At 35.3% G+C, this 72,089-nt stretch overlaps 3 protein-coding genes and 1 long non-coding RNA gene across 4 annotated transcripts; all 4 read left to right on the forward strand.

The window, feature by feature from the left end:
• Window positions 1-9,775: 9,775 nt before the first annotated feature.
• LOC147410304 (uncharacterized) lies at window positions 9,776-13,170 on the forward strand. Its single transcript, XM_086456760.1, has 4 exons — window positions 9,776-10,187; window positions 10,520-11,455; window positions 11,684-11,782; window positions 12,896-13,170. Exons 1-4 carry the CDS (start codon window positions 9,776-9,778, stop codon window positions 13,168-13,170), a joined length of 1,722 nt encoding a protein of 573 aa, XP_086312886.1.
• A 17,891-nt stretch (window positions 13,171-31,061) lies between these two features.
• On the forward strand, window positions 31,062-43,063 carry LOC147410305 (putative disease resistance protein At1g50180). The gene is made up of 6 exons (XM_086457790.1): window positions 31,062-34,273; window positions 37,485-37,741; window positions 39,565-39,890; window positions 41,188-41,576; window positions 42,132-42,767; window positions 42,907-43,063. The coding sequence occupies exons 1-5, from the start codon at window positions 31,520-31,522 to the stop codon at window positions 42,738-42,740; spliced, it is 4,335 nt and encodes a 1,444-aa protein (XP_086313916.1). The 5' UTR covers window positions 31,062-31,519; the 3' UTR covers window positions 42,741-42,767; window positions 42,907-43,063.
• A 9,786-nt stretch (window positions 43,064-52,849) lies between these two features.
• Window positions 52,850-56,875, forward strand: LOC147410306 (disease resistance protein RPP13-like). The gene is given in 6 exon segments (XM_086458846.1): window positions 52,850-54,970; window positions 54,973-55,047; window positions 55,050-55,093; window positions 55,095-55,386; window positions 55,457-56,483; window positions 56,585-56,875. Coding segments are annotated over 5 exon segments (2,673 nt in total). The 5' UTR covers window positions 52,850-53,724; the 3' UTR covers window positions 56,473-56,483; window positions 56,585-56,875.
• Window positions 56,876-67,111: 10,236 nt separating this feature from the next.
• Window positions 67,112-67,975, forward strand: LOC147410307 (uncharacterized). The gene is made up of 3 exons (XR_015177674.1): window positions 67,112-67,344; window positions 67,457-67,564; window positions 67,650-67,975. It is a non-coding gene; the product is annotated as an uncharacterized LOC147410307 (long non-coding RNA).
• The last annotated feature ends 4,114 nt before the right edge of the window (window positions 67,976-72,089 follow it).

Below are 72,089 nucleotides of genomic sequence, written 5' to 3' on the forward strand. Positions count from 1 at the left end.
ATAGGCAATCAATGGGTGCAACACCAAGACTAATAATTAGATTCAATATTGGAACCAACACACAATTTTTAATCTAAGCCAAAAGAATTTTCTTTATTTTTATGGCCCAATCAAGGGTCCCTTTTAGGCGATTCAAAATAATTTGAGATTTCTATGAATATTGAATTGACGGTATATTGATAATTGTAGAGATTAAGAGTTATAATTAATTTTTTTTAAATGTTTTTTGATTATTTCAACACGTTTTCTTTAAACGTTTTTTTTTTTAAATTTTTTTTTTAAATGTTTTTTTTTATTTTCAAAAGTTTTTTTTTTAACGTTTATTAGTTTTTGATTTTTTATTATTATTTTTATATATATTTTTTAAAAAATAGTATTTTTATTTTTTTTTAATTTTCCTTAAATGGTTTAAAATTTTTTTTTTAAAGTTTTTCTTTTTAATTTTTTTAAACAATTTTTTTAATGTTTTATTTTTTTTTACTTTTTTTTTAAAAAAGTTTTGTTTTTAATTTTTAAAATTCTTTAAAGTTTTTTTTTTTTTTAAACCTTTTTTAACGCTTATTTATTTATTTATTTTTTTTTTTAAATGTTTTTTGTTAAATGTCTTTTTTATTTATTTATTTTTATTTTTTAAAAACTTTTTTTTTCATTTTTTAACGTTTTGTTAATTTTTTTTAAAAAGTTTTTTATTGTTTATTTTTAACTTTTTATTTTTTATTTTTTAAAAACCGTTATTTGTTTTTTTTTTCTTAACGTTTTGTTTTTTAATTTGTTTTTAACATTTTTAAAAACGTTTTTAGTTTTTTTGTTTTCTTTAATTTTTTTTAACTTTTTTAAAAATTTTTAATTTTTCTTTAAAACATTGTTTTTTTTTTTTTTTATTTTTTTTAAATTTTTAATTTTTTGAAGTTTTTTTTTTAACGTTTTTTTTTTTACTTTTTTTAAGTTTTTTTATTTTTTATTTTTTAAAAACGTTTTTTTGTTTTTTATTTTTTTGTTTTCTTTAAATTTTTTTTAACTTTTTTAAAGTTTTTTTTTTTAAATTTTTTAAATTTTTTAAAATTTTAAATTTTGAAGTTTTTTTTTTAACGTTTTTAATTTTTATTTAAACGTTTTTATTTTTTTTTTAATGTTTTTTTAACGTTTTTTTTTAAACCCTTTTTTTTAACGTTTTTTTTTTGTTTGTTTTTAACTTTTATTATTTTTATTTTTATTTTTTGTTTTTTTAACATTTTTTTATTTTAAATTTTTTATTTTTTAGTTTTTAAAAAAGTCTTTTTTTTAATTTTTTTTAACGTTTTTATTTTTATTTTTTTTAACGTTCATTTATTATTATTTTTAAATGTTATATTTAATTTTAATTTTTATTTTTTTTTTTTTAATTTTTTTAATTTTACTTACCTTTCCGATAAAAATTAAAAATAAAAAATTACATACCTTTCCGATAGCAAGGATTTTGTTCTCTCAGATCTGACAAAAAGAACTCATTGTATTGTACTCCCTTGCTTCGTTCTGTCTCCGGATTTGACTTCGGATCTCCTAGATCAGGGTATCTCCTTGTTTCTGAATCTGAACTCTTCAAGTTTGTTTACGGATTTATGGGTGTTTTTGGAGGGATTTTAGGTGTTTTCTAGACTAAAATTGAAGGGGGGATGTTAGGTAAGGAGTTGGGACTCCAAAACTAGGGTTTATGAGGGGCTAGGGAAGCTTCTAGACCTACTTCTCTTAGGGTTTATGATTTGATACGAAAATAGGGTGTGAGCACCTCTATTTATAGATGTTTTTAGGGGTTGATTTGGATAGAGTTAGTGTTTAATTAGAGATCTTTTAATTAGAGTTGTGTTTTATTAAAATTGTTTTAGGTAGAATTGTGTTTTAATTAGAATTGTTTTGGTAGAATTGTTTTTAAGTTAGAACTCTATTAGATAGAGTTATTATTTAATTAGAATTCTATTATGACTTTTGGTCTTATTTGATTAACTTTTAATGTTTTGACTTTAGTCTTAATTGATTGACTTTTAATATCTTGACTTCAGTCTTGCTTAATTGACTTTAATTTTGACTTTAGTCTCACTTGATTGACTTTAATACATTGACTTCAGTCTTGCTTGATTTACTTTAATTTTTGGAGAAGGCCCCCTTCATTATTTCATTAATTCTTTGGACCCCCAAATAGAGGGGTCCTTAAAGAATATCCCACGAACTCTCAACAATTTTGCCTGTTGCCTGAGAGTCCGATTAATCGATTTTTTAGGTTCAAAATTTTAAATTAATTTCATTAATGTTTCACTTTAATTATTTAATATTTTATTTATTAATTTCAAAATTTTTAATTATGAAAATTGTGAAATTACCGTTTTGCCCCCAAAGGAGGATTTCACGTTTTAAGTCGATTTTTAATGTTCCAGGATGTTTTAGAATCGATTTTTCGTAAGGAATTCAATGGAAATATTAGTTTGTGTCATTTATGAAATTTTTTGTGTGAAACGATAATGAACTTTATGAGGGGCATTTTCGTAATTTTGTCAAATTCTGTTAAAATTGGTGAAATGATTTATTTGGTTTCGATTTGTTATTTTATGTGTTCGAGAGAGTTTTCCTAAGCGTAACGTAGGCTCTAAGATTGTTTTGAGGTTAGGGGTATTTTGATAATTTGATCAATTTTTAGTGACTTTTATCGTGAAGCTTCTTTTTGTCTGAAAGATAATGATTTCTATGTTTCTGGGGTCGTATTTTCCTAGCGTAGCGTGGTTTCTAAGGTTTTGTCAATTCGAGATACCTCATCCGGATTTCTGAAACATATCTGGTAACAAAATAAAGCAATAGAATACACATCCATCATTGGGAATCATTGCAATCGGGTTGACGAGTTGATTAATCAGGCGAGGGCAAAAATGGGGTGTCTACACTTTGTTAAATCGGTTGAGGAAGTCAGAGCAAGATTTGTTAGTATTTAATTGTTCTCATAATAGCTTCATAGTTTTATTGTGATAATTTTAAGTATTTACTATTAAGTCAAATATTGAATGTTTTTCAAAGTTTTGATGGTATCTTTTTTTGATAAGTTCAAGAAGAACTATGTTATACAGAGAACAGTTAATGTTTATCTAATAGTCTCAACCTAATTTATTCTATACTTTTGATCTTGTTTATAGTATAACTGTCTGATCTTCTGATCCACAAACATTAGCTTTGTTTAGTGGATCGAGATGAAAAAGATAATTATAATTCACGAATAAAGCTTGTGAAGGTAGATCCAATGGATCTACACTTTTCTATCATATTTTTTGTTATTTCAGTAACTTATTTTAAATAAATCTCTTTCAAAAACTATTTTTAATCAGTTACATAAACTTGAATTAGATTACAAGTAAAAATACTTTGGATTAACATTGTCTCTATGGTTCGACCCTTTCTTGTCAATATTTTCTTTTGTTATTTTATTTTATCATCATTTACAGTTCGAATAGGTACCTTGAAAATGGCTACTTGTTTTTTGAAAAATTGTACAAAAAATGGTAAAGTAGGACAAAATTGAAAAAAGAAGTAGAAAAATGTGAGAAAGATGTCAAAGTGGTTAGAACTACAAAAATAAAAAAAGTTCAATGAGACCAAATAATACAGTAGGATAAAAGTCGTCAATGGTAAAAATGTGAGTATATTGGAATATCATAGATAAAACCCCTTAGAGGTATTAAAATGAACATTCACACCTTTCACAATCCCAGACCAGAGGCTTAGTTTCGAGTTAGAATTTAGGTAGACCCAACCATCTTAGCAATTAAGAAGGGAAACCTTGTTTCAAAAAATTTGTGCACACACTCAAAATATTTCTGAAAGTGAGGAATAAAAAAAAAGACTTTGCTCAAATGGACCTTTGACTGGATTTTTGAAAATTGATATGATGGCATTACATACAATGATTTTGTAGTTGATATCTTAAAAATATTTTGAATTTTGTTGGTATATTCTCTACAAATCCTCACGAGTCAAACTTATCCATTGAGGGTAAGCTAGGGGTTTAAGGGCTTATTTCATATACTAAATGTAGTCTGGAACTTCACGAAAGAGGTATTGTTTGAATTTAATTTTTGTTCGGGACTAGTAAAATCGAGGTTTGGGAGTGTGATCAGGAACCATAAAGTCTATTATGGAACCATAATTGTATAAGAATTATCCACAATTGATTGACCCCTTGTCCCAAATGAACATAAATTGTATTAATTTGCCACATTATTGAAACTAATAATTTGGAAGCAAAGAATTTTGTAATAATTTTTATTACAATGTACAAGCCAAGAGAGAGTAGCCAGCCAAAACTCAAAATCAAATGCTACCACGTTACCGTACTGCGGTAGGTCCATATTGCTTCAGAGTAATCTCAAGGAGTTATGTCTTAAGATTTGAGCTGGAAATTTCAGACTTTTCGACCGTTGCAATTGTAAACTCTTCTCGAATCAAATAAGGCAAAAATCCGACGCAATAACCCGATTAGAAAAGCTATAAATGAGGGATTGTCCCCAAGGAAGGGGTCCTTCTTTTTCTCCCTAATTTTTCTGCATTTTTCTTATTTTTCTTTGAGAGAAAGAATTCTTATACATGTAAGAACTCAAGAGTTGGATCTTTCATCTTTCATCTTTAATTTCTCTTTGTAACTCCATTGTTCACCAAGCTTTGAATCAAAGTGCAACACAGAATTTCCTCATTTTCTTCTCCATCATATTTTACTTGTTTTACTATTGTTGTAACTTGCTCCTTGCGATGATTGGCTAGACTCTCCTTAGAGAGGTCAATGACGCCAGAGAGAGTTCATCTTACTATTACTGAATTAATTCTATTGTCCCTACTTTAATTGTGTTTTTGTGAAGCCTTTTAAGGTGAGATCATCCAATTTGTACCTATTATTCTAATTTTGATGATTTATGCTTAAATGAATTCAAGCTTAATCATGTTTTGTGATGAATTTGAGATATAAATTGAATAATCTCCTCTAAGTTCAATATTCACATTTATAATTTCTAGTCTTCTATTAGAGTTAATCGTTTTATTTTCCAATCCATGAACAATGATTTGTTACGTGAATTGAGTTAGAATTAGAATTATTCAGCAATTTCCTTTAAGATGACTTACAAAGGTTAATTTGATTTTCCTAAGTTCTTTTACATTGTATTCAATTCTCTTCTTGCTTCAATTGCTTTTTATTTTTAAGTTGCAATTCTTCTAATCTATTTTCAAAATTCTATTTTGGTTTTAAATTGAAAGAAAATCCGAATCGTCATTGTTCTTATGGACGAACCTTATTCACCAAGGTTTATTATAATATTTGTTCAATTTCATATATGCAATCATCTACTACAAGTCCGAACACAGGAGAATTGCAATTCCAACTAAAAGGTGCCACATAGACACCTAATGCTTTACCATTCTCGATCATGACTCAATTAATTAATATTATTTTATGGGGGAATTAACCATGCATGTAGTTGCATTTACCATTGTGGATCACGACTCAATTAATTAATATTATTTTGTGGGGGAAATAACCATGTAGTTGCCAAATATAAGGTGCCATCTAAGGAGGGTTGTATTATATGAATATGTTGTAGTCTACGTGATTGTTACAAGTTAAAATATTATACAAATTCTATAAGATAGATGGACCTATATCTCATGAGGTCGTTCATATTCAGGTACAGCTAACCCACCCAAAAAAGTGATCCTACCGATGATTTCTTTCCATTGGATTTGATGTTTCTAGCTTTGGTTCTAATGAGCTCCTCTTAGATTCTTGTTTTTGGCTTATCGTCCTCGTTTCATTCTTTCCTTGCCTAAAGAAGGAGAAGAAGAGACTATCTATGGCTCTTGAATCTGTTGTTTCTGTGGTAGTGGTGAAACTTGCTGATTTACTTATCCAAGAAGCAACTTTCCTTATTGGCGTGGGAGATAAAGTCGGGTGGATCCAAACAGAACTGAGGCAAATGCAACATTTCTTACGAGATGCAGACGAGAAACAACCAAATGATTCAAATGTGAAGAACTGGGTGGAGGATATCAGAGACGTGGCTTTCGATGCTGAGGATGTGTTGGAGACCTACATCCTTAAGAGAACATTGCGAAAGAGAAAGAATTTTGTAAGGAGACATGCATTCATCTTCAATGGCTTATATACACATCATAAGATTGGCGTGGAGATTAAACGGATCCTGTAGGCATCAAAATTTAAACGGGCCCCTACAGCCTTCTAAATTAACCAAAAAACCCATCAAATCAACATTGGGCTCATAAATCTAAATTGGGTATCCGTTAATCGAGACGGGCCTCATATGGTTTGGGTTTTGGTTTCACAGATATAAACCTATGATCCAGCTAAATCAAGTGATCCACATATTAAATATTGGGCCTTATACCTAAATAAATGAGTTTGGCCCAATAATAATCCATAGAATCCTTAAATGGGATTTGGACAAATTTAGCCTTTTAACTAAATCAATTAAACCTCTTTAAGTTGGGGTATAATTGGAAAGCTAAATTATTTTAAGTCTATAAATACAAGAGCCTCTCTCATTGAGAGGGGATCTGGATCACTTTCTCTCTCAGAAGACAGAAGCTCTCCCTCTAGAGAAGAAGAAGCTCTCAAGCCCTCCTCCAGAGACAAAGCAAGGTTCTTCAGAGATCCGGACTCCGACTAAAGAGAAGATCAAGCATAAAGCCCTTCTCCGGAATCCAAGAAACCCTTCTCAGCCGATAAAGCGCGAAGCCCGGAGAAGAAGATCTACAGAAGCCTCTACAGAAGATCAAGCACAAAGCAAAGCCACCGTTCAAGCAACCTTCTCAGCCGATAAAGCGCGAAGCACGGAGAGAAGAAAAGCTACATACGTCATCACTATTTTTGTATTTGACTGTTAATCAGAGGAAACATTGAGATCTGTATCTACTTTTCATCAAAAATCAATAAAATCATTTGCGATCATATTTCACGAATCTCGAGGTAGATCCGTTGAAATTTATTGTCGACAAATTTCTGGCACGCCCGGTGGGACCATCTCAACCTCTCATCTTTCAGTCAACTGCAAGAACATCACCTAAAGCATCAATGGCATCTCGCAACGTCAACGCTATCGCATCTGCCACTACTGAGAAAGGTAAGAAAATCCTTTCTTCCAATCTTGAATCTGATCAAGTTACTAGTCGCGATCATCATGTGACACGAACAAAGACAAAGACTGGTGGAATCAAGCTAATGGAGCCTCTCCAGCATCACTCCAAGAAACGTGCCACAAAAACGGCACTTACCACGAAAGAATCGTGGGCGGACGTGGTAGAAGACGACTCGTCAGATTCTGGATCTGATTCGAAGTCAAGCGAGGGATCATCTAGATCTTTATCGATCACTTCTCCGTCACAAACTCACACATCCATCAGAGCAGTAATGACAGCTGGAGCACTAACGATGGAGGAACAAGTTGCTCAGATGGCAGATACCATCAACAAGTTAACAAAAGCAATGGAAGACAAAGATATTCAAATTGCAACTCTCGTCAGACGTTTGGAGCAGAAAGACAAAGAGAATGAGTCGAGTGCTGGACCCTCACATCCTCCAGGATTCACCCCTGAAGCATACATGGCTTCACACTAAGAGGAACAACGAGCAGACTATTCCGGTTCACGTAAAGCTACGCGAGACCCACCACAAGGGTTCCGTTCAACAACTGCAAGCAATGATTACTGACACCATTCGTGCTCAGTATGGGGGCATGCTACAGTCCTCATTGGTTTACTCCAAACCCTACACTCAACGCATCGAACAAATGCGTCTTCCGGCAGGATATCAACCACCAAAATTCTAACAGTTCGAAGGAAAAGGCAATCCAAAGTAGCATATTGCCCACTTCATCAAAACTTGCAACAACGCCGGTACATTCGGTGACTTCATGGTGAAACAATTCGTTCGCTCCCCCTTCGCGGCAATGCGTTTGATTGGTACACTGACTTGGAACCCAACTCAATAGATAGTTGGGATCAACTTGAAGAGGGTGTTCCTCGGCCGCTTCTACAGCACTAGAAGAACAGTAAGTATGGTGGAGCTCGCCGCTGTCAAACAAAGGAAGGATGAACCAGTCATCGAGTACATAGAGCGATGGAGAAATCTTTCCCTCAACTGTATGGATCGACTCTCGCAATCTTCTGCTATCGAGATGTGTGTTCAAGGGATGCACTGGCAACTCCTTTACATCTTGAAAGGAATCAAGCCACACACTTTCGAAGAGCTTGCTACTCGAGCCCACGACATGGAGCAGAGTATAGCTGTGCATCAGACTCCACGACCAAGCGAGCCTCGAAGGCAAGAAAAGAAGGATGGCAAGTCCTTCAAAACTAAAGAAGTCTTATCCACCACTACCAGCAAACCTGTCAAAATCACAGGTAAAAGAAGAGAAGATCAGCCACGAGCTGATTCAACACAAGAAAAAGGAAAAGCTTGGAAGACTCTCAAAGAGCTTGAGCAAAAGAGTACCCTTTTCCTGATGCTGATGTCTTGGGCATGTTCGAAGAGCTACTGAAGTTAAAGCTCATCGAACTTCCAATACCCAAACGACCCGAAGAAGCAGGTCGCGACAATGATCCGAGGTATTGTCGTTATCACAGGGTGATTAGTCACCCATTGAAAAATGTTTCGTCTTCAAGGAGAAAATCATGGATTTGGCACGTCAAGGGAAAATTGAACTTGACTGTGCCGAAAATGTTGCTACTTCCAACATGACGTCTGTCACATTTGGATCTTTTGATCCAATATTCTTGACAAGTCAGTATGCAACGCAGATTCCATCTTCTCAAATCCCAAAAGTTTACCTCAACCATCACAACTCATATCCGTACATTTGATGTTGAAAAGGCCCATCCCACGTTGGGGGCAAGGCCAAATCAAAGAAAAATCATCACATTTCCTACTTCACTTCAACAAGGACCACAATCTCATTCGACTTCAAAATCAAAGTCGAGTATCTCACAGTCTACTTCAGTTGACGACGAAGGGTGGACAGGTGTCACTCGTCGAAAAAGACGTCCTACATACGTGCCAACTCTTTCTACTTTCAAAGCCAAAGAGAAATAAAAGAAAGTCAAAACAAGTACAGGGTCAAAGAAACGAAAGAAAGCAACAAAGAAGAAGGCTTTCCGAGTTCCGCCTGCAGACCCCGAAGACATCCTTCAGCAACCTCCTCGTGTGCCAGTCACACTTCTAGAATTCTTACCAAGAAGCTCTTAAAGGAAGTCTGCACGGTTTCATGTCATCAAGTAGAAGCAGAAGTGCTAGAAGATGATGTCGGTGATAGGTCCGAAGAACATCCTACTCACTTTCCAGTAATGGAGATCAAAGACTTGAGAAAGACAATAGCACTTCGGAAATAGAAGATTCGCAAGTCGACTTGGATTTGTCCAGTGAATTCCAAAAAGTTCAGCTTACTTCAAAGCAAAGCTCGACTGATTCAAAAAGGAAGTTCAACCTGACATAAATCCACAACAAGACAGTATGTGTATGGCCACAATCACCTTTACTGACGAGGATCTCCAATTGGGGTCTCAACCTCACAATAGGCCTCTTTATGTTACAGGTTATGTGAGGGAAACTAAAATTCAAATAATCCTCCTGGATTGTGGCTCTACGGTCAACATCATGCCAATTTGTACTATGAAATAAGTTGGCATCTCATCGGATCAACTTGCTCGCAGTAAGTTGATGATTCAAGGTTTCAACTTAGGAGGTCAAAGAGCTATCGGCATGATAAGAGTCAAGCTCTTTATCGCAGATTTGGAATCAACAGCGCTCTTCCACGTGATTGATTGTAAAACTTCATATCACTTACTTCTCGGCCGACCGTGGCTGCATGAAACTGGGGTAGTACCATCCACGTTACATCAATGCTTCAAGTATTACCAAGATGGTGTGCAGAAACGTGTAATAGCCGAAGATCAACCGTTTGACAAGGCAGAAACGTATTTTGCAGATGCGAAATTTTATGTTGGAGGGGATGTCATTCAAGAAGCACTTCCAGTTTCGGTACCTCCTTCTAGTAAGCAAAAAATCGACAAAGGAAAACATACTATGAAGGATGTCGAGGAAATTTTTCCCGGTCCTCCACTTCAGAAAGAACGTAGTAAGAACAAGAACCAGAAACTCGCAACAGATCGAGGTGAGTCAATCAATGGTGGACGCGTCATCCACAATTGTGTTGCCAACCCCAATGCTTCGTTACGTGCCACAATCGAGACGGAAGCCGGGACAATCACCTTTCGAAGAGATTTCTTCAAAGACCAAACCTTCTGTCTCTAAAATCGAATTGGAGACGTTGAAAGAAGAGTTAACCTTTCGGTTACACCTCTCCAAAAATCTTACGTAGTAAGGACACCCGTGAAAAGTATTATCCCAGCTACATCAATCACGAACAGCATCGCGAAGTTGAGTCTGAAAGTTGGTTCGGTCCTAAAACTTCAAAGTTATTCGAAATTGCTGGTTATGGAAAAGGTGAACCCGTACGATTGGGCGAACTACTACCAACTGATCAAATTCATGGTTTGACTGCAACACAAGTCAAACTCGTTCGAGCTGGAGAAAAAGTTTCATTCACACGAGCGGGACTAGGTTATACGTCAGAGGCTCCAATCAAAATTTCTAAGATGAAGATGGCTTCTTCACAACATACTACAGTAGAGGTCATCGATGAGTCTGTAGAAGAAACACCAATTTCACGAATATCGGTTTTTGATCGAATTGGTGGCCACATCTCGACCACGTCGGTATTTGATCGATTGGGTGCTTTAGATGATCGTCATGATGTAAAAATTCATAAATCTCGTGCGTCTGCTCTATCTAGACTTGGTCAAAAGGTTGGAGTAAAAATACGAAGAGAATCACGACATCAACTGAAGCAAATGAATAAACATATGGAGCATAAAGATAGTAGTGGCTTGCATAGCACTATTCCATCTCGCATGAAACGACAAGCAGCTTTAGAAGTCTCGATATCAGATGCATTGATTGTGAAGCGACGCACCATCATCCTCACAAACCAAACGGGTAACAACCAAACTTCAGCTGTTGGAACAAACAATTCTGAAGATGTTTCTGTAAATCATATTACCATTGAGGAATTCCCTGAAGAAAATTCTACTTCGTCAGATGAAGAACTCGAAAGTGCTCCACCGGTCTTTGAAGAAGGCGGACAGGCCACTGTCGACGACCTAAAAGAAATAAATCTTGGGACAATTGAAGAGCCGCGACCCACGTTCGTCAGTACTCTTCTAAACCAGCATGAAGAATCTGAGTACCTCAAGTTGCTACAAGAGTATAGAGATGTATTTGCTTGGACTTACAAAGAAATGCCAGGACTTGATCCGAAGATCGCTGTTCATCAGCTCGCAGTTAAACACGGAGTTCGCCCAATAAAACAGGCACAACGTCGTTTTCGACCAGAGTTGATACCACAAATTGAGACAGAGGTCAACAAGTTGATAGAAGCTAGCTTCATCCGAGAAGTAAAATATCCAACCTGGATTTCCAACATAGTTCCGGTAAGAAAGAAGAATGGACAAATTCGAGTATGTGTCGATTTTCGCGACTTGAATAATGCATGTCCAAAAGATGATTTTCCACTCCCAATCATAGAACTTATGGTTGATGCGACTACAGGACATGAAGCCTTGTCTTTCATGGATGGATCTTCTGGTTACAATCAAATTCGAATGTCACCAAAAGACGAGGAGCTTACAGCCTTTCGTACCCCAAAAGGTATATATTATTACAAAGTTATGCCTTTTGGACTTAAGAACGCTGGTGCCACTTACCAGCGAGCAATGCAGAAAATCTTTGATGACATGCTACATGACAAGGTGGAATGTTACGTTGATGACCTAGTAGTAAAGTCCAAGAAAAGAGAAGATCACTTACAACATCTACGTGATACCTTCGACAGATTACGACGGTACTAGTTCAAGATGAATCCATTAAAATGTGCTTTTGGAGTCACCTCGAGTAAATTTTTGGGATTTGTGGTTCGACATCGCGGTATTGAAATCGATCGAAACAAGATTGAAGCCATTCAAAAAATACCGGCACCAAAGAACATTCATGAACTCAAAAGTTTACAAAGTCGACTTGCCTACATTCGTAGATTCATCTCAAACTTAGCTGGGCGTTGTCATCCCTTCAGTCGATTGATGAAGAAAGATATATCATTCGAATGGGATAAGCTTGTGAGAATGCTCTGAAAAGCATCAAGGAGTATCTCTTCTCAGCCTCCTGTTCTTTCTGCACCAATTCCTGAAAAGCCACTGATTCTCTATATTAGTGCACAAGAAATGTCACTAGGAGCATTGTTGGCTCAAGAAAATGATGAAGGAAAAGAAGGTGCACTCTACTACTTGAGTCGAACTCTTGTTGGAGCAGAAGTAAACTATTCACCCATCGAGAAGACATGTTTAGCGCTCATCTTTGCCACAAAGAAACTCCGGTATTACATGTTATTGTACACAATCCGACTCACTGCGCGAGCTGATCCACTCAAGTACATCATGACATGGATAGTCTTGTCAGGAAGACTAGCTAAATGGGCCATTCTCTTATCAGAATTCGAGATTATTTACATCCCTCAAAAGGCTGTAAAAGGGCAAGCATTAGCCGACTTTCTTGTTGATCATCTTATTCCAGCTGAATGGGAATTGTCTCATGACTTGCCTGATGAAGAAGTATTCTCTATTGATGTGCTTCCAGCTTGGAGAATGTTCTTTGATGGCGCAGCTAGAAGAGATGGAGCGGGGGCAGGTGTAATTTTTATCACCCCACAAAATGAAGTATTGCCATTCTCGTTTGTCTTGACGAAACTATGTTCAAACAATGTTGCAGAATACCAATCGTTGATAATTGGTTTAGAACTCGGGCTAGAGATGAAGTTACACCAACTCTATGTGTATGGGGACTCACAACTTGTCATCAATCAACTCTCAACGGAGTATGACGTTCGAAAACATGAATTGGTACCTTATCACCAGTATGCTACACAACTTTTAAGTCAGTTTGAAGATACCATCATCAAACACATACCAAGAGCCGAAAACAAGCAGGCTGACGCTTTAGCTAGTCTTGCTGCAAGTTTGGCTATGCCAGAGGAGAGACAATGAGTATCCCTATCTGCCATAGGTGGGTACTACCTCCTTTGATAGAAGAAAATTGCGAGTCGCATGAAGCAAACATCATCGAAATAGCCGAAGTCAAAGATTGGAGACAGCCACTTATCGACTATCTACAGCATGGGAAGCTGCCAGACGACTTAAAGCATAAAATCGAAATACGTCGTAGGGCACCTCGATTTTTATATTTCAACGATAAGTTATATACCGTCGCTCTTTCGACGATATCTTAATGAGATGTCTCGGAGATGATGAAATCCGAGATGCTTTAGAAGAAGCACACTCTGGAGTGTGCGGTTCACATCAGTCAGGGCCGAAACTCCATCACAGTCTGAAGAGGATGGGATTTTACTGGCCAACTATGGTGAAAGATTCTTTAAACCATGCGAAGAGGTGTAAAGCTTGTCAATTTCATGGAGATTACATTCGTCAACCACCGGAGCCATTGCATCCTACAATCGCATCTTGGCCCTTTGACGGGTGGGGACTTGATGTCGTTGGACCACTCCCAAAATCTTCAAGGCAACATCTCTATATCCTCGCCGCAACAGATTACTTTTCTAAGTGGGCAGAAGCAGTTCCCCTTCGAGAGGTCAAGAAAGAAACGGTAGTTGACTTCATCAAAAGTAATATCGTCTTCCGTTACGGCATTCCACGATATATCATGACAGATAATGGGAAATCTTTTAGCAATACGCTGATGGATCAATTCTGCATGAAGTTCAACATTAAGCAGAGATGTTCTACAATGTACAACGCTGCAGCAAATGGACTCGCCGAAGCCTTCAATAAAACTCTTTGCAAGCTTCTTGAGAAGGTTGTCTCAAAATCGAAAAAAGATTGGCATGAACGAATTGGAGAAGCATTATGGGCATACAGAACCTCATACCGCACCTCCACACAAGCCACACCTTACTCATTGGTTTATGGAGTTGAAGCTGTTCTCCCTTTGGAACGTCAGATACCTTCATTAAGAATTGCAATCCAAGAAGGTCTAACTTATGATGAGAATGCCAAGTTACGTCTGGCTGAACTTGAAGCATTGGACGAAAAGAGATTGGAAGCACAACAACGACTAGAGTGTTACCAAGCCCGTTGTCACGTGCATTCAATAAGAAAGTTCGACCACGTTCTTTTCAAGTTGGCGATTTAGTTCTCGCTGTACAACGACCAATCATCCTCTCACACCGTTCTGGAAAGAAGTTTGATCCGAAATGGGATGGGCCTCATGTAGTGAAAGAAGTATACACTAATGGTGCATATCTTCTTGTAACACCAGAAGGATTACGTCTTGGTCCAATTAACGGCAAATTCCTAAAAAGATACTATGCTTAAAAGAATGACGCTCCCCAGCACGAGCCTAAACTGTTTGACAACGCTCCCCAACACGAGCCTAAACTGTTTGACGATGCTCCTCAGCACGAGCCTAAATTGTTTGACATCGCTCCCCAGCACGAGCCTAAACTGTTTGACAACGCTCCCCAACACGAGCCTAAACTGTTTGACGATGCTCCTCAGCACGAGCCTAAACTGTTTGACATCGCTCCTCAGCACGAGCCTAAACTGTTTGACATCGCTCCCCAGCACGAGCCTAAACTGTTTGACAATGCTCCTCAGCACGAGCCTAAACTGTTTGACATCGCTCCCCAACACGAGCCTAAACTGTTTGACAACGCTCCTCAGCACGAGCCTAAACTGTTTGACAATGCTCCCCAGCACGAGCCTAAACTGTTTGACAATGCTCCTCGGCACGAGCCTAAACTGTTTAGCAATGCTCATTATTGTACGAGTTTAAACTACATGATACTCCTGACCCGCATGAGTTAAAACTGTGAACGGTCCGAAAAAAAAAAAAAAAAAATTTGAGCTCGCTAGATTGAAAACCCGAAAGGGCGGTCTAGGCAAAACTTAGAGCATTATCCATCTGAACTACGTTATGGTTTGATCCCATTTTGGGTACGTAGGCAGCCTGTAAAGTTACTTCAGGTTCAACCACATCAACAAAAAAAAATCATCATGCTCAATGCTTTAGCGCTAGAGTTTGGCCAATTGACTGTACAAATAGTTCGTCGCATGGTTTTTTCTAACCAGTTAACGTTTGTCAGCCAATTGACGTTATGATGCCGCTAGCCAGTCGACGTTGTGTACTCTTAAGCATTATTGATAAACAACTGTTTTAAAAATTGGCCAACCGACTGGACAAATGATTCGTCGCATGGTTTTCTAACCAGTTAACGTTTGTCAGTCAATTGACGTTATGATGCCGCTAGCCAGTCGACGTTGTGTACTCCTAAGCATTACTGATAAACAGTTGCTTTAGAGGTTAGTCAACTAGCTGGACAAATTATTCGTCGCATGGTTTTCTAACCAGTTAACGTTTGTCAGTCAATTGACGTTATGATGCCGCTAGCCAGTCGACGTTGTGTACTCCTAAGCATTACTGATAAACAGTTGCTTTAGAGGTTAGTCAACTAGCTGGACAAATTATTCGTCGCATGGTTTTCTAACCAGTTAACGTTTGTCAGTCAATTGACGTTATGATGCCGCTAGCCAGTCGACGTTGTGTACTCCTAAGCATTACTGATAAACAGTTGCTTTAGAGGTTAGTCAACTAGCTGGACAAATGATTCGTCGCATGATTTTTCTAACCAGTTGACGTTTGTCAGCCAATTGACGTTGTGATGCTGTTAACCAGTTGACGTTTGTCAGCTAATTGACGTCATCCACTCCTAAGCGTTACTGATAAACAGTTGCTTTAGAGGTTAGTCAACTAACTGGACAAATAGTTCATCGCATGGATCTTCTATGTGCATAAAGCTTGCGTATCGTGATTCTTTTAACCAGTTGACGTTTGTCAGCCAGTTGACGTCATCCACTCCTAAGCATTGCTGATAAACAATTGCTTTAGAGGTTAGTCAACTAACTGGACAAATAGTTCGTCGCATGGATCTTCTATGTGCATAAAGCTTGCGTATCGTGATTATTTTAACCAGTTGACGTTTGTCAGCTAGTTGACGTCATCCTCTCCTGATAAACAGTTGCTTTAGAGGTCAACCAACTAGCTGGACAAATGGGTCGTCGCATGGATCTTCTACATTCATAAAGCTTGCGTACCGCGTTTCTTTTAGCCAGTTGACGTTTGTCAGCCAGTTGACGTCATCCACTCCTAAGCATTACTGATAAACAGTTGCTTTAGAGGTTAGTCAACTAGCTGGACAAAAAGTTCGTCACATGGTTCTTCTACGGATGAAACTATTGCCCAACGTGCAAACTTTGATGCTAAGGAGAATGGTGAAATTCGATCTTCTCAACAAGTTTTAAGTAAGAATGCATGCATTGATCATTCTTGTCTTGAAGCAAATCGTATTCCTAGCAAACAATTGTCCGAGGAATGCATCAATGAGGCGCCCCCATTTGATGTTGGTGAGGAGACTGGAGATGGTTGTGCTGCTGATGCACAATGTGGAGAGCCTATGTGTTTGAGTCTTCAGGTCGATAAGCATGATGTTGTGCCTCCTTACACAATGGTCTCTAAGAAGGCTCCCTGTGATGGTGAGAATGTTGACATAAAGTCTAGTCTGCTATTTGTGCCTCCAAGAAGACGTCGAGCATAGGTGATGGTATCACCGCTCAAGCACAACAATCTGAGCCTTTTTGGGGTGCCATCGATAAATCAGATAAAGTGGTTGCTTCTAAAGGATTGGCCAACTGTGAAGAGTTGTCCACATCATGAATATGTCACGTGACAAGTATTCAATAAACTCACTATAAAAAAAAAAATTAGAAAAGAAAGAAAAAGACCTCACCCATTGTTTTTAAAGAACAAAGTTACTTTATTTAATCAAGTTATCGCCCCTAGATAAAAGTGGAAACATGACCTGGCACAATCTTCTTAAGCCTGCAAGCACAACAAAGCATCACCTAGTTGAAGATTGGAGTTGCCACGTTATTGCAATAGAAAATTGGAGCCATCAAATTAATGCAATAAACTCAAAGCAGATGAGAAATCTGTTGTAGCTGCTACTGTTGATGACCACTGTGACGTTTCCAAGAGCTCTATCCTCCCTCGCAACCTTATTGCTGCCAGCAAGTTAGTGGCAAGAAAAAAAAAAAACCAAGAGAGTTGGTTGTTGGAATGTTGGATAATTGCATCAACATATTAAAAAAAAAAAAAAAAAAAAAAAAAAAAAAAAGGGAAAAAAAGAAAGAGAAAGAGAGAAGAATAGGTGAATTGATTATGATGCTGCAACTTTATTGGAAATTGATAAACCACCAAGGGTCATCTTTAGGGATGAGTTTTCAAACCCAAAATCCAGTTTAATCGTCACATTAAATATATCTCATCTCGATCCGTGATGATTGTCGTTCTGTCAATGTGCTCACTGCCCTTTGCTGATTTCCTCTTCTCCTAGCACTCAAGAGGTTGTCGAAAGCACCATGAAATACAATGAAAAATCCTATTGGTGCAGCCACACATGTTGTAGTAACTTCTGTTGAAGACAATGAGTACCCCAGTTGCAAGGATTAGCATGCCAATATATCTCATCTCTGCTGTTGTGATTAAAGTGGATTAACCCATTCAAAGCTTCCATGATCTATGTTCATTATGGTGAGGAAGCAACTCGATCCCAAACCTTATTGTTGGCTAACGTGGGCAGTCCATCAAAAAAAAAAAAAAAAATTTTTAAGAAGAAGGAGAAGGAGAAGAGGTTACCTGTACACATGTATCACTCCAAAAACCGCTGTGTTGCTGCAACTCCCTTTCAGTAACCAGCCATCAACAACAGCAGCCGTGTGCTCTGTTTATAGGAGCAGCTATGTAGAAGAAGCGTCCTTCTTAAACCATCCGTCGGTCTTTGAGTAGAATCAGAAGAAGAAAGATGCATACATGTACGTTTCTGCGTAGCGAGTAGTTGCCAATGAAAGAGTAGAGTAAAGAAAATAAATAGATAAAGAACATAGAAGAAGTAGAATTGGAAGAGGAGTGGAGTCTAAGTTGTTGAGCGCAGCAGAGACGTGAAAAAAAAGGAAAATGCTGAAATGAGTTTCATTAAAACGTGGGATGTGCACATAACCATAGATGTGCTTCCTCGCGATACGAGTAAAATCCATCACCGGTTCTATATGCAGGTCCACTTCATAATTGCGAGAATTACCGTAATTCTGTGTCACCCCAGCACTACTCAAAAAGTAAGATGCTGAAATCTGTTTCATTCGGATTCTTCATGGGTAAAGACTAGCCTTACCAACTCAAGATTCCTTATCTTACTAGGATTGTTGAGCTCGCCTAGCGACATCCAAGTACATGATCTGATCTAATAGGGCTGTAGAAGGCAAAATTCTTCGAATTTTTACAAAAAAAATCGGGCTGATATTCAACCAATTTGAAGCCCATTGTGAGTTGATTTAACTTGACTCAGTTAAAATTGAAGCTAATTGGTCATAACTCATGGATAAACATTTTATGATTCAACTCGGATTTTTGGACAAACTCAAGGCGACATCTTTGTCATGGGTAAACATGAGTTGAATATAACTGTACAGCGTTTTTGACAAGTCTTTGGTTTGCTGAAGCTAAAAAAAAAAAAGGTGGGGGAAGAATGGGGTTTTGATTCCATACATCTCACATACACAAACCATATATGTAACATTGTAATAATGTTAATGTGGATGGGTTCAAGAAAATGATGAGATGAGGGATTGACCCCATACATCTCAATACACCAAGACTTTATGGGCAAGGGTGTTATTGATGGAAGGAAATGAGAAAATGGGGGCTTATCCCATACATCTCGAAGGTACTAAGTTGCAAATCAAGAACACAATTTTTGAGTTTGAATACTCGGAGTGTTTATCTCATGCACCTCAGAGACACTACTTTATGAAATTGGATATCGTGAGGTTCATAAATCATTACTTTCATTCCAAACTCATGGGCCGAAAGAATTCCAATTTCCAAGGCCCATACTTAAATCTACAGCAAATCTTTGAAAGATGCATACTCACAATGTTCTTCAAATTTTGACACTCATAATTTTCAAGTTCAAGTCCTATACAAAGTAAATATGATTAATAGCTACGGAAGTGGACCCAAGTTCTCAATGGAAAAATGGAGGCATCAAATATATCTATATTTGTCAATAGTGGCACCCTCATCAAAAGAATCAAGGGTACATTATCGTCCGATATACTTCCGACAAAACACCCTTGAGGGGGCATTTGTAGGCATCAAAATTTAAACGGGCCCCTACAGCCTTCTAAATTAACCAAAAAACCCATCAAATCAACATTGGGCTCATAAATCTAAATTGGGTATCCGTTAATCGGGACGGGCCTCATATGGTTTGGATTTGGGTTTCACAGATAAAACCTATGATCCAGCTAAATCAAGTGATCCACATATTAAATATTGGGCCTTATACCTAAATAAATGAGTTTGGCCCAATAATAATCCATAGAATCCTTAAATGGGATTTGGACAAATTTAGCCTTCTAACTAAATCAATTAAACCTCTTTAAGTTGGGGTATAATTGGAAAGCTAAATTATTTTAAGTCTACAAATACAAGAGCCTCTCTCATTGAGAGGGGATCTGGATCACTTTCTCTCAGAAGATAGAAGCTCTCCCTCTAGAGAAGAAGAAGCTCTCAAGTCCTCCTCTAGAGACAAAAGCAAGGTTCTTCAGAGATCCAGACTCCGACTAAAGAGAAGATCAAGCATAAAGCCCTTCTCCGGAATCCAAGCAACCTTCTCAGCCGATAAAGCGCGAAGCCCGGAGAGAAGAAGATCTACAGAAGCCTCTACAGAAGATCAAGCACAAAGCAAAGCCACCGTTCAAGCAACCTTCTTAGCCGATAAAGCGCGAAGCACGGAGAGAAGAAAAGCTACATACGTCATCACTATTTTTGTATTTGACTGTTAATCAGAAGAAACATTGAGATCTGTATCTACTTTTCATCAAAAATCAATAAAATCATTTGCGATCATATTTCACGAATCTCGAGGTAGATCCGTTGAAATTTATTGTCGACAGATCCAAACTAAAATCCGTGAGATTTCTGATCGTCGGTTTACCTATGGTATTGAAGCTATTGGAGGAGGAAGCGGAGAAGTGTCAAAATCTGCAAAGGAAAGGTTGCGCGAGTGGAGACGAACTTCTCCTTGTGATCATGATGATGAAACTCAGGTTGTTGGTTTAGTGAACCATGTAAATGCATTAAAAGATCGACTAATTGGACAGCCACCACGACGATGTGTGATTTCCATCATTAGAATGGGTGGTTTGGGAAAAACCACACTTGCTAAAATGGTTTATAATTGCTATGAATCTAAGCGCCATTTTAAATGCCGTGTTTGGGTTTATGTGTCCCAAGTATATGACATTAAAGACCTTCTGCAGGAAATTGCGAAAAAATCCATGGGTATCGAAAGAGATGCCTTACAAAAGATGAATGAAGAAGAATTGGAAAATAAGATCAATGGGTTCTTGAAAAAGTGGAAATATCTGATAGTCATGGACGATGTATGGGAATCCAACGTATGGGATCGTCTAAAATCTGTTTTTCCAAATACAAATAATGGGAGTAGAATAATCTTCACTACTCGCAACAAGGAGGTAGCTTCGCATGCTGATCCAAAAATAGTCTCTCATGAGCTACAACCTCTAAGTAACGATGATAGTTGGGAGCTATTTATTAAGAGGGTTCTCTCAGTAGAAGAAATTACTCTTCCAAAGGAGTTAGAGGCAATTGGGAAAAGCATCGTGGAAAAGTGTGGGGGTTTACCTCTTGCAATTGAAGTATTGGGGGGTTTCTTATCGAGGAGAGGCAAAAGCTTTGGTGAGTGGTCTAAAGTGCTTGCCCGTGTAAATTGGCTACTCAATCAAGACCAAACACCATGCTCACAAATCTTAGCTTTGAGCTATAATGACTTGTCTTTCTATCTGAAATCATGCTTTTTATATCTTGGCATATTTCCTGAAGATTATGAGATCTCTGGAAGGAATTTGATAAAATTGTGGATATCAGAGGGATTTATAAAACCACGAGGTGATGAAGTAGCCGAGGACATTGCGGAAGATTACTTGGAAGAGTTGGCTAACAGATGTATGATTCAAATAATAGCAAGGAGGCCCAGTGGCAGTATAAAAAAATGTTGTATCCATGATCTTTTGAGAGACCTCGCAATATCGGAAGCAAAGAAAGTTAAGTTTTTTCACATCCATCCCAATGCAAATTCTTCTTCTACATCTTTTCCACAATTGAACAAGTTTCGTCGACTCTCTGTGCATCCTACCATCCATAACTTTTCTGTGGACCATTCCCATCAATATATTCGTTCTGCATTTTATTTTCTCCTATTGGACCATAAAGTTCTTTATGGTGTGATTCATAGTAGTGTGAGTTTTGGTTTGCTTAGAGTGCTTCATATAAGTGGCAATGGCCATCTGCATAAAGATGATTACCCCGACTTGCCTAAGGCAATTGGGAAACTCATTCATTTGAGGTTCTTACGTTTAAGGTATGTTCGAGTGAAAATGTTTTCATTGACCATAGGAAACCTCAAGAATCTACAAATCCTAAATCTGGAATGGACAAACGTCAAATGCGACCGTGATGCAATTTCGAAGATGGACCACTTGCGACACTTGAAGCTTTGCACCTTTGATGAATTACGATTGGATCCGCCAAGTGGGAATGGCTCTTCTTGCTCTTCGACGAAGAATCTTCAGACACTATTGGTGCTATTTATAGATGAGCAGAGTCTTGTGCAGGATGGGTGGGACAAGTATACCAACATCAGAAAACTGCGCCTATTTAGTGATTTAGAGTCAAAAGTAGAGGCATTAGCTGGGTGGATTGCCAAATTGGAACACCTCGAATACTTGTACTTGGATTTTACCAAGAAAAGTGAAATAAAGTTTAGGGATCCAATAGAAAGGTTGAACATATTTTCAAGGAATCGTTTCAATCTTTACGAGCTTGTTTTGAAGGGTGTATGGATTGAAAAGCTACCCGACCCTTGTGAATTCCCCTCCAACTTCTCCTACCTTTCCTTGGACAAGTCTATGTTAGGAAAAAAAACGTTCCTAATGCTAGGAAAGCTACCAAACCTCAAGTTTCTCATGATAAGGAACTCTGCTCTTCAAGTAAAGGATATAATTATTCTTCCTGGACGGTTCCCTCAGCTTGAAGAATTGCTATTGATGAGGATAGATGATTTGGAGGGACTGAGAGTGGAGAAAGGAGCGCTGCCATGTCTTAGAGAGTTGAGTATTAACTTTTGTTCAAATTTGAAGGTTATTCCAGATGGATTGCAGCATATAACCACCCTTCAGAAGTTGGATTTAATAATGCCTTACGAATTCATTTCTCGGGTCAGGCGAAATGTGGGAGAAGATTGGGAAAAGATTGCGCACGTGCCCACCATTCGAGCATTTGGGGTTTGAGAAGATGTGAATGTTGCAGGACAATGCTTCTATGAGGTTTAATGTTTAATTCCAGTTATATATTATGTGTCCTCTATGGTTGTAATGAAGTTCTTTTCTTTCTCCTAGGTTATCTTTCAAGTAGTTTAAGACTTCATGTTGTATTTGGTTGGTTTCATTATATAATTATAAGTCCTTATGATTTTAGAGGTTGAGATGCCAAAGATTCCCAACACCTCTAAAGAAATTGCATAAATTGATCCCTAGAAAACAATTGATCGATCTCTAAGAAACTTTTTCATTATCTCTTTATCTCAATTGTCTGTTTGATGGATGGCATTTTTAATAGTAATTTTTTCGTCCTTCGATTTCTTGGCTAACAATTCAATTTCAACCATGGTTTCAAAACGCATTGAGTCGAATTGAAACTTGACCAAGCTACTCAAATTGACTCACCTGGATTGGATTTCGAGGTCAATGGAACAAATTGACCAACAACCGTGGACAGTTATGAGGAATTTCAATACAGCTTGTTTTCAAGGAGATAAATTTAGAGGGATCCTGCCCTGATTAGAAGCATGGACTCGATTAACAAACCAAATAGGTGGCTCAAGGCTTAGACCCATAGCGCAGTTGATTTGACCCATTGCAAAACAATTTTGAGGTCATGGGTTCAAGTCAAGCTTACTTCTAATAAATCATATGCAGTTGACTTGGCAAGGGCACATAACCATAGATCTTTTCCTTTGGGATACACGAGGAAAAAGATCTGCGGTTCTGTGCCCTTGCCACATTAGCCACATACAGACCGCGTAGCATATGATTTACTGCGTGCATTCATTATTATTCTTCTCATAAATGGATGTTAGATTACAAGTCTTCCCTCAAACACAATATTTGCCCAGACAACACTGCCCCTAGCAAATTCAACACCCTTATCAAAATAAAGGGGCATCATCAATAGGTCATCACCTTTACAAGATCAATGTATACAAACCATGATTTTAGAACTCAAAAAAACTCAATTTGAATGTCCATTGGATCGAATCAACCTGAATTTATCATATCTTGATTTGGATGAATCAAATATAAATATATTGAATTTATAAATATTTTTTAATATTTTAAAATAAATATAATATTTATTTTTTTGTTTTTCACAAAATATATTATATTTAGTTAATAACTTAACCCCAAGGGGTTGGCCTAGTGATCAAAATCGCACGAAGCAATGAGCTCCTTGGGGTCAACCTCCAGGCTCCAATTAACCCTCGAATCAACCAATTACACATAGGGCTTCCTGAGGGGGCGGTGCGTGTGGCTGTGGGATTAGTCTCACGCCCAGGGGGTACCCAAAATAAGATGACTTGGTCGAATTGGTGAGATGACTCAATGCCTGCTAAATTGTTTTGGCAAGTGCATTTCATCGAGTTTTTACACTGATTCACCATGAAATCCAGCTCCATAAAAAAGTATGCCAAGGAAACCGTGTATCCCGAGAATTATAGATCTATGGTTCCCAAACATGTCATGTCATGTCAGAGGTGTCGATGATTGAGTATGCCACGTGAGTACTTCAGATTATCACGACCCACAAATATTTGACGTTACGAAAAATGGGTGTTAAGCTGATGAACCCAATAGCACAATGCCATGTGTATTGAAAAATAGAAAAGATGATTGGCATGTGCTGCGAAAATTGGGGAGAAAATTGAGCAAATATGAAATTCTTGATGTTAGTGAATTGGAGCAAGTTTTATTGGTAATTTCTTGGCATTCTAAACCCTCTAATTTGTGCTCCTTGTGAGGTGTGAAGTTAGCTACACATGTGTTCATCCATTTTACACTACATTTGACGTTCTCTTTCAGACCCAATGACCCATGATTATTGAACTCACCTTGTAAAGGAAGTTATTTTAATCAGTGATAAATGGGCATTGTGTTTCAGCTTTATTTCTCTTCATGGAGTTTGTTATTACTCTTCATGGGCTTTTAGCCAATCTATTGGTATTGATCAAAAAGCCTATGATCAGAAACAAAAATGACTTGACATGTTGGAATCCTTCAAAAGGTAGGCCAAGCATTCATATGTGAGGTCTAAAATAATCAAGAAATTGAGGAAACTACTTTACTTAACAAGAGTTAGAAAAAAAAGTAAGTAAATCAGATGGATGCCTTGGCTGACAGAGTTTGCTTCGTTGCATCGGAACAAGAATTGGGTTCGAGTAATTGTAGCAAAACTCGACATTTTGGCATCACAATATTTTCTCCTTTCAGTCTTCACGCTAAGTATATTGTTACATCAATTGCGGCCCATAGCGACCCAATGTTTTTGGATTTCAATCTACTCGTTCTCTTACGGTGAACTATTCATCTTAATTCATTTGAAAATGATAATTTACAATTTTCAAAAATAAGTTTTATCTTTTTTTAAAGTGGTATTTATATTCCCTCTTTAAATAAACATATAGAAATATAACTATTTTAATAAAATGATGTTTTCTTTCAAGATTTGGGGAGATGATGATTTCTGAATTTCAAATCTTTGTTGACATCAAAAATTGCCCACAAGGCCGTCGAGTGCTAAAATAAATAAAACGAAACAGGGGATATGTATACTATTATATAAAAAGATGCTAAATAACATTTTTGATTTCAAAACACAGATCATTTCAATTTTTACAGTTTTGTTCAAATAACTTATTTTTTAAAATGGTTAATTACTGTTTTTAAAATTAAGATGAAAAGTTTATTGTTTCGGTAATTTTCAATTTTTGATGCATGCTTTGGTAAATTATCCAATAAAAAATGCATCACCAATGAACAAGTTCTTCTAGGCTATTGAATTCATCAAACTCATGGCGGCTAGTAGAGAATTAGAATGTAATACATTGTGGTAAATTGTATTGTGATACATGTGGAGGGATAACATCATCTCTCATTTGGATCGTTCATTTGCTTCATAAACACATATCCCGAGATAGACTCGTGACATTATTTAAAGATGACTCTATCTTGTTATGGAAGAATTCCAATAAAGAGGATCCTACTCCTTTTATGTAATTATTAATTTGAATAAAGGATATTATGATCAATTGTAATTTAACTATAATTAAGATTCTTTTTAAATTTTTTCTATTTAAAGGCCTTGAAGCAATTGTAAAAGGGGAAAGAGGAGAGAGGAGAGGAGGAAGGGGGGAGGCCGAGGTGAGGAGATTGTGTAAAAAACTCATATTTATAGTGAAACAGCTTCTAAATTCGTTAACGTAAACATATTTACCGAATCACATAAAAAATCCTTGTATTATCTTTTTTTCATATTTTTTATATTATTTTATGGATTTAAAGATGAAATCATGATAGAGGTCGATTTATCACAAAATCAACCTCCACAATATACAATATTAAATTTTTTAGGAGTAGAATATCTTTTGAAAATTACTATTGCCACACCAACTTTTATTAATACCATACCAATTGTGTATAATTCTTTGATGATTTATATAGGAATTGGTGTGTCATTAATAAAAGTTGGTGAGGCAATAGCAGTCCTCTATATTTTTTATGAGATTAAATTACTCATTTTGAGTTTGTTTCTGCTTCGGATTTTGCTAGACATGTATGTAATGGATTTCAGACATGTACTATGAAATCGAAATATGACCCATTATAGGATCCGAAAAGATCAAATATGGATCAATTGTAGGATCAAAAACCTGTTTTACATCTACCAGATCTAACTCAAAGCCAATGACAGCCAACACCCAACAAATTGGTCGATTTTTTATTAATAGATTTACCCGGCAGATCTAACTGTTGTATTTCTATTTTAAAATCTCCCTTGAATTTCTGACAACTCCAACAGAACATTACTTTATAAAGTTTGTTACCCAGAAAAACTAAGAGTGGGGATCCCCCAAAAAACATGGGGACTAGCCTAAAGATGTTGCATTAGTCAAAAAGTAGAGAATTGAAGATCAACTTGACCTTTAAATCCTATTGTTCTGAATATGCTTATTGTATCATTAGCATTTGTAATAGATCTATTCTCCTGAGAATTATTATGACATTTTCATCCTTCAATATGGCCTAGTTGATCGTGGTGTTGTGATGCACGGTGAGATTCTTATTAAATGAAATGGGCATAATGGTACAATATCATGCCAAACTATAAAAAAGAAAAGTAAAATAGGGAAAAAGTTAAAAATTAAAAGTTCCTTGATTAGTCGACCAAAATTGAATATGAATATGGTCTTAGTTAGAATGATCTAAGTCTTGATAAATCAGATTTTAAAAATCCAAATCAGAATATTGATATATTTGAATCCAACCCGGATCCAACCATTTTATGGTCTAGGTTTTGTGCTCCATCATCTCAATTGCTAAAAAGTGAAGAATGGTAAAAACAAAGGGTAAGGTTATATGGTTTTGCTAGAATATGGGCTGACATACACATCAATGTTTGATATATACACGCATTGAAATCCCTATTTCTAAAAGTAAGATAAAGGTAAAATTAAAGATAAAAGATTAATGATAAATGGAGAAACTATATATATATATATAAATCTAATTAATAATTATTTATGAAAAAGTATTATTTTTTGTAAAATTACAAAAAAGAATCAAAATTGGCACTTGAAATAGCGCAATTTAGTTTTTTGATTTTTTTTTTTAATTTCCATCACTTCAAGGGGCACAACTTTAATAATAATAAATAACTAAAAACCATTTCATCAATTAAAGTGGCATAACTTTTATTAATTGTTTTAAAAAATAATTTCGGCACTTAGAGTGGCACAAAAATTAGATTAATATTAAGCGACAAAGGTAAGAGAGAAAAAAAAGGGGATTCAAGAACAATCGATGGAGGTAATGATCCCTGCTACTCAATATAGGGAATGACCAAATGTAATGGGGGGAAGAATCTCCATGGGAGGTCCACAAGCAAGGAGAATACTCTAAGCTTCCAAAACCAAATATCGAATTCCCTCATTTTGATGGCGTGAATGACAAAGATGAGAGAGACAAAGAAATGGGGATTCAAGAACAATCAATGGAGGCAATGATCCTTGCTTAATGACTATGAATTTCTTTGGCATTCTAAGCTCTTACAAGTCATGAGATACCTCTTTCTATCTATCTCTTAAGTGGGATTAGAACATTCTAAGCTCTCAAGAGTCATGAGAACTTTTGATTCCTGACTTTTAACCATTTCTTAAAAGGAATTGATACATTTCAATCTCTCATTAATTAGGGATGCTTACAACACCTTGCCAGATTCCTATTCATTTCATACGAGGGCTCAAAACATTCTAACCCCTCACGAGTTAGAAGAACTTTCAATTCTTGACTTCTATCCATTTTTTAAGGGGTCTTGTCAACGTGTACCCTTGAAAAGCAATAAATACACTGGAATTAAAAATCTTAGGTTATTTTGGTGAAAACTAAAGTTTTAAGGGCATTTTTTTGTACAAAATCCAATTTCCAAAGTGCATTTATTGCACTTGACATGTTAACAAAATAATTTTTTTAAAAGAGCCGTGATAATCTCATACCCCATTTGGCGTACTCAATTGACGCCCCTGACATGACATGTGTGAGAACCGTAGATTTGTACTCCTCAAGATACACAATTGCACAACTACAAGGAATACATATCTACGGTTCTAGCACATGTCACGCCAGGGGGACTCGATTGAGTATGCCACGTGGAGGAGTCATATTATCACGATTTTTTTCAAGAGGGATTGAAACATTAAAATTCCTCAGGAATTAGGGAGACTTTTGGCACGCGCTGAGTCCTATCAATTTCTTAAGAGAAAACGAAACATTTTGACCTAGGGATTTTGGAGAACTTTCAATTCCTACATCTCCAATCCAAGTGAAGATAAGCTTAGTTGGTAAAAGTATATGGGTGATGGTACCATAGACATGTGTTCATTTTCCACAAGCATCGATTTATTAATCTCATTAAAAATAGGTTTTAACGATCTAAGAAAAAAAAAAAGTGAAGAATTTACAAATGGGAGTTTGATAATCTACAATCAAAATAGAGATCATTCAATTTCATGAATTGGTGTGTTATGACTAAAATTTGGTGCGGCAATAGAAGTTCTCTCATCTCTCTAGTTGTCTAATTTCTGACTAGATGATTGATGAAAAGCCTCATGCAGTTCAGGTGACCAATTCCATACCATGCCTGACCATTTGAACCAAACTCAATTGGTTCTTCTAACCATGGGGGTGATTACTCTCAATCAGATCTAAGTCCGAAACTGAACTAATTGATTAATACTTTTCTCATTTTTTATTTTTTAAATATGATCCTTTCAGTGAGGATGATGTTTTACCTCCTGAATAATTTTATTATGGCTATGATGCTTGCAAATTTTGCTTAAAAATCAGCTGTTTAGACTTTAGATACAAGTTGAAATATAAAATATTTTATTAGGTAATCACTCAGCAAAATAATTATGATTTTGGGAGGAAACAATGACCAAGTAAATGTTGAAATCAGGTGCAATCAATCAACTAGAAGGGTAATAAAGTCTTCCAGTCCAATCCTCTGTTTCGTGGTAAGATCTTGAAAAATACAAAATTTTGAGAAAAAAATGAGTGCACAAGTCAAGGAATTTATAATTTTGCTAATTAATAAAAGATTGAAATCAAATTGAGGAACACACATAACATTACAAAATTTTGAGGAAAAAATGAGTGCACTAGTCAAGGAATTTATAATTTTGCTAATTAATAAAAGATTGAAATCAAATTTAGGGACACACATAACATTATTAAGACATATTTTATTTAAAAACACCATTTGGCAAACGGACCGATTAATCATAGGTGAAATAGAGAAAGCATTAGACAAAGAATAAATAGATGGCTGAAGTAATATGATCAGATACTCCTGCACCAACAACCCAAGATTAAAAAGGAGAATTTTAAGAGAATATGATGCATCATGTTATGATGATGATGATCTTCTCTTACAAGAATTAAAACCATAAAGAAAAATTACCTTCTCTATGTTGAAGTATGGCTCAAAATCATTTAGGCCTAGTCTAAGTGTGTATGTATTTTTGGATTGCTTCAAGGTACCTTGGGGTGGGTTTGTAATTTATGTAAGTGGTCAACTTATGTGGTGTTTCTAAAAGAGGTTTTATTTTTTTTTATTGTAATTTCAAATCTAAGCTTTTTATAGAAAAGAGAGTAGAGAAAGAAAGAAAATCTAGAGAGGAGAGGTTGAGATGTTTGAAAAGATTGATATCTGGAAGAAAGTGAAGTTAAGTGATAGAGGTGATTCCTTTTATAGATTTTTCTATTTTTTTTATAGTAAAATTGAACTCCAATGCTTATATTTCCATGGACGTAACCTTTGGATGGATTAGGTAAAATCTCGTGTTGTAGGTATTGTGTTCTTACTTCTTCTTTGTGTGATTATTTATCCTCTTTCCATTTACTACTATTAGTTGGTTTATCTTTAATTGTCATTATCAAACAAGGTCTTCGAAGATATAACATATAAAGTATTTGGTGAAATACTCAATAGGTGTTTGATCAAATTACTAAGTGAACTTCACAAAAGTGTCCACATACATATACACAATATATTAATTGTGGGTTGAGTGGTGTTCAAATTGAAAAGAGATATTAACTTGCTTATCATAATCGATGATGCTAACACTCCTGGTAAGAAATAAAATATCCTTGCAATCTTACTATTCATGTTTTGAAATTTTCTCTTTCTCCAATGTAGATCTAGTCTTGGAACTGAATCAATTGAATACTTTTCTCATTGACTTCAAAAGTCGAGCACATTTTTTGAAATTTTCTCTTTCTCCAATGTAGATCTAGTCTTGGAACTGAATCAATTGAATACTTTTCTCATTGAATTCAATGATGTTGAAGATGAGGATTAGGTATTAGTCGGCTTCAATTTAATGCCCTTTAGGTCTTTCCCAAGTTGTGTAAAAGTTTGGTATTAGTCGGCTTCAATGGTGAAAATCTTAAATTACAATGTAACGCCCTTAAGATCTTTCCCAAATTGTGTAAAAGTTAGATATTAGTCGGCTTCAGTTGTTAACAAACAAGTTGAAGTATAAAAGATTTTATTGGATGATCACCAAACAACAATTATGTATTATTTAGATTGAGATTATTAATTAGACTCAGGATCCAATATGGTGTACCGTTCCTATAAAATAATTTAGGTAATGCTTTAGTTGGCTTGGGCTTCTAATTAAGCCGTTCACCCAGTCCAGTCTGTTTGAATCGGGAGTGGATCCTCTGTAGCCCATTTCTCTTGTAACTCTTGTTCTACAGTCCATAGAACACCAAATTCAAGGAAAATAACATCACAGCGCTTTTGGATTCGTGGTTTAAATCAGATTTGAAAAAAAAAAAAAACTTAAAAAAAAAACACTTATATTTAAATGATTAGATGCAATCATCTTGAAGGGGTGGCACACCGTCAAGCATTGATATGGGTTACAGGAGAATTGCAATTCCAACTAAAACGTGCCACATAGACACCTAACGCTGTACCATTGTGGATCACGACTCAATTAATTAATATTATTTTGTGGGGGAAATAACCATGTAGTTGCCAAATATATGGTGCCATCTAAGGAGGGTTGTATTATATGAATATGTTGTAGTCTACGTGATTGTTACAAGTTAAAATATTATACAAATTCTACAAGATAGATGGACCTATATCTCATGAGGTCGTTCATGTTCAGAGGTACAGCTAACCCACCCAAAAAAGTGATCCTACCGATGATTTCTTTCCATTGGATTTGATGTTTCTAGCTTTGGTTTTAATGAGCTCCTCTTAGATTCTTGTGTTTGGCTTATTGTCCTCGTTTCATTCTTTCCTTGCCTAAAGAAGGAGAAGAAGAGACTATCCATGGCTCTTGAAACTGTTGTTTCTGTGGTAGTGGTGAAACTTGCTGATTTACTTATCCAAGAAGCAACTTTCCTTAGTGGCGTGGGACATAAAGTCGAGTGGATCCAAACAGAACTGAGGCAAATGCAACATTTCTTACGAGATGCAGACGAGAAACAACAAAATGATTCAAATGTGAAGAACTGGGTGGAGGATATCAGAGACGTGGCTTTCGATGCTGAGGATGTGTTGGAGACCTACATCCTTAAGAGAACATTGCGAAAAAAAAAGAATTTTGTAAGGAGACATGCATTCATCTTCAATGGCTTATATACACATCATAAAATTTGCGTGGAGATTACACAGATCCAAAATAAAATCCGTGAGATTTCTGATCATAGGTTAACCTATGGTATTGAAGCTATTGGAGGAGGAAGCGGAGAAGTGTCAAAATCTGCAAATGAAAGGTTGCGCGAGCGGAGACGAACTTCTCCTCGTGATCATGATGATGAAACTCAGGTTGTTGGTTTAGTGAACAATGTAAATGCGTTAAAAGATCGACTAATTGGACAGCCACCACGACGATGTGTGATTTCCATCATTGGAATGGGTGGTTTGGGAAAAACCACACTTGCTAAAATGGTTTATAATTGCTATGAATCTAAGCGCCATTTTAAATGCCGTGTTTGGGTTTATGTGTCCCAAGTATATGACATTAAAGACCTTCTGCAGGAAATTGCGAAAAAATCCATGGGTGTCGAAAGAGATGCCTTACAAAAGATGAATGAAGAAGAATTAGAAGATAAGATCAATGGGTTCTTGAAAGAGCGGAGATATCTGATAGTCATGGACGATGTATGGGAATCCAATGTATGGGATCGTCTAAAATCTGTTTTTCCAAATACAAATAATGGGAGTAGAATAATCTTCACTACTCGCAACAAGGAGGTAGCTTCGCATGCTGACCCAAAAAGCGTCTCTCATGAGCTACAACCTCTAAGTAACGATGATAGTTGGGAGCTATTTATTAAGAGGGTTCTCTCAGTAGAAGAAAATACTCTTCCAAAGGAGTTAGAGGCAATTGGGAAAAGCATCGTGGAAAAGTGTGGGGGTTTACCTCTTGCAATTGAAGTATTGGGGGGTTTCTTATCGAGGAGAGGCAAAAGCTTTGGTGAGTGGTCTAAAGTGCTTGCCCGTGTAAATTGGCAACTCAATCAAGACCAAACACCATGCTCACAAATCTTAGCTTTGAGCTATAATGACTTGCCTTTCTATCTGAAATCATGCTTTTTATATCTTGGCATATTTCCTGAAGATTATGAGATCTCTGGAAGGAATTTGATAAAATTGTGGATATCAGAGGGATTTATAGAACCACGAGGTGACGAAGTAGCCGAGGACATTGCGGAAGACTACTTGGAAGAGTTGGCTAACAGATGTATGATTCAAATAATAGCAAGGAGGCCCAGTGGCAGTATAAAAAAATGTTTTGTCCATGATCTTTTGAGAGACCTCGCAATATCGGAAGCAAAGAAAGTTAAGTTTTTTCACATCCATCCCAATGCAAATTCTTCTTCTACATCTTTTCCACAATTGAACAAGATTCGTCGACTCTCTGTGCATCCTACCATCCATAACTTTTCTGTGGACCATTCCAATCAATATATTCGTTCTGCCTTTTATTTTCTCCTATTGGACCATAAAGTTCTTTATGGTGTGATTCATAGTAGTGTGAGTTTTGGTTTGCTTAGAGTGCTTCATATAAGTGGCAATGGCTATCTGCATAAAGATGATTACCCTGACTTGCCTAAGGCAATTGGGAAACTCATTCATTTGAGGTTCTTACGTTTAAGGTATGTTCGAGTGAAAATGTTTTCATCGACCATAGGAAACCTCAAGAACCTACAAATCCTAAATCTGGAATGGACAAACGTCAAATGCGACCGTGATGCAATTTCGAAGATGGACCACTTGCGACACTTGAAGCTTGGCACCTTTGATGAATTGCGATTGAATCCGCCAAGTGGGAATGGCTCTTCATGCTCTTCGACGAAGAATCTTCGGACGCTATTGGGGCTATTTATAGATGAGCAGAGTCTTGTGAAGGATGGGTGGGACAAGTATACCAACATCAGAAAGCTGCGCCTATTTAATGATTTAGAGTCACAAGTAGAGGCATTAGCTGGGTGGATTGCCAAATTGGAACACCTCGAATACTTGTACTTGGATTTTACCAAGAAAAGCGAAATAAAGTTTAGGGATCCAATAGAAAGGTTGAACATATTTTCAAGGAATTGTTTCAATCTTTACAAGCTTGTTTTGAAGGGTGTATGGATCGAAAAGCTACCCGACCCTCGTGAATTCCCCTCCAACTTCTCCTACCTTTCCTTGGACGAGTCTATGTTAGGAAAAGAAACGTTTCTAATGCTAGGAAAGCTACCAAACCTCAAGTTTCTCATGATAAGGAACTCTGCTCTTAAAGTAAAGGATATAATTATTCTTCCTGGACGATTCCCTCAGCTTGAAGAATTGCTATTGATGAGGATAGATGATTTGGAGGGACTGAGAGTGGAAAAAGGAGCGCTGCCATGTCTTAGAGAGTTGAGTATTAACTTTTGTTCAAATTTGAAGGTTATTCCAGATGGATTGCAGCATATAACCACCCTTCAGAAGTTGGATTTAATAATGCCTTATGAATTCATTTCTCGGGTCAGGCGAAATGTGGGAGAAGATTGGGAAAAGATTGCGCACGTGCCCACCATTCGAGCAGTTGGAGTTTGAGAAGATGTGAATGTTGCAGGACAATGCTTCTATGGGGTTTAATGTTTAATTCCAGTTATATATTATGTGTCCTCTATGGTTGTAATGAAGTTCTTTTCTTTCTCCTAGGTTATCTTACAAGTAGTTTAAGACTTCATGTTGTATTTGGTTGGTTTCATTATATAATTTTAAGTCCTCATGATTTTAGAGGTTGAGATGCCAAAGATTCCCAACACCTCTAAAGAAATTGCATAAATTGATCCCTAGAAAACAACTGATCAATCTCTAAGAAACTTTTTCATTATCTCTTTATCTCAATTGTCTATTTGATGGATGGCATTTTTAATAGTAATTTTTTCGTCCTTCGATTTCTTGGCTAACAATTCAATTTCAACCATGGTTTCAAAACGCATTGAGTCGAATTGAAACTTGGCCAAGCTACTCAAATCGACACCTGGATTGGATTTCAAGGTCAATGGAACAAATTGACCAACAACCGTGGACAGTTACGCGGAATTTCAATACAGCTTGTTTTCAAGGAGAAAAATTTAGAGGGATCCTGCCCTGATTAGAAGCATGGACTCGATTAACGAACCAAATAGGTGGCTCAAGGCTTAGACCCATAGCGCAGTTGATTTGACCCATTGCAAAACAATTTTGAGGTCATGGGTTCAAGTCAAGCTTACTTCTAATAAATCATATGCAGTTGACTTGGCAAGGGCACAGAACCATAGATCTTTTCCTTTGGGATACACGAGGAAAAAGATTTGCAGTTCTGTGCCCTTGTGACATTAGCCACATACAGACCGCGTAGCATATGATTTACTGCGTGCATTCATTATTATTCTTCTCATAAATGGATGTTAGATTACAAGTCTTCCCTCAAACACAATATTTGCCCTCTAGGATTTCAGACAACACTGCCCCTAGCAAATTCAACACCCTTATCAAAATAAAGGGGCATCATCAATAGGTCATCACCTTCACAAGATCAATGTATACAAACCATGATTTTAGAACTCAAAAAAACTCAATTTGAATGTCCATTGGATCGAATCAACCTGAATTTATCATATCTTGATTTGGATGAATCAAATATAAATATATTGAATTTATAAATATTTTTTAATATTTTAAAATAAATATAATATTTATTTTTTTGTTTTTCACAAAATATATTACATTTAGTTAATAACTTAACCCCAAGGGGTTGGCCTAGTGATCAAAATCGCACAAAGCAATGAGCTCCTTGGGGTCAACCTCCAGGCTCCAATTGACCCTTGACTCAATCAATTACATATAGGGCTTTCCGAGGGGGTGGTGCGTGTGGCTGTGGGATTAGTCTCACCCCCAGGGGGTACCCAAAATAACCGTTCACCATGAAATGCCTGCTAAATTGTTTTGGCAAGTTCATTTCATCGAGTTTTTACACTGATTCACCATGAAATCCAGTTTAGTCAAGTCAAATCAGCCATGTTTCGAATTGACACACAAGGGTTTTCAAATTATGTTAGTAGAACTCCTTATAAGAAAGTAAATCCATTTCTTTAAACAAATCAATTCAAGTTTTGATTAGATAGAAAGAGGGTTCGATTAGTAACCTTTTGGGTCAAGGCACTATGATCTCTTTTGGTCACACTAAGGATATCTGGTTTGGCTGAGTACACATTTGCTGTTAACAAATTTCTATGTTAAGCTGATGAACTAGTGGCATGATGCCATGTGTACTGCAATTTACTTACAATGGAAACTCATAACCGTTCTGAAATTCTCTCTCCACCAAGCAATCACTTTGATTTTGTGATACACGTGACATCATGCCATTGGTTCATCAACTTGACACAGAAATTTGTTAACAGCATGTGCTTGCCACCACGTAAAAATGTCATTTTGTCACACTCAAAAATGTCACTCCAGCATTAGTGTTTTTTTTGTACTTCCTCAGTCGGAGATATTAGATTGCCACACCAACTTTTTTTTAAGAACACTCCAAAGTGCTCTTAATAATGGCAATAGAATCTCTCTAATAAAATGACCAAAGCACCTGCGTCAAATGAGTTCTGTTTTTTCCATCTCCATCTCCTATGTCTGACCAATCGAATCTGTCTGGTCAAACTGGATTCAGTAGGTACCGGATCCAGGCCTGGTCCGGACCTGAACCAATTGAATACTTTTTTCATTTCTAATTGTCATCAAATGTGACCCTGTCAAACTGGTACTACAAATATCTTCAAGTCTTACCATATATTTTAAAAGTGCGCACGTCATGTGCCTCCTTTGTTGACTGTGATTATATGTTGAGTTGCGATGAATGCACGCGATTTTGATACGCGGCTGACGTGGCAAAAGCAAAGAATCATAGATTTTTTCATTAGGATACACGGGAAAAAGATGCGTGGTTCTGCGCTTTGCACGTCATCCGCCTACCAACGTCATGCATTCATCATTATTCTTACATGTTTTGTTGCTAGTCAATTTTGTTCATACAAGTTGCAATATAAAAATTATATTAATTAACTAGTTTGGACTTTTAGAACTTATGAGGTCATCTCTTCAAGTACAACTTACCCACCAAAATTGAACCATATTGATGATTTCTATCCATTGGATCTGATTTTTTTCATCATATATGAATGTATGATAATTTAAAGCCTTCATCTAAGTACCTTACAGTATGATCGAAATGCTATTTGGAAGTCATATATAGAGCAAGTTTTACTTACCCTTTATTTAATACAACAAAACCATTTTTTATAAAAAATATTCATGAATTATTGATTCCTTAGCTTTATGTGATTGTAATTTATCCCATTTTTTTCCTTCATCCTTTCCTTGAGGAAGAAGAAGAGAACATCCATGGCTCTCGAGGCTATTGTTCCCGTGGTGGTGCAAAAACTTGCTAACCTACTCATTCAAGAATCAACTTTTCTACGTGGTGTGAAAGACAAAGTGGAGTGTGTGAAAGTCCATGGGCCTAACTCATCCTCACAAAACCGGCTTGCAAGGAGAGGGTTGCACCCACTTTATACATTGCACCTCCCAATAGTACCCAGGCAATGTGGGACTATTCTAAAACGATCTCTCAACGCTTAGGCTGGAGACACTTGACTCTCCCCCTCCACGTAGGGCCGGAGATACTAAACCTACCCATCCCTAAGGTCACCCACTTTGATACCATGTGAAAGTCCATGGGCCTAACTCATCCTCACAAAAATGGCTTGGAAAGAGAGGGTTGCCCCCACTTTATACATTGCACCTCCCAATAGTACCCAAGCGATGGGGGACTATTTTAACAGAGTGGATCCAAGATGAACTGAGGCAAATGCAACACTTCTTACAAGACGCCGACGAGAAGCAACAAAAAGACTCAAATGTGAAGAATTGGGTGAATGATACTAGAGATGTGGCTTTTGATGCGGAGGACGTCTTCGATAAATACATCCTTAAGAAAACACAATTGAAGAAGAAGAATTTCATAACGAGGTGTGCTTTCATCTTCAATGACTTATATATCCTCCATAAGATTGGCATGGAGATTGAATGGATCCAAATCAAAATACACCAAATCTTAGATCGTCGATCAAACTATGGTATTGAAACTATTGGAGGAAGCGAAAAAGCATCAAGTAATGCAAATGAAAGAATCCTTGAGCAGAGACGAACTTCTCCTCATCATGATGAACCTTAGGTCGTTGGTTTAGAGAATGATGAAAATGCCTTAAAAGCTCGACTAGTTGGAGAGCCCACATGGCGATGTATGATTTCTATCGTAGGAATGGGGGGTTTAACTCTCGCTAAAAAAGTTTATAATTGCGATGAATCTAAGAATCATTTTGAATGTTGTGCTTGGGTTTATGTATCTCAAGTATACGATACTAAAGTCTTACTACGAGACATAGCGAAGAAGACCATGGGTCTTGAAAGAGAGGACTCACAAAATATGAAAGAAGAAGAACTCGAAGAAAACATTGTTGTCTAAATTTATGCACGCAAGTATACGTATCGAAACAAGTAATAAAGTGATAAGAAAGTATCGTTCCCACGAAGACTAAATATCAATCTATTGCTAATTACCAATTTATCTCAATCTAATTTTATCCAAACCAAAATAAAAATAGGATTTAAAACTAAACAAGAAAATAATGCAGATAATAAATTTGAAGTTTAAAATCAATGAGTGATGAAATCTAGGTTTATAATTTCCCCCAAACAATCCATTTGATTAAATTCTCCTTCCCTCTATAATAAATTAATCCACTATAATTGTCACCCAAGAGCACTAAATTCTCTACAAGCCTCTGTCGATGGTCATGTAAAAATACCCTTCTAAACTAACTCCCTATATGTCTATGAGAATTAAATCAAGAAGAATTCATTATGAATAGGCTCTCGTAAGGGATGCACACACAACGTGAGTATATGTCTATCTCAAATTAGCGTATGTTATTCTATCTAGGTCATGAACACAAAACAACTCTGTTGATATTATTAAGGTTCACCGAATCAATTCAATCAATGGTCAGTTAATTAAATCGCATTAAACATAGGATAAAATAAACAATCACATGTGAAATCATAGAAGAAATAAATAAAACTAATCAAATATCATGAATGGGTTCCATTATAACCCTAGAATAAAAATTAGTTCATCATTGAAAAGAAAACAAAATTACAAAAGTAATCAGCCATTCTTAGAGATTACAAATATTAAGAGAAGAGATAAAGTTCAGAAAGATAAAACTCAAAAGTCGAATCTTCAGTTCTCGTCCTCCTTCTCGATCTTGTGCCTCCAAGAAAAAACTCAAAACTTCTGTCTCCTTCTCCCCTTCTGTCCCCAGAATAAGACTTAATCGTTCCTATTTATAGGTATGGAGTCATTAGGGTTTAAGAGTCTCAAAATTCGTCTCTAATTCGGTCCTCAAAAATTAACGTGTAAAGCTGTAAACATAAGCAGGCCATGGCCTCAAAACATGTCATGCCGCGGCTTGTATTTTCATATTTCTGTTGTGCAATTCTTGAATTCCTGCCGCGGCCTCATTTTCTATTAAGTTGCAGCTTGAAGACTTTTAAACTTGTATGCTTAGCTTCCTTCTTCTAAGAGTGAACCAATTTAGATCAAGAATTTCTCCTAAACATTGCAAAATATCCTAATGTTCCATATTATTCCTAAACTGCAAAATAAGTATAAAAATCAAATAAAAACATATAATCACATAAAAAATATAAAACTAACTAAATTTAAATAAAAACAACTAAAAGACTCTAAAATTAACAAAATATTATATTTAAAAGTGATTAATTCGTAGGTATAAAACCTACTTATCAAATATCAATGGGTTCTTAAAAGAGCGAAGATATTTAATAATCATGGACGATGTTTGGGAATTCAATGTATGGAATGATCTAAATGCCATATTTCCTGAGACAAATAATGAGAGTAGAATAATCTTCATCACTCGCAACAAAGAGGTCGCTTTGCACGCTGATCCAAAAAGCCACCCTCATGAGCTACAACCTCTAAGTAACGATGATAGTTGGGAGTTGTTTACAAAGAAGGTTCTTTCAGTTGAAGAACTTACTCTTCCAAATGAATTAGAGGTAATCGAGAAAAAAATCGTCGAGAAGTACAGGGGTTTACCTCATGCAATTGTTGTATTGAGATTCAAAGATTCATTCAGATTAAAACCATAACAGAGTTTTGAAACAGATTGATTTAAAAACTAACCAGATTTATTGCATAAATGAGATGAAAATTAACTTGTAAATTAAAATAAAACAGAAACTAAAAGTTGAAAATAAAAGAAAGGGAGATTAGAGAGTTCAATGTAACCTTCACAAACCATCCATAATGTAAATTAATTCTGAATCTAACTCAATCCATGTAGCAAGTCATTGCTTATGGATGGGAAAGTGGAGCCGTTTAATCGTTGAATGTAACAAAGGATCATTCATGAAAATACTGATTTAATTAAGATTGCTTAACCTATATTTCAATTCTTCACAGAGTATAGTCATTCTTAAACTTATCTAAGTAATGACTATCAAAGTTTGACTCATAAACATAAGCTAAGGGATCTAATCAAAGGAGAATTTATAGAATGATTAACAAGACAAGCAAGAATAATGAATTTAAACTACATTAAATGGATGGATTCGCTCTAGCATTATTGAACTTTCTAAGGAGATTCTAGCCATTCATTGCAAGGATTATAATTGCAGAAAATAATAAAAGAAAAGAGGAGATGGGTGAAGAAGATGAAGATGCAACTTGGTTCATTCTTGAATGGATCTCCAAAAGAGTTACAATAATAAAAAGATGATAAAATCACTCTTGTTGTTCTCACTACAATCAAAAGCTCTCTCAAAAAAGAAAATTACAGAGAATTAAAGAAAGAAAAATCAAAAAAATTATAGAAGAAGAGAGCCCTTCTCTTTGAAATCAACCTTCCAATTTATAGCATTCGTATTCGGGTTGATTTGGCGGATGATTTGATTCGAAGGACCCATTCTGTTACAACTACCAAAGCTTCTCGAACATCTCATGCAAATCTCAAGGAAAAATTCCTCGAGATCACCGTGGAGCACCCAAGCCCAACCGTAGCGCGGTGACGTGGCGTCCTTTACAGCTCATTTTCTATCATTTTTCTCCTTTTTGCACGCACATTATAACCGACTTTGTTAATCTTTTGGCAACTTTCACATACGCTTTATTTATATGCATTTAACAATAATATCTCATTAGCTCTATTAATTTGGATAAATAATTTAATTTTGTAATTATTTATAGGAACTAACAATTATATGATGATAATCTTAGTGTAATTACGGTCCCAAAATCGAATAATTGGGACCTTATCAGGGTTTTTTTAGCATGGCGAGGCAAAAACTTTACTGAGTGGTCTAAAGTTCTTCCTCGTGTAAATTGGCAGCTCAATCAAGACCAAACACCATGCAAATCTTAGCTTTGAGTTATAAAAACTTGCCTTTCTACCTGAAATCGTGCTTTCTATATCTTGGCATCTTTCCTGAAGACTATGAGATCTCTGCAAGAGAATTGATCAACCTGTGGATATCCGAAGGATTTGTGCAACAACGAGGTGATGAAGTAGTCAAGGATGTCATGGAGGACTATTTAGAAGAATTGGTTGATCGATGCATTGTTCAAGTAGCAGTAAGGAGGTATTCTGGGAGTATAAAAAGATGCCGTATTCATGATCTTTTGAGAGACCTCGCAATATCAGAAACTCAGAAAGTTAAGTTTTTTCACATTCATCCTAGTGCAAATTATTCTTCCACTTCTTTTCCACCATTCAACAAGGTTTGTCGACTCGCGGTGCATTCTACTATCCATAACTTTTCTATGGAGCATTCTCATCGATATATCCATTCTGCATTTTACTTTTTATTATCGGAGCATAAAACTCTTTATGGAGTCCTTCATAATTGTTTGGATTTTGGAATGCTTAAAGTGCTTCATTTAAGTAACGACTCTTATATCAATAAAAATGATTATCCTTACTTACCCAAGGAAGTAGGGGAACTTATTCATTTGCGGTACTTACTTTTAAGATATGTTAAAGTGAAAAAGTTTTCATCGACCATAAGCAAACTCCAAAACCTATAATTCCTAGACCTGAATTATATAGAAACCAAATGTCGTCATGATGCTATTTCCAAGATGGACCACTTGCGACACTTGAAGTTGGGTTTCTTGGAAGAATTACAATTGGATCCACCAAATTGGAATAGCTCTTCTTCTATAAGGAACCTTCAAACACTATGGGGACTAGATATAGACAGAAATTGTCTTGTGAAGGATGGGTGGGACAAGTATACCAACCTCAGAAAGTTGCGACTTCTTGGTGATTAAGAGTCACAAGTAGAGGCATTAAGTGGGTGGATTACCAAATTGGACCACCTGGAATCCTTGTATTTGGATTTTTCCAAAAAAAGGGAAGAAAAGTTTATGGATCAATTTCAAAGGTTGAACATATGTTCAAGGAATCACTTCAATCTCTACATGCTTTATTTCGAAGATGTACGGATAGAAAAGCTACCCGACCCTGGTGAATTTCCATTAAACTTCTCCCACTTAACATTGTACCATGCCATACTTGGAGAGGAAACCTTGCCGACGCTCCAAAAACTACCAAACCTCAAGTTCCTCAAGATAAGTAACTCTGCTCTTGAAGTTCAGCATATAAATTTTTTTTCCGGAGGGTTCCCTAAGCTTGAAGAACTGCTATTGATGAGGCTAGATGATTTGGAGGAATTAAGGGTGGAGGAAGGAGCGCTACTCTGTCTTAGAGAGTTGTCGATACACAATTGTTGGAGTTTGAAGGCTCTTCCAGATGGATTGCAGCATATAAACACCATCCAAAAATTGTATTTGATAATGCCTGATGAATTCAATGAGAGGGTGAAACCAAATGACGGAGAAGGTTGGGGAAAGGTCGCGCATGTGCCCACCATTCTCACATAATCTAACACATTTCCAAGCCTTTTGTCGGTAAGTTTATTTTCTTCTATTCCCACCTTGCCTTAAATCCTTTTCAAGTGCATCATATATCATTCATTTTAAGCTTTTCAATTCATCATCTTCTCTATCTATAGTCTCAATAAGAACTTTTGTTTTTAAAAAAATGCAGGTTGAAGATGATGTGAATGTTGCAAAGGTCTATGCTTGGATGGGTTTAATGTTGAATTTCATTTGTATGTTTCAGGTCTTGTATTGGGTTTAGGCTTTGTTATATAGTAGTAAAGGCTATATATGTGGTTGTATTGAAGTTCTACTTATTTCTTACAAGTTAGCATCTGAATTGAAAGATCACTTCAATACAACCACATATATAGCCTTTACTACTATATAACAAAGCCTTTGCAGAATTAAAATGACTAAAATGTTTTAATTCTGGAAATAGTAACTCACCGTTTGCAGAATTAAAATGACTAGTCTACCAAACACTTTGTGCTTCCAAGAAGGAAAATGAGCTTAAATGGTGATTTATACCTATAGATTCAATAATTTTATGGACGGTATGAATGATAGACGGTAGGTCCAAACACATGATAGTTTCACCACACCATATATATGGATTAGTAAGCATGGTTTTAATGAGTTCAGTAACTTGATCCTGGCGGGATTTTAACCCAGGTCTCTGGTATCATCACCCAAAGACTTTATCAACCAAACTAACAGGCACCCTCTCTCTCGCTAAAGTGTTATGTCTTATATGGTCTAAAAGTTTCGAAATGTTTTTTTTTTTTTTTTTTGTGAGGATGATCTCTATGATGAGGATATCATCCTCACAAAAAATCAGCTCATACCAAAACTTCTAACCCCATCAAAAGTGATTTATGAGAAAAGGGTAGTCCACGATTCTTCAACTAATAAACATGGGGAGAGATCATCCTCACCCTAAATCAGCCATTTTGCAACTTCTAACCCGTGTTGGTCAAATAGTTGGCACCTGAACGGAACACATCATTTATTTTTTTGTCTTTTTTCTTTGGCGGGCCACACATACCACCACCCTGTACTGTGCAAGCATTTAAATATAGCTTTATGGAAGGGCATATAAAGATTCGAAGTCAAGACCCGGGGAGCACACCCAGTCCCTCGTTACCATGTCAACCAGTCCCCGTGGCTGAGCGGAACAAGTCATTTATGGTCTATATATTTTCTAGATTCATGATCTTCTCCATCTAGCTATCTTATCACAATAATAATTTTTGATAAAAAAAATGCAGGATGACGATGATGTGACTGATACAGAGGACAATGTTTTGGATAGATTTAATGTTTGCATTTGTATGTTTCAAGTCTTTTATTGGGTATTGGGGCTTTATATTTTCCTTTTTTCTAATTGATCTTTCAATACATATGGTAGTTTAAGATTTGATGTTGTATAAGGTTTGTTGGTTTTATCGTATAAAGTGTATATAGCGAGAGCAATTGGGGAGTTATACTATTTTGGAAAAAGAATTAGTTGTTTTTATATTTTATTGTACTATATTTGAACTTGATTGATAGCACACGATCTTGCTTTTTGATTTTACCAGTAAAATGCATTTTCCTAGCATGTGGACGATAAATTTACTTAAAATAAAATTATAAATATTATTTTAAAATAGGAAAAGACAGTGATCTAATATGCTTTGTGTGTGTTTAATCATTTGGGGTTGGAACCAAATTTGAGACTGTTAGAGGGATTTGAAAAAATACCTCCACAATTCGTGGGATTGTGCAAGAAAGTTGTGTTCCTCTGTAGAGGCACCCAAGATGTTGCATTGGCCAGAAAGATCAATTCGAACTTCAAATCCTAAAATATTTATCATCTAGTTAGCATTTGTGGCAGATCTATGATTTTGAGGATTGTTATAGCATGTTTTGCTATTCAATATGCCCCTATCGATCAGGCTGTGGCGATGCATGGTAGTATGTCGATTGGTGGGCAATGTTGGCCTATAGAGCGGTTCGCAACTCACAGCTTTTTGCAAAGGAGATGGGTTTCATTACTCGTGTTGATCTATAATTCCCCAAGTACCAAATTTGTCAAGAAAATGAGAAGACGAGGGATCCAAAAAGAACTACAAAAAGAATTTTCCAAAACCACGATCAAGGAAGCTTTCAGAGCATATGTTAATACCTCCTATAGTTTTAAACTAATGACATATATGTCGTGTGACCCTTCCACAGGTCATGACTTCAAATCTCCACAGGTCATCACCAGGGGTTAGTTGAGATGGTAAGAAGCGATTAGGTATGCTCCCCATGTCGTGACTTCGAATTTCTATATGCCCCTCCACAGAAATGTGGCTACTTAACCGTCGTAACACGTGACAGGGTAGGATGATGTGTGCGCCCTAGATAGATTAGTCTCACTAAATGGTGGGGAAACTCCCTGGGCTACCCAAAAAAAAAAAATTTTGAAATAAATGTGTTATCTCTAACCTTTGCCAAAAATCTATCCTAGATTTCTGCACTTTTTATTTTTATTTTTTCTAAGTAAGCAAACATATATTGATAAAAGAAAACTACAAAACAGGGCTAGCCCTGCCAAAAATCCTAGATTTTTAAGCTCAGGATTCTATCTACTTCAACCTTTAAACCTTAAGAACAAGATAAGGTTCAGTTTTGCAAAGTTGAAGATGAGGGAGAAAGAGAAAAAATCAACAGGTACTTGGCATGCAGGAAAATATTTGCAAATGCGAAAAAAAAAAAATCTGGTACAATGCAAAACATTAGCAAAAATTATCTTTCACTATAAAAGGTATATTTTTTTGACTAGGTATCTACTAATCTACCTTATAACAATAAGATAAAAATGCAATTATCTAAATATATAATATTAAATAAATTTAAAAGAATTTCAGCAACTCAAGGATGAAAGATCTCGAAATTACCGTGACTGTACATATTTCAAATACTTAAAATCACATTTTCACTATTATGGTAATTATTAAATTATTTTTAAAATGATAAGAAAACAAAGCAACATTGGTATTTCACCAAAAATTGAAATAAGGTATTTACTAATAGATTTTTAATCATTTTTAAATAATAACTTATTTACCAAAAGCATACTTTTTTACCAAATTTATAAATAGTTTGAAATTGTATAATCCCAATAAATAAGAAATTTTCATAACATGTTTTGGTAACTCAGCCTAAATTTAAATTGATTTAAATTTTTTTTTACTATTTTCGTATGAGATGAGTCAGACGAGATACCTTGTTTTGAAACCATGGTGTTTAGAGGTTAAAGATTGGGGCATTTATGTCATTTGTTTTTGGTCCCCTAAAGAAGACCTCGGTCTAGGGTTATCTCATCCATGATCATCAAAATCCCAAAGGAGATTTTTCAAACTTTTTGGCAAAACATTTTTCAAAACATGGGTTAGAGGTTTTGGAATGGGCTGATTTTTGGTGAGGATGATCTCTACGGTGAGTAGATCATCATCACCAAAAATCAGCCCATTCCAAAACTTCTAACCCATGTTTACCAGCTGAAAAATCGTGGACCGTCCATTTTTTGTAAACTGTTTTTGATGGAGTTAGAAGTTTTGGAATTGACTGATTTTTGGTGATGATGATCTCCTCACCGTAGAGATCATCTTCACCAAAAATCAGCCCATTCCAAAACCTCTAACTCATGTTTTGAAAAATGTTTTGCCAAAAAGTTTGCTAAAAAGTTGGCCATTGAACGCCCCCCTATATATATATATGGGTCAGGTTCAAAGGACAACCATTTCTACACACATTTAGACAACGTGTTTTGTCTTATATGGGTAAAAATGTTTGGAATGGACTGATTTTTTGTGAGGATGATCTCTGTGATGAGGGGATCATCCTGGCAAAAAATCATCCATTCCAAAACTTGTAACCCCATCAAAATTGATTTACAAAAATTGGACGGTCTATAATTTTTCAACAAAAATTGAACGGTCTAGAAGTTTCATAATGAGCTGATTTTTGGCAAGGATGATCTCCTCATCACAGAGATCATCCTTACAAAAACTCAGTCCATTCCAAACATTTTTGCCCATATAAGACAAAACACGTTGTCTATATGTGTGTAGAAATGGTTGTCCTTTGAACCTGACCCTATATATATATATATATAATATATATATTGGTCCCGTTCAGCACCCTAAGCTTTACCACACACTTTAACAAACGTGTTTTGTCTTACATGGGTTAGAAGTTTTGGAATGGCCTGATTTTTGGTGAGGATGATCTCTATGGTGAGGAGATCATCCTCACCAAAAATCAGCTCATTCCAAAACTTCTAACCCCATCAAAAAATGGTTTACAAAAAATGGGCGGTCCACGATTTTTCAACGTGTAAACATGGGGCTAAACAATTCGGAATGGGCTGATTTTTGAGGAGGATGATCTTCTAATCATAGAGATCATCCTCACCAAAAATCAGCCCTCCAAAACTTCTAACCCATGTAGGACAAAAAACGTTTGTTAAAGTGTGTGGTAAAACTTAGGGTGCTGAACATTTCCCATATATATATATATATGGTCCCGTTCGCCACCCTTAGTTTTACCACACACTTTAACAAACGTTGTTTTGTCTTACATGGGTTAGAAGTTTCGGAATGAGCTGATTTTTGGTGAGGATGATCTCTATGGTGAGGAGATCATCCTCACCAAAAATCAGCTCATTCCAAAACTTCTAACCCCATCAAAATTGATTTACAAAAATGGACGGTCCACGATTTTTCAACGTGTAAACATGGGGCTAAACATTTCAAAATGGGCTGATTTTTGGGGAGGATGATCTTCTAATCATAGAGATCATCCTCACCAAAAATCAACTCATTCCAAAACTTCTAACCCATGTAGGACAAAAAACGTTTGTTAAAGTGTGTGGTAAAACTTAGGGTGTCCCTATATATATATATATGAACAGCGTTCCTAAGACTCATATTGGGACTCACATTTCGACACACCGTTTTGTCTTATATGGGTAAAAATATTTGGAATGGACTGATTTTTTGTGAGGATGATCTCTATGGTGAGGAGATCATCCTTGCCAAAAATCAGCTCATTATGAAACTTCTAGACCGTCCAATTTTTGTTGAAAAATTATAGACCGTCCAATTTTTGTAAATCAATTTTGATGGGGTTAGAAGTTTTGGAATGGGATGATTTTTTGCCAAGATGATCCCCTTATCACAGAGATCATCCTCACAAAAAAATCAGCTCATTCCAAACATTTTTGCCCATATAGACAAAACGGTGTGTCGCAATGTGAGTCTCAATATGAGTCTTAGGAACGTGACCCTATATATATATATATATATATATATATATATATATAGATATATATATATAGATATATATTATAAGCAATATGGATTAAGTTATGATGAGAAAATAACTCATAGAATTTAAGGAAAATTATAAAAAAAAAAAATTAAATATAATAATTATTTAACAAAAAAAAGTACAAATTTAGTGAAAATTATGAAAAAGGTAATAAACCGATCATGTAAGGGCTGATATTTTTTCTCTCTCCATTTTATTCTCTTTTTTTATTTTTTTAATTTAAAAAAATCGAATTTTTTACACTGGCCATTCAATGTCCTCTACATTTCTCTCTCCTCTTTCTCTCTCTCTTTTGTTTTTTTTTTAATTAAAAAATCAAAAAAATTTCATTCCAACCGGCCAGTATGTCCTCTAAATTTCTCTCTCCTCTTTCTCACTCTCTTTTTTATTTTTTAATTAAAAAAATCAAATGTTTACATTGCCATTCAATGTCCTCTACATTTCTCTCTCCTCTTTCTCACTCTCTTTTTATTTTTTAATTAAAAAATTAAAAAAATTCATTCCAACCGGCCATTCAATATCCTCTAAAATTTTCTCTCCTCTTTCTCACTCTCTTTTTATTTTTTTAATTAAAAAAATCAAACATTTACATTGCCATTCAATATCCTCTAAAATTTTCTCTTCTCTCTTCTCTTTCTTTTTTTTTTTTTTAAAATTAAAAAATCAAAATTTTACATTCTAACCAATTTTTTTATTTAAAAAAGTGAAGAAAATTTTTTTTCCGACATTGAATAATGGTCGTTTCATTTTAAAAAAATTCTGAGAGAAATTTAACGGACATTGAATAGTTGTATAGAATGTAAAAATTCTTTTTTTTTTTTTTATTAAAAAAATATAGAGAGAAAGAGAAAGAGTGGAGAGAAATTCAACGGACATTGATTGATCGTTTAAAATGTAAAAATTCGTTTTTTTAATTTAAAAAATAAAGAGAGAGAAATTAGCGAACATTGAATGCCGTTTAAAATATAAAAATTCGTTTTTTTTTTTAATTTAAGAGAGAGAGAGAGAGAGAAAGAGAGAGAGAGAGAGATTTAGAGGACATGGAATGGCAATGTAAACATTTGACTTCTTTAATTAAAAAAACAAAAAAGAGAGAGAAAGAGGAGAGAGAATTTAGAGGACATTGAATGACTGGTTAGAATGATTTTTTTTAAAAAAAATTTTTAATTAAAAAAACAAAAAGGAGAGAGAAAGAGGAGAGAGAAATATAGAGGACATTGAATGATCGGTTAGAGTATAAAAAATCGATTTTTTTAAATTAAAAAAATAAAAAGGGAGAAAAAAAATGGAGAGAAAAAAAAACTGGCCCTTGCAGGGCCGGTTTGTTACTTTTTTCGTAATTTTCACTAAATTTATACTTTTTTGTTAAATAATTATTATATTTGATTTTTTTTTTATAATTTTCCCTAGAATTTATACTTTACTTGTTACCATTACTTGATTCTTAGGTTGCTTTAATTTTGAATTTTATTCTTTTTTAATTCATTTTTGTGGAAAAGTACCGTTCAAATGAAAATCATTTTATATGACATGTATTTTTGAAAAACTACATTTTACAACTCAAACAGGACTTAAAATGAAGAAACTGATTTTTATAGAGAAATTTGTAGGCAAAGGAATGTAGAGTGTTGGATACAAAAGCATTTCTAACGACGTGTTTGTGAGGCCAAAACTTGTCCTCTTTGTGTCTTTGATCATAAACCTTATCATACCCTTAATGCATCCGAAAACATATACCCATACAACCTCTCACGCTCTCTATACCCATCAAATTCTCTAGATACAAAATTTCCCAATTTGTGAGGAATTTGGAGTTAGAAATTCTCACTTAATTCAAACTATATCTCTCGGTTGAAGAGGTGATCTCATTCAAACTATATCTCTCTTATTCCTGTTCCTTCGTATTTGTATTGCTTCCAAGTAAGTCATTCCTTCTTCTCCATTAATTTCTTGCATATTATCTTGGTTACATTAATCAGTAGTCTTTTATTTCTTTAAATCATGTAAATAGATTTCTTCGCTTAACTACTTTGAAATTTGCATAATTTGCTTATATTAATAGTTTGTACCTAGATTGCTTCGAATTTTGACTTTTGAGATTTTTTGCTTCTTAAAACAAGCTTCATGCAATCATGATCTACCTTTCCCATCTCATGATAGTGTTCGGAATGATACTCATAATGCTTTATTGTTCGAGCAACATTGTTTCAATTTTTGACATTGTTACTTCATGCATGATCTGATCTGTGACTTGTCTTCGGCAGATCAATTCCGGCCTTATCACCATTTTAATGATAATGTTTCTTCATATTTCTTATGATGTGTATGTGGATGTGTTTTGAATATTTGAGATACCCCACAATTTTAAACTTATGACATGTTGCACCCTTAATGTTTTAGGTGATTTAAACACCCTTCTGTTTTTTTGTAAATATTTGAGATATCCCCTTGTATTTTTAAACTTATATACGACGTGAAACCTTTTACCTGTTGCTCCCCCCAATGTTTAGGGTGATTTAAACATCTCTCTCTCTTTTGTGAATATTTAAGATACGCCTATGTTTTTAAACATGTCCCCCTTTAACTTGTTAGTTGTTGCCCCTTATTGTTTTGGGTGATTTAGACGCCCCTCTATTTTTGTGAATAATTTATTTATACGCCCCTCTATCGCATGCCCCTTTGTCACCTCAAATTTGAGTTAAATTCTAGTTTTGGTGAATGTTTGAGATAGTTTGTATCCTCTCATTTTTTTTGTGTGACATAAGTTTTAATCTATTTAACCTCATATTCAATGCATCGTTTTTGAACCTTGGCTTAATACCTTGTGGAAAATCCTAGAATTTGTTTTATATCAATCCATGAATTCTTATGCTCAAAGTTTGAAGGTTTTGAAGTCATGTTGTATTAGTCTATTAGATAAGATGTCAAGGGGGCATGCTAACTTTTTTCTAAAATATTTGAGGTATACTATGTTTCAAACTTCTGATCACATTATCAATTGACTTAGGTCTTCTCCAATAGACTAGTAAGAAATCATATAAATGCCTTTTTCTACAATTTCTAACAAAAGAATCCTTGAATTTTCTCCCTAAAATCAGTCATATTAACTATAGTTTGACGTTTGACTTAGGTTTTTTCTCATAAGTTAATAAGAAATGATATAAATGCCCTTTCTCTCCAATTTCTAACAAAAAAAAATCTTTGAATTTTCTCCCCAAAACCAGTCTTATTCCCTCTGCACAAAAATCCTAGCTCTTCCCCAGTATGCTTGTATTCAATTATTCCTTCTAAGCAAAAAATTTCTCTCTCTCTCTCTCTCAAATAATGAAGGATACATGTTTTTTTTATTAAAAGAAAAGTAATTGCGATAGAAACAGTTTTTTAATAAATAAAGAAGATTAGAGAAGTGTTCTTATTAAAATATTTTTGTTATTTTGAATTTTTTTCTTAGTGTTTCTTACATTGTACAACATACTTCAGTATAATTTAACAATGAATAAGTATTAAATAAAATATGTATTTTTAATAAAAAATACATTTTTTTTATGAGTTTCTTAAGTAATAAATTATTTTTTCAATGTTTTTTATTTACTAAAATATCCTTTTTAATTAAATTGTATTGAAATTCATGTTTTAAATAAAAAAAATGTCCTATATTTGCTTTTAGGATGAGATAGTAGATGTATGATATTAACATCATTATTTTTTAGGAACCGACTAGTTGCACACCACTAACTGTTGGTTGAATTAATATTGTACGATGGATTGTTTTTTATATCCTTTTCGTCCTTTGTTGTTTTTCTTTCCTTTGTTAGGAAGTATAGGGTTAATAAAATAAAATTGTAGTACACATAGATTCAAGGCAAGGGCATACCCCTACTATACAACTTTTGGAATAAAAAAGGATTTTAATAAGACTAAAAATTGAAATGGCTTTTAAACCTAATAAAACTATCAAACTATCGCTAATGATTCTCTGCTGACTCAAAAATTTTCACTCAGTCTGTACTTGGCTGACGTGGCAAAGGCATAGAACCGTTGATATTTTTCATGTGTATCTCGAAAAAAAAAAAAGATATATGATTTTGTGGCCCTTTCTGTACCATTGTAGAGACCGCCGGTGAAAATTTTCACCGTAAATTAAAAAACCAATAATTTAAACCTATATCAAGAAATTAAAAAAAAAAAAAAAAAAAAATTAGAACTGTGAAACTAATATGCCTGATTAGATCTTCATGAGCTAGCCCAATAGAGGTGTGGCTGTAATTTCAATGCAAAAGCATTTTTAGTTTAATAAAATATTTCTTTGAGAACTCTTTTTCGGTGGATTCAAGAATTCTTATTCTTGATTTGTTTCACGCTATGTCATACCCCCACAAAAAAAAAAATGCTTTAGACTTTTTTATTGGAAAAATTATTAAAAAGATAATTATTTAATTATTATTTATTAAAAAATAATATTTTTTGAAATTTAAAAAAAAAAATACTAACTAGGTCACTGGATCACCTTAGTCGAAGTTTCCAAATTTACCCCCATCAAACTAGGTCAATTGACTACCTAATTTCAAATTTTTTTTAACAAGGAGGAAACAAGGTCCTATTTTATATTTTTTTTATTTTGAAACAAGGTGGTCAAACCATAGTGACAAAAATCTACAATTTATTGAAAAAGTCACGATTTTAATAGTTGTAAATTAAATCATGATTTTAATAGTTGTCAATTAAATCACGATTTTTTCAAAAAAATTAAGCAGTTTTTGAAAAAAATATTTGATATTTAAAAAATGTACTGTATAAATATATATTTTTTATATTTAAAACAATTATTTTTATTTTTTAATTTCTCTGATGTTTTCCCAATTTTTTATGACTTTTGCCATGTTTTCCAAAGTTTTCTCTTGCCGAAATATTTTCGAAGCTCAACTTTCTCACTATGGGCCAAACAACCTATTTTGAAAATTACAACGGTCTAGTTTTTGCGATGGTTGAAATTTGAATGAAAAGACTTAGTTTTCGATAACAAGACGATCAAATGACCTTCTTTCGAATTAAGTAACATGCAACAAAGGTACATTTGGTATTTCAAGATTTTCTTGTTCAAACAAGGCAATCCAAATTAGTATCTTTTTTAAAAAAAATTGAAATTTTTTTTTAATAAATAATAATTAGATAATCATCTTTTTAATAATTTTCCCTTTTTCATAAATGGAACCAAAATCTCCACTCACTTATTATACCCCAAATCAGGAAAATTGTTCTCCTTATTTAGATACACATCAGGACTTCATTGACACAGAAGAATGGGAGGTTTGGGAAAGTAGTCCAACCTGACATCATCGCTAGATTATTAGAATTTGTATCCTTAATGGACCTTCACATCAATACGTTTGATTTGAAAATATTTTCGTCAGGAATCAGAATTGTGGGTGAAAACATAAGACCCAAATAAATATGTGTTTGAATGTTATTCAAAAGGTTCTTTGAAAGAGAAGCTTATGAGTGTTATATTATTCTATTACTTTAATAATGTTCATGAATTATTGATTCGCTTATTTTCTTTTTCATTACTTGAAAAAAAAATTCTAACTTGACTAGGAAGGAAAAGGCGAACAAGAGAGGATTAATGGCTGTTGAGGCTGTTGTTTCTACGGTAGTGGGAAAACTCAGTGACATTTTGATTCAGGAAATAACCTTCCATTTTGACGTGAAAGCCAAAGCCGAGTGGATCGAAAGAGAATTGAGGAAAATACAGTTCTTCTTACAAGATGCAGAAGAAAAACAAGAAAATAACTTGAATGTGAAGAACTGGGTGGATGATATTCGAGATGTGGCTTTCGATGCAGAGGACGTTTTCGAAAAGTACATCTTTTATAAAACACAACAAAAGGAGAGGAATTTCCTAAAGAAGTGTGCTTTCATCTTCTATGACCTACATACCCGGCATTCGATTGGCACAGAGATCGAACGGATCAAGATTAAGATCACTGACATCACCAACAGTCGGTCCACTTATGGTCTGGAAATCATCGGAGGAAGAAGCAAAGAAGCGTCAAGCTCTTCAATTGCACGGTTGCACGAGAAGAGACGAACTTCTCCTCATCAGGCAGATGATGAAACCCAGGTTGTTGGTTTAGAGAAGGATATAAATGAATTAAAAACTCGACTAATTGGGCAACCCCTACGACGGTGTGTGATTTCTATCGTAGCAATGGGGGGTCAAGGTAAAACTACACTTGCTCAAAAGGTTTATAACTGTGATGCTGTTAAGAACCATTTTCAAGTTCGTGCTTGGGTTTTTGTATCTCAAGAATACAATACAAAAGACCTTCTGCATGATGTAGCGAAGTTCATAGGTCTCGGGGTAGAAGAGATGAATGGAGAAGATCTTAAAGAGCATATCAAGGGGTTCTTAAAAGAGAAAAGATATTTAGTAGTCATGGACGATGTTTGGAGGATTGATTTCTGGGAACTTCTAAACGATGTCTTTCCTGACACTAAAAATGGGAGCAGAGTTGTCTTTACCACTCGCAACAAAGAGATAGCCTTGCATGCAGATCCAGTGAGCATCCCACTTGAACTAGCACCTCTGAGTGAAGATGATAGTTGGGTGTTGTTTACTAAGAAAGTTATCTTGGTTGAAGAAATTACCATGGAACAATGTTTTCTTCCAAAAGAATTAGAGGAAGTTAAGACAAAAATTGTGAAAAAGTGTGGGGGTTTACCTCTTGCAATCGTAGTACTGGGAGGTTTCTTATCAAGGAAACGCAGAAGCTACGGTGAGTGGACAAAAGTGCTTGATCGCATAAACTGGCAGCTCAATCAAGACCAAAACCCATGCTCACAAATACTAGCTTTGAGCTATAATGACTTGCTTTCTACTTGAAACCGTGCTTTCAATATCTTGGCATTTTCCCCGAAGACTATGAAATCTCTAAAGGAAATTTGATAAAGTGTGGATAGCAGAAGGATTTGTACAAAAACGAGGTGGTGATGAGGTACGAAGACATTGCAGAGGACTACTTAGAAGAGTTGGTGGATAGATGCATGATTCAAGTAGCAAGAAGGAATCTTAATGGGTGTATCAAAACATGTCGCGTTCATGATCTTTTGAGAGACCTTGCAATATCAAAAGCCGAGGAAGTTAAGTGTTTTCAAATTCATGGCAGTGGAAATTCTTCTTCTACATCTTATTCAACCTTTAACAAGGTTCGTCGAATCATTTTTCATTATACCATCAGCAACTTTTCTGTGGAGCAATTTTATGATAAGCATATTCGATCTGTGTTTTTTCCTTTGACTCAATGAACCAAGAAACTTCTTAAGAGAAGTGTTCATATGGGTTTTGGAATCTTAAGTTCTTCATCTTATTAACCGTGGTCCAGCTCATATTGAGTTGCCTAAGGCAGCTGGAAAACTTATTCATTTAAGGTACTTACTATTAAGAGGGATTAGAGTGCGAAGGTTTTCATCGACCATAGGCAACCTCCGAAACCTACAAATCCTAAATATTGATGATCTAATCGAATGTGGTCGTGATGCGATGTCGAATATGGTCCACTTGCGACATTTTAAGATGAAAAACAGTTCCGCATTGCAAATAGATCCGCCAAGATGGAATGGGAATGGCTCTTCTTATTTTTCTTCTATAAGAAATCTTCAGACGCTGTGGAGAATAGAAATAGATAACAAGAGTCTTGTGAAGGATGGGTGGGACAAGTATACAAACCTCAGAAAGTTGGGCTTGTACATAAATGTTGATTTAGAGTCACAAATAGAGGCATTTGCAGGGTGGATTACCAAATTGGACCATGTCGAATCCTTGAATTTGTATTTTATAAACAAAATACACGGAAAGTACATATTTTCGAGGAATTACTTCAATCTCTACAAGCTCTATTTGGATGGTGTAGTGATAGAATATCTCCTGTCCGACCCTTGGGAATTCCCATCCAACCTCTCTCACATGACATTGCGTGGATGTATTCTTGGAGAAGAAACATGGTCAATCTTAGGAAAGCTGCCAAAACTCAAGTTCCTCTATATATTATTATCTAATCTGAAAGAAAAGTGTGCAATTTTTCTTTCTGGAGGCTTCCCTCAGCTTGAAAATTTGGATTTGATATGCCTATATGGTTTGGAGGAATGGAAGGTTGAGGAAGGAGCACTGCCCTGTCTTAGAGAGTTTTCAATTAGCCATTGTTCTAATTTGAAGGCACTTCCAGATGGATTGCAGCGAGTAACCACGCTCCAGAAATTAACAATATTAACGGGGGGGTCGAATGTTGAATTGGAGGCACGAGTCAAGCCAAATGAAGGAGAAGATTGGGGAAAGATTGCGCACGTGCCCAACATTCTGATCAGGGAATGGTAACAAAATTACTGGTAAGTCTTTTATCAGTAAGTTTATTTTTGGTAATTAAACATTTGTTCATTGTAAGCTTCTCAATTATATTGAATATCTTCTTTTATCTAAAAAATTGCAGGTTCGAGTTGATCTTAATTAAAGCTTGTAGATCGTCAATGGTTGGATGTTCAATGGGTTTTTTTTTTGTTTTTTTTGTTTTGTTTTTTTGGTATGGTTAAAGTGTTGTACTGGTTTTGGGCTTTGTTATTGTGTCTACTATCAATGTATTGTACTGGATTTGGGCTTTGTTATTGTGTCTACTATCTATGTGATTGTATTGAAGTTCTCTCCCTCCCTCTCTCTCTCTCTTCATTTTTGTTTTCCCATTTTTTTAGGTGGGTGTGGGAGTGGTGTATATTGTACCAGCCATGTTTTTCTAATATTTAAGAAAAATATCTTATATCTTATTTAAACAACCATATATCTTATTTGGTAATAATGGTTCTTACTAAAATGGTTATGAGAAGTACAGTTGCATGCTATTTATCATTTTTACCATTTGATGCGAACCAACATTCAGTTAAACTCAAGGGCATAAAGATAAACTCATGAAATTATCTTTGCAACAATCAATCTCATAAAAAGAAACAATTACAGAATGGAGGTGTGAGTCATTTTTGTAATTAAATATTAATAAAATGACTGATTCAGTTATTTTGGATAAGAAAAATGCATAGCTATTTGGTAATTTTTGTAGCTTTAGTGCCTGAGGGCTATTTTGATAGGGAGTGCGACAAGCTACTATAGGAAAGGTCTTTAACCGTAAGTCAGCAATAGCCAAAAGCGGGGATTCCAAAGGGGGGAAGCCCGAACGAGAGCTGAAACCCGCCTCGAAAGCCGAGCGAAGACCATTGGATATCCTCGTAGGTAGTCATTTCTTCTGTTTTGTTTGGAAAACTCCACTACGAAGATATCCAAGTTCTCTTCTTTCTTTTGATCTCTCTTCCTTCTCTCTTTTCCAGTAGATTCTTTCTTTTCATTTGTTTTTTCTTTGTTTCTCTGTTCTAGTGGATGGGATTTTTTATTTTTTATTTTTTATGTTATATTTCAATTCAAATAGAAATTTATGACTTGATGTTGTATTAATTTTGCTAGTTTTATTATATAATATTGGTTAAATAATTGACTCACCCGGAAAAGGAAATTATTTTGATTAGTGATAAATCAACATTGTGTTTCAGCTTTATTTCTCTTCATGGGCTTTAAGCCCGTAAACTAGTTCAGAAAGACCATGATGAAGAAAAAACCATAATGACTGGAGATGTTTTAGATTCTTGAAAGTTAGGTCTCCATGGGTCAATGCCCTGAAAATAGTGCAAGGTGTGTCACACAAGAGAAGCAAGAAATTGAGGTAACTATCTTAATTAACAAGAGTTAGGCTAGTTTGACGTGCTCAGATTGATTTTTTTATTTATACTGGAGCAAAGGTTTTTAGAATGAATAATGGCCAGTGACCTCATGAATTTAGAAATCAAATTTAATTGTGAAAATTATCTTCTTTTTAATAATTTATTAAAATTTTGTGCTCTACATCCTTGCGGCATCTGATCGTATTTTACTACTTTTGAATGTCACAAGGAGGTGCAGGGAACCAGGAACATTTTTTACTATATTTGGTAGGAAAGTTTTCAATCAAGTAATTTTAATTTTAAAATGAAGACGTTATTTTAACATATATTGACACTAACAAGCATCCTAAATAACTTGGGCTTTTATTGGGGTGACAAAAGTATGCTTTAATCTCCCACCATGGGACAAAAACATTTGACTGGATCTAGGATTCTTGAAAAGATAAGAATATGATTGACATTATGTCCAACTTTATAAATATGGATGAATCTAAGGAAACTATATGGTAGTCAAGGATAGAAAAATATTAATAGGGGTGCTATCAATCTTAATGCAAAAAAAAAAAAAAAAAATTCTATTATGATCTCAAGATGAAGTAGTCAGATTTAAGATGAATCCCGTAAACAATTCACTTGGTGTTCTTTTTCTTGTTTCTCTATAATTTATGTTTTGTATGTATTTAATCATTTGGGATTTGAATTAAATATGAGATCGTTGGAGGGATTCAGAGGCTAAACCGACAATCTTCAAAAAAATATTTCTACAATTTAACATCGTCTGTGAGATTGAGCAAGTCATATTCCTCCAAAGAACATGGGGAATAGCCTAAAGATGTAGCATTAGTCAGAAAGTAGAGAATTGAATATCAACTTGACCTTTAAATCGTATTGTTCTCAATATGCTTATTGTATCATTAGCATTTGTAGTAGATCTATTCTCCTAAGGATTATTATGACATTTTCATCATTCAATACACCCCAGTTGATCGTGGGGTGGTGATGCACGATGGGATTCTTATTAATTGAAATGGGCATAATGGTACAATATCATTCCAAACTTTGACAAAGAAAAGTAAAATCGGGAAAAAGTTAAAAATTAAAAGTTCCTTGATTATTCAACCAAGATTGAATATGAATATGGTCTTTGTTAGAAAGATCTAGGTTTTGTACTCCATCATATCAATTGGTAAAAAGTGAAGAATGATAAAAACAAAGGGTAAGGAATATGGTTTTGCTAGAATATGCGGTGACATACACATCAATGTTTGATATATACGCACATTTAAATCCTTATTTCTAAAAGAAAAATAAAGGTGAAATTAAAGATAAAAGGCTAATAATAAAGGAAAAAATAATATATATATATATATATATATATTATAATTAATAATTATTTACAAAAAACAAAGTATTATTTTTTGTAAAATTACAAAAAAGAATCAAAATTGGCCACTTGAAGTGACGCAATTTAGTTTTTCGAAATTTTTTAAAAATTTCCATTACTTCAATAGGCACAACTTTAAACAAAACCTTTCATCAATTAAAGTGGCACAAGTTTTATTATTATTATTATTATTTTTAAATATTTTCAGCACTTAGAGTGGTACAAAAAAATTAGATTAATATTGAACGACAAAGGTAAGAGAGAAAGATAAGGGGATTCAAGAACAATCAATGGAGGTAATGATCCCTGCTACTCAATATGGGGCATGACTAAATGTAAGGGGGGGAAGAATAACCATGGGAGGTCCATAAGCAAGGAGACACTACGTCAAAAAAGCCCAAATTCTACGCTTATTTAGCGTTTATTTCGACGGCCCAAATCTCACGTTTATATTCGCCGGCCCAAAACCAGTAATTAAGGCCACTAAAATAAATCGACAGCCCCAGTCCAACGAACACTGCGAGATTCCGGCCCTGCCACAGTGGTAAATTCGGCGGCTCTAACCCGTCGTTTTTATTTCGTCGGTCCAAAGCCCACGTTTAGACCCATACAATAATCCGACAGGCTTAGCCCACCGAATTTTTTCGTCGTTTTACCGGCCCAACGGACTCTCCCTCTCTCATTCTGTTCAGTCTATTTCACTCTCTCGCACGAACTCTCCTCTCTCATTCTGTTTCATTCTCTCCTCTCGATCTCTCTGATCTCTCGAACTATCGGACTCTCGGTCTATCGATCTCTCTGATCTCTCTAACTCTCGGTCTCTCGATCTCTCTGATTCTCGATCTCTCTGATCTGTTGAACTCGGTCTCTCGAATTCTCTCTCTGTAACTCGCTCGATCTCTCATCTCTCTGTATTGGATCTCTCTCTCACCTATTCAATTGATTGATATAGAAAATTACCGATCGTCTTCTTCGATTTAAGTTCAAATCAAAGAATTGAAGCTCAAATCCTCTGAAGTTCCAGTAAGTATTCTTTTATTCATTTGGTTCTTTGAGATTTAATTTTGAGATTACCGAGTGGCTAATTTTTTGAATCCTGTTCTCTTGCTGGATGCACCAATCCGGGGGTTTACTCTCTCAAATCTGCTTAATGTTTCTTTTGGCGTGTTTGGTTCAGATTGTTAGATTTTGAGTTTGGCTAGGGAAAATCAGTTGTGGAAACCAATTTCGGAATCTAGAATCTTGTTATTATTTGGCTCAGATTGTTATTTTTGGAAATTGATTTGAGAATCTCCTTTGTGATAAACAAAATTATGTATGCATCAGTTCAATGCGGAAAAGTAGTAAGAAATTGATTCAACATCGGGTCTGCATCTTTTATCTTATTTTAATCAATTTCTGATTTTGATTATCAGGAATGGCTTTTTATATTCCAAAACAGCCTTAGTATTGGATTCTAGATTTTGTTAAAAACAAATTTTAGAGAGCAGAACCAAATGCCCCATTGTTTGAGAAGAAGACGTGTAAAGGAAACAAAATGAAAAATAGAATTTTCAAGGGAATTTGGTACATACTTGCTTTGTCTATTGCCATTTTCAAAGGAATAGATAAGTGTATCTGAATATCTGTATATGTATGTATGTATTTATGTCATTGTGAAAGTATAATACCATTTTAAACTCAGATAAATGAACAAAATTTTGTATAAAAATAATTACAGTTAATTTCACCCGTGCCTTATCATTGTACGGAAGAAAACAAAATGTTTTTAGACAACTTCTATTCTCACACTAACACTAAATGTGCTAATTTAAATTGGTGATGTTATGTTTTCTTGATGATTTAACGGTGACATTTTAATTTTTTTCAAAATTCTCTTCAAATACGTAATTATTAAATCAAAATTTCACTGTTAAATCACCTTGACCTCTTGCATTTTCAAAAACACTCCCTTGATGATGCCCCACTTTCAGCCCATTCCTAATTGGTCTTTTATTCATTTGGTATTAATGTGATTATAGCCATGGTGTATAATCATGTTTTTTTTTCTTTTCCTGAAATGTTGAAGTTGTACTTGATGCATTTCGTTAATTTTTTGTATGTGTTGCCACCTTTTGGGAAAAAAATTTGTGGCTGTGGGGCATCATCACTATAAGGAACAGTAGCCTTTGATTCATTTTTCCCTGTAGATGATGTTTATAATCTACCATAGTTTTTATGAGTAGTCTACTGATGATGGTGCTTTAACAGTATTTGGACAATGTAGTGATTAGACAATCTATTGATGATAGGGCTTTAACATTATCCTTCAATTCGTTTTTATCCTGTAGATGTTATTTTGATCTACTAAAGTTCTTCTGAGTATGTGGTTGGATCCCTCCCTCATAAAAGTGCATTGTAGCCTAGTTGATAGTGAATGAGTATGTTCAACTTCTGCTCTACTGATGGAGGGACTATCCTCACATTTCTATCTTTTACTTCTTAAGTAAGAATGTGTGGTGAGGTAGGATTGCAGGTTGTAGTGGTTGTGGTTATGGTTTAGGTTTGCATGATAATGTAGTATTTATAAGGAGTGATGAAAGGCTTGGAGGTTCTGTTTATCATTAAAGGTACTGTTTAGTATGGTAGAAATTGTGTATGAATAGGTTTTGGATGGGGTCAGGTCACAATACTCTGAATGGATGAATGTGTGATGAGATGGGCTGTTTTGAAGGGATAATAAATAAGGAAACCAAGTGGCAGTTTATATGGGACTGCTTGAAGAGGATTTGAGAGGGTGATGGACGTATTAGATCTCAACTTTAGGAGCTTTTGATGCTGCAAGCAGGGTTAGGGTACACATGAAAGAGGAGATTAAAAGGGAACTAGATTCTTACCAATTTATGGAGGCTAAGGTCTTGGGTCACATCAACCTCAAATTTTGGGGATAAATCTTTGATGATGAGGATGTATTAGTAGTTATTGTGTCTGCTATCATTTGTTAACATCAAGGCTTTTTCAGAGCTTGTACGTGCATAGGTTCTTTACCTCTTGTGGGAATTCTTTTATGCATGAGGAATAGCATTGGTAATTAAATGCTACCAAGCAAGCTCATCTTTAGTTCTTCTGTCTCTATATAAATAGTGTTGCTTAATAGGCTAATCCCCATTTGAAGATTTTTACGAATGTTTGAAAAATACAATTCAGACTAGACTGGGTCGTCAGATGGATAGATTCTGCTTTACAACATCTTAATCTAGACAGTGTAAACTGATTTTCCAAAATCCAGAATATGTTTGGCTAATCTTTTTATAACTGATTTCAGAATCTGTCATCTAGTCAAGGAGTTGAATAATGTTTGCCAAACTCAATTTGCCCTTTCTCAAAATTACTTTGTCTTCTAAAATCTTCAACATGTCATTGTTAGCTATAGTCTTAATTTCACCAAAAACACTACAGTGCTTCTAGAAATTCCCACAAGGGTGTAGTTGGCTTTATCATGTATATGTGATGGATTTGTATAGGTAAATTTATCATGTGTTGTCTACATGGGATGGTTTTGGTCCACATTGTGATCCCCCTTAAACCATGTGCATGCGTGCGTGCACAACTTAGTAAGTATTAGCATATATCTTTCTCGCTTAAGGTCCAATCTTTCTTATTTTCAGCTTATTTTGTGAATCTATCATTTGTTTTTTCCTCTTACTTGTCAGTTGTATGTTTGATGGAGAGGCTCGACGTTCCAAGCAAAGAGTGGATGTCGAAACCTAGGTTATCAACGGAATATATTGATGGTGTAGTGTCATTTTTTGAATACTTGAAAACGAATAAGCAGAATTTTGGTTATGATGATCATTATTTTTTTCCTTGTGTCAAATGTCGTAATATTTCATCGAGAAGGAAAGATATAGAAACAATTGTAGAACACTTAGTTTGTGACGGTGTAGATACTTCTTACACGAGATGGATATTCCATAGAGAACATTGGATGGGCGGGGATCATGTAACAGTCGGGGCTAGTACGTCTGTTCGTCAATGTGATGAAAATATGGTCCCAAGAATGACAGACATGTTGAATGATGCGCTTGGATGTTTTTCCAACGAAGAAGATGAAGTTACTTGTATGAACGAGTGTTCTGATAGAAACGATGACCAAGTTCATGATGATTCAATAGATGATATTCAATATCACCAAATGATAGAAGAAGCGATGCAACCCTTATATCATTCATGTCGAAAAGAGGATACAAAATTGTCAGTTATAGTTGAGTTGTTGAGTATGAAAACTAGACATCAATGGTCTCAGAAGGGTTTTGATGAATTGTTGCAAATGATTAAAAGGATATTGCCACACTGATAACTCTTTACCAGAGAGTACCCTCTACAAGAAAATGATCAAGACTTTAAGGATGAAATGTGAGTGAGATATCATGCATGTCCTAATGATTGTATATTGTATTGGAAGAGAATAAAGGAGAGTAGAGATAGTTGTCCAAAATGTGGCGAGAGTAGATGGAAACCGGTTAATGAAAAGAAGTCGAGGAAAAAACTTTTACCGATGAAAAATATTGAGGTATTTCCCACTAACTCAAAGGTTGAAACGAATGTATAGTGTGTCATGGATTGCAGAGAACATGAAATGGCATTCTAAAGGATGTCAACAACGAAAAGAGTTTATGTGTCATCTAGTGGATTCATTGTTGGAGAGAGTGGATAGTAAATGGGGAGAGATTTGCTGTTGAGCCACGCAGTGTTTCGGTTGGGACTTGCAAGAGATGGATTTAATCCATTTGGGATGAAAAACAACTCATACAGTTGTTGGCCTGTTATAGTTGTTCCGTATAATTTGCCACCATCTTTATGCATGCGGAAGGAGTTTACGATGTTGACACTTTTGATTCTTGGGAGAAATGGTCCAGGACATGACATTGACGTGTACTTGCAGCCACTGATTGCAGAGCTAAATGAGTTGTGATCTACAGGAATTGAAACATATGATGCTAGCACTAAACAATGTTTACAATGAGAGCAATTTGTTATGGGCTATACATGATTTTCCAGCATACGGTAATTTATCGGGTTGTAAAACAGCGGGGGAAAATTTGCATGTCCTGTTTGTAGTGAAGGAACAGATTCAATGTGGTTAAAACATGGTGGAAAATTTGCTTATATGGGGTACAGAAAATTTTTAACTGATCTCAACCATCCTTTCAGAAGTCAAAAATCTCAATTTAATGGGTATGAAAGAAAGAGAAGCAGAATCGTCGGTTGAGCGGAGTTGATCTATTAGCCAAGTTGGAAACAATTCATACAGAGTTTGGAAAATTACCAGGTAAGAAAAGGAAAAAATCTATGAATGATGAGACTTCATGGTCGAAGAGATCAATATTCTTTGACTTGCCTTATTGGAAGGATTTGCCACTTCGTCACAATCTTGATGTGATGCACATTGAGAAAAATGTGACTGAAAATCTCTTCGCAACAATTATGAAGACGAAGGATAAGACCAAGGATGTATAAAGCTCGATTAGACTTGAAAGAAATGAAGATAAAAAAGAATTTGTGGTCGATGAACATTAATGACAATGAGATTTTACCAAAAGCTCTTTACGAATTGTCTAATGAAGAAAAAGAATTAATTTGTAAAACCTTGTGGGATTTGAAAGTTCCTGTCGGATACAGTTCAAATTGGAAACAAAATGTGAGTTTACAAGAACTTCAATTGAAAATTTTGAAATCACATGATTATCACATACTTATGCAACATTTATTACTGGTGTTGCTAATGCACGCATTCAAGATGAAGAATCAAAAGCCGTTGCGTGCCGCTATTCGACAACTTTCGATATTTTTCAATGTCTTATGCTCGAAAAAAATCAATCGTTTGGAGCTACAAAGTTTTAAAAGACGTATTGTAGAAACAGTGTGTGTATTCAAAAAATATTTTCCACCTTCTTTTTTTGTTTCAATGATACATCTCCTTGTGCACTTGGTAGAGGAAGCGCTGATGTGCAGACCAGTTAGATATCGATGGATGTATCCTTTTGAACGGTATGTGATGATTAATAAGCAATAAATATTTTTATTTGTCTTATCGTTATCTAATTCGTAAAACATTATTAGGATGATGAAGAGTTATAAACGATACGTGGTGAACCAAACATTCCCAGAAGGTTCTATCACAGAATGTTATCTTATGGAAGAAGCAATGATGTATGCTATGCATTACATGCCCGATGATTTATGTAGAATAGGAAGTCATCAACGAGGCCAACATATGATTATGAATGATGACTGTGAACCTGCTTACCCTATTGATAAGAATGGGAAACGTTATGTTATGAACAATGTGGAGTACGAGCAAGTTCGCAAATGGGTACTTCGTCAGTCTACTGAGAATTCTTAATGGGAAAAGTATGTAGCAACAACTCAAATTTATTTCTATATTATATGAATTTAAACCTCATTAATTCATATTATCTTCTATAGGAAATATAATGAATACCTTCAAAGTCTTGCGTCAAGGGCTAATAGTCGAAAGACCAATTCACAAGCAATAAAGAAATGTCATACGCTCATTGGGTTAGAGAACAACTACACGACGATTTCAACCCCTCAATCACAAAAAGACTTGCTACCGACCCAAATGCTTCTGCAATTTCATATAACGCATATGCAGTAAATGGGTATGTTTTCTATATAGCGAAATATGAAATGAATTTATCAACACAAAACTCTGGGGTGTCAATGAAAGTTGTAACGAGTTTCCGGGCAAATGCTAGAGATACGAATTATGTAGATGAAGAAGTTACCTATTATGGTATTGTAAAGAAAATACTTGAGTTGGACTACCTAGATTTCAAAGAGACGGTATTTTATTGTGATTGGGTGCGTATAGAAGATTCAAATGGGTATGTGATTGATCGAGACACAAATTTACGATATGTTAATCTAGAGAGATTGATAAGAAATACAAAAGTGGACGATGAATCGTTTATTCTTGCTTCACAAGCAACTCAAGTTTTTTATTGTAAAGATCAAAGTCGGCCTACGGAAGCTTGACACGTGATTTTAGAAGCTCCAAAGAGATTGAATAAAGATGTAGACGCTTTTGAAGATCCTTTAGCATTTGCTGCAAGTAACGTGGATGCTTTATCATCTGTTCTTAAAGAAGATATCATTGAAAATGATGATGAAAACTAACTATATTGGTACGTTATGTATAATTTATGAAAAATAGTGTGTTATAATAGTAATGATCTACTTTTATTTCTTTCAAATACAAATGCATTGTTGGATTTTGTGTAATATTTCTGCTTTGGTTGTTATTTAACTCACTATTTGATTTATTGCTTTCATTTTTAATCTTATTGCTTTCAAACATCTATACTATTTTTTTTAATGTTATTCCATATAGGCCTTATGACGTTGATAGAAGATTCTGATAGCTCGTCGACGGAGAATTTTGATAGTTCTTCGACATCGAATTCTGATAGCTCGACACCCTCAATTCCTACACGAGATAGTCATCAAAGTTTGTCGACATCGAATCCACATTCATCATCTGATTCACGTCTTCATGTGGAATTCAATGCTATGGGACAATGCATTGGGGATAATTCGACAGACTTATCGATCAATATAGGCCGCTATGCGATGGCACACGTGCCACCTTTCTATTCTTCTTGGAGGAAGGTACCGACGGAGTTACTTGAACTTATTTGGCGTCTTCTCCAGGTAGTTTAAATATTCTATTGATTAGTTGTAATAATGATGAATATTTTCATTATATTAGAATTGATTTATTTGTTCATATCTTGACAGTCTCGTTACGACATTTCTGAGGACTATAAGAAGTTCTGCCTACAGAAAACTGGTCATGCATGGAGAGATTGGAAATATCGATTGGGGAAGGAATATTGCAGAGTTGGTAACACTGATGCAGAGCGAAAGTTGAATAAGCCCAAAAGTAGATGGATCAAATAGGATGATTGGGAGAAGTTTGTTGATTTAAAATCGACATCGACTGACCAAGAAAAATGTGATAAAATGAAAAAGCTTCGTAAGCAAAATAAAATTTCACACACAACCGGTAGAAAGGGTATAGCAAAAAAGGCAGAAGAAATGGTAAGTATTAATCTAATTATTAATTTACATACTCCGTTTCAAATGTTCATTAAGTTGTATTGCTTTTAAGATTGTATGCATTTTTTATGTGGCACATTTTTTATCTAAACAGAAAAAATATAAGACGGATGGTCGGCAGCCCACAAGAACAGAACTTTTCATCGATAGTCATACGAGGAGTGATGGTAGTGCTCTCACTCCTGAGTTGGCCAAATCTCTCGTAAGTGATGTCATTTTTTTAGTCAAATTTTTTTTTTTTATTTTTGAAAATATTACTTATCATCGTAATTTTCATTGTTTTGTAGGGTCAATTAAACAATCTTATTAAAGAAGATCCTAGTTTTGCCCATAAGGATATCGATCATGATCCTATTTCCATTGTATGTATGACTTATATTATTTAATTTTAATTTTTTATTTACATACATTATATTAATCATAGTTGTGCATAGGTGTTTAGGAAAGATGGAAAAGGCAGAGTAAAAGGTATGGGGGGTAGAGTTTCAAAGACTTCATTACGTTATACAACTCAAAGTCGGAATTATACGGATAAGTTGGAAAGAGACATGGTTAATTTAACTCAATTAGTTCATGCACTAATGAAAGATAAGAAGAAGAAAAAGAAGAAAAAGAAGAACAAGAACAAGCACAAGAAGAAGAAAAAATCATCTACATATGAAGTTGGAGGTCCTTCTACTCAGGTAAAATGTAAAAACACTTTAGTTTTAGAGATTCTTCATTTAATTTTTTATTAATATTTAATTCCTATAAATGATGGATTTTAGCTTACATATCTAATCATAAACAATAATTCTATTTTATAGGCGACATCAGATTCCACAATTCCTAATAGGCGAGGAGGCAAAGAACCAGTATCAGAATCATTACCATCATTGAATAATAGTATGGTATGCTTAATGATGAACTTTAGAAGGAATGTGATCTACGCCAAAGGAGCACTAGTAGATCCTGAGAAGCCAGATATGGAGTATTATTCAATTTGTATCGATGAGATCATTGATTCTTCGGCTGAGCTAATGGATAGAGATGGACCCCAAGGGACTTTACTTGATATTCTTTGTGGTGAGGTGATTAGATGGCTAGGAGCCATTGTCGTGTATTTTGAGGGTTAAGTCAAGACAACGCTTGGGGTAATAAGGTTTTTTACCTTTTGTTTGATAACTTCATAATAGCTCTTTGCATGTCAATGCCTATCAAAAATTAGACAAATCGCATACTATAATAGCTCTTTACAGTCTGCTATTACTGAACGCAGACAAAAATTAGTCGGCCAGCTATCCGAAGCTGTGTGCCAACCTTCTACCTGTGGTCTTGAACTTCGGGCTGCTGTTTCAGCTCTTAAAAGACTTGGAGACGGTCCCCGTGCTTAATGCACATTTCCAAAGGTTTCAATATAACATGCGAAGTCTTCGACCTTCAAGCACTTCATATGGAGGAGCATATACTGCTGCCCTCTCATAGCTAGTTTTCTCGGCCATTGCTCAAGCCGCTAGTGATTCTTCTGCTGTTTTTGGTAAGGAGACAGCATATGCATCTGAGGTTTAATTTTGGAACAATTTTCCTTGAATTAGTGCTAAATTTTATGAAATTGATTTGCAGTTGCCTTACCGTTCATGTTCAAGGAAGAGATTTGACATCAGGTACCGTTATATTTCAAGGCATCTAATGTTGTGCCCCATCATACTTTGAAAGCGGAGGAAAAACTTCCAACTGTGAAATATTTGTAGAGTTCATTTTTAAAAAAAAATTGAAAAATTGGTTTGCTAATTTGATATTGCTCAATTAGAAGTTCATTTCCCAACCCTTGTTTGAATCTTGGGTTAGAATTTTGGATCTTTTTTCTGTTTTGAGATTGCAAAAGCTCTAGAATTTCATTTCCCCTCACTCGTTTGAATCTCAGGTTAGAATTTTGGATTGCAAAAGCTCTGCCCATTAGACGCTACTTTCTCATTAAACATCCACAAAAACTGTAGTTTCATACCTGGGAAGAGGCCATAATACAAAAAAGATACACCTGTAGTAAAGGAGTCATAATTTTGATGTTTGAACCTGCACATTTCTTATTTAGATTTGGATGCTGCATGTGCATGTGAGTTTGCATGTGCATGTAGAATGTGTCTTCATTCTCTTTTGAACTTTTGGAATTTTCTTCAAAATCTAATATTCCTTGCTTGGTTTCAGTGTTAGTAGTTTGGTGGCTGGAACATTAGCTACATGATAATTTGTCTCGATCTTGATCAATTTTAAAATGTTTGACATTTCAATCAATTCTGGTTGTCTCATAAGAAAGATATTGGCTTATGAAAGATCATGGAAATTGTGAAATTTCAGGATTTTTTTTCGATTACAACCAATATTGATCTTGAGATTAAACCAATATTCAAAACCTTGTTGTATGTTGCTACCAGTTAGTTTCAAGAGGTTTTTGTATCTCCCATAAAGGAATCTTCCCTCATTTGTTCTTTTTGATATTGCTCATTTGTTATTTTACCGTTATTTTAAACTTTGCCCTACAATGTATTTACTTCACTTGTTTCTTGTATTGTATTATAAACATTGCACTTCTAATTGCACTCATATAGAACAAAATTATATAAAGCCACTACTTGTTTTTCCTTTTAACCTTTTTGATAGATTTTGTTCTCGTCTTCCCAGCACTTTTTATTGATGAAAATTGTTTTACAGGATATATCTACCCTCTTCAAGCCAAAGTGGGCTGAAAGTACATTTTTATAACCAAAGAACAATATGGCAGTTTCCATGAGGGATTTGGATCCAGCATTCCAGGGAGCTGGACAAAAGGCATATCCTTCACCCTAAGAATTAATTCAGAATAAATAATTATGTAGGACTTATTCTGAGCTTTATTAGTATTTTCCACTGACATATTCTAATGAACTGTATGTATGCCTTACAAAACAGCACCCATAAGCTTATTCTGTGGACATTGATGATGTTTGCAGACATTAATTTTTCCTCCAAAAAATTAGGTTCAGAAAAAAATTAGAAACATAGATGGATTTCTGAATCCTGTATCTTGTTCTTATTGCAATAACCAAATTCACCAACTTAAAAGGGTACCATGTCCACGAGGATTACTCAATAACTGGCCAATGAGTCACAAATACTGCAATTCAGACATGAAATTATATAATTATATTCCAAATGTGACTAGGGTGCACATCTATGGCTCCATTTCTAGTTTTGGTTTGCTGTGAGGATAGATTTTCTAGATGTAATATGATTGGCCCAGAAAATTGTCACAAATCCCGAAGAAAGATTTTACTATTTTTCCTCATACAGTAGTACTGCTGGTTCTTGCATTCTTATGAATGCACCACAATTTTGCAGACTGACCTCAGTGTTCTTCTTTGCATTGATTGCATAGTTAGCTTCCACATGTTTACTTTTTGTCCTTATCAAATAGGTATATGTTACATTCAGTATTTTCTCATAATCCTTTTTCCAGTAAACAAGAAAATATCTCATTGTAAGGAAGCCTAGTAGATCTTTGGCTGCAAGCAATAGATCATTTTAACCATGTAGACCTTTAGTTTCCCTTGTACTAGACAATTTAGTATGATGGTGCTCTTCTTTAGAGAAGTTTAGATGATCTTTCTTAAGCAATTAAGCAATTGTGCAAGCTCTTAGACATTGGCACTAGATTTGCTGGGAAGTCCAGTTCAAGTTAAGGTCAACTATAACATGTTACTTTGTAATGTTCTGTTTTGGCATTAAATAAGAGTTTTTTTTTAACCTGATAAACTAATATTTTTTTAATCAGGACAGTGGTTTACTTGCGGCTTCTCAAGCATCATTTGAGTGCTGGGTTAGGAGGCATAATATATGTTATAATTGACAGGATTCTTTAGTTGATTTACTTTATTGTACATCAGCATCATTTTTTTTTTTCATCATAAAAATAAATAAATTACAACCTAGATGGATAAGGCATTCCTCATTGATACAGGAAAGATGAGGAAAGACCAATAATCCTGTAATCTTGGAGTTACATCAACCTGCAATAAGTGTCAAGCTTTCTGCCGCACTGTTGATTCACAGATGAATCCATAACTCTTAACATAATTGGGAGAAAAAAAAATTATATATTATTGTGCAACGTTCAAGTGCTACATTTGTTTCTATTTGAGTCTTCTTGCATATGTCGCGCTGAATGTGGTATATTCTTGCTAACACTATTTTGACCTCCAGGTTTTACTTGAACTTCTATTCATGAACTCTTGAGACTTTGTTAAGTATGATGTAATGTAATTTCTCTTCTTTTAGTGAATGCAGGCACATTTAGTGCGGGCCTCTAAAGTTAAAAAAGCTATTGAATGGATTATGTGCAACTTTGATGGTTGCTATGCTGCCGATTCTGTTGCTACTGCACTTGCACTTGGTGCAGCTGCTGCAGAAACAAGTCAAGAAACTCAGCTGCTGCACTTCCAGGGAAGAGTGAATGATGCTTCAAGTCCATCAAACATGGCAAGAAATTTTCGGTAACATCCAGTTCCTTCTGAATTTGTAGTGCCATAATACAAAATCCTTTCACGCCTTCATCAATAGATCATTCTATTCTTTATTTTGAACTTCCATCATGGTATAAGGAAATGGTGTTGATATGCACTAACCCACCTTCATTGCTTCTCTTCAGAATGCTCGGACACAATGGGCTCACTCATAGCTTCGATTGCTGGCCCGCTGTCTTGGGTGGACTCAGT

The sequence above is a fragment of the Akebia trifoliata genome, chromosome 1 (assembly GCF_017979445.1).
Source record: "Akebia trifoliata isolate Shusen 1 chromosome 1, ASM1797944v1, whole genome shotgun sequence".
Lineage (NCBI taxonomy): Eukaryota > Viridiplantae > Streptophyta > Magnoliopsida > Ranunculales > Lardizabalaceae > Akebia > Akebia trifoliata.

What these genes read in the sequence shown, in the direction of transcription:
- LOC147410304 (XM_086456760.1), top strand. Translation starts at nt 9,776, where the DNA reads ATGATAAGAGTCAAGCTCTTTATCGCAGATTTGGAATCAACAGCGCTC. An exon ending in GAAACTCGCAACAGATCGAG is followed by an intron (nt 10,188 to 10,519) that starts GTGAGTCAATCA and finishes GTTATGGAAAAG; the next exon opens with GTGAACCCGTACGATTGGGC. An exon ending in AGCCTTTCGTACCCCAAAAG is followed by an intron (nt 11,783 to 12,895) that starts GTATATATTATT and finishes ACAATGTTGCAG; the next exon opens with AATACCAATCGTTGATAATT.
- LOC147410305 (XM_086457790.1), top strand. Translation starts at nt 31,520, where the DNA reads ATGGCTCTTGAAACTGTTGTTTCTGTGGTAGTGGTGAAACTTGCTGAT. An exon ending in CCACCATTCGAGCAGTTGGA is followed by an intron (nt 34,274 to 37,484) that starts GTTTGAGAAGAT and finishes TGGCTTGGAAAG; the next exon opens with AGAGGGTTGCCCCCACTTTA. An exon ending in AAGAAGAATTTCATAACGAG is followed by an intron (nt 37,742 to 39,564) that starts GTGTGCTTTCAT and finishes ATTAATTCGTAG; the next exon opens with GTATAAAACCTACTTATCAA.